Genomic DNA, 64,465 nt, shown 5'->3' with positions numbered 1-64,465 from the left:
CCCCATTTCCTCCTACCTAGAAGCAACCACCTTCAAATCTTGTACCTGCTATTTTATTAATTATCTCTTATCATGTCTCTATATAACATATAGTGACTACTTGATTTTTTACTTAATAGTATTATGCACTGATTTCTAAAATGGAAGATAAAGACTCAGCTGTTTCAATCCTCCTCCTCCCTCCCCCATTTTCCCCGTATAATTATGTAACAATTTTGGTTAAAGGACTATTCATAATTTACATTATTTTGAATATGCAAATGATATTCATAGATGAGTCAATATGATACTTTCTCTTCCTTGAAATGCTTTTTGTTCTCTAGCTATTACTAATTGACCCCAAACTCTTCTCCAACTGCCTAGATCTCCTCTGAAAGCATCAGTCAATCTTACTTTCTCCTGTGATCCCCCTTCACTCTCATCCTGGGGATTCTTTGCTGGAGCCTCTCTGGCCTCTTTGCCCTTTCCCCTGTGACCTCGCCTGTGATCTCGTGCTGGGGATTCTCCTGGCTTCTTCTCTGTGTTGCATCCTATTTCCCATATTCCACTGGACTTCCTTCTTGGTTTACTCTTGCTTTGGTGGACCAAAGCCTCCAGTTTTCTTTGAGAGAGTTGTTCTAGCCCAACCAGCTAACGGCCAGGATGGGCTTATTGGCCTGTGGCAGTGAGCGAGATCACAGACCGAGCGAAATATGAGATCTAATGAAACAGTGGAAAAGATATGTGTGCTGCAGGATTGGGGGCAAGGGTGAAGCTTAGGTGAAATTTAAATGAAGCAGAGTTCTTAGAGGTTCAAAGTAAATAGGGATCTGTGTAAAGAGGTTAATATCAGCTCTGGACTATGAAGTAAACATTGATGTAGAATACTGTGTCCAGAAATCCCTTGTTTAAAGCTCTGCACCTGGGCTGTAAATCAAGGCTGCTTCTCTGTCTCAATGTGACTTGGATCCTTCAGGCAAAAGAAGAATGATTCATTCTTACTGATATCCTTTCAAAGAGCAATGTTTCTTATAGTTTATGATTTTAGAGAACAATTTTTTCAGTGAGTAAGAAAGCAGTAGTCACAGAAAGGGGTCGTTATGAATTTTACTGCTACATAGCTTGGGAAAAATAGTGTTTCTTGTTAACGTTACTGGCTTTCTGCGTCTATTATCCCAGCTCGATGAGTGGCAGGCCAGAATTGCACTGTCTCAGTCACAGGTACGTTTTACTTTCTCAGGGTGTGTGGGAGACAATATTTTTGAGCCTTTTTGGGGAGCTGTTAGCTGTAAGGTTCTCTGTAGGATGACCTGGCCAGGTCTTTTCCTGGGGAAACCCCCAGTGTAAGTATCATTAGATCAGATTCTCCAAAGCAAACCTATTCCAGTCTCCTACTTGGAGACTATAGTTCTGATTGCTAGTGTTCTGGGTACTGAGCTGGGGGAAAGGGCTGGGGTTCTCAGAATATAGGAGGTAAATGTTCTTTCAGTCCTCCTGTTTTTAGAATAATATTCCTGCCCTCTCTGGAGCATAAACTTCCAGGTTTCTGCTGTGGTGGAGAAGGAGCAGTCAAATTGCTGTGTGGACCAGGGATACACCCTTCCTTAAACAGATTTTCAAATAATTCTCCTGTTTTTTTTGTTTTTTTGCGGTACGCGGGCCTCTCACTGTTGTGGCCTCTCCCGTTGCGGAGCACAGGCTCCGGACGCGCAGGCTCAGCGGCCATGGCTCGCGGGCCCAGCCGCTCCGCGGCATGTGGGATCTTCCCGGACCGGGCACGAACCCGTGTCCCCTGCATCGGCAGGCGGACTCTCAACCACTGCGCCACCAGGGAAACCCTACTCCATTCTTTTGAACCCACTACAGGCAAGTTTTTGTTGCCCTCAATCCACCTAATCTGTTCTTATCATGATCACCCATGACCTCCATTTGGCTTAATTCATTGGTCAGTTCTCAGGCTTCACCTTATTTGATCTTCTAGTGGCATCTGACAGGTCATTATTCTTTCCTCCTCCTTGAAACATTCTTTATTTGACTTCAAGGACACAATCCTCTCCTGGTTCCCTCCTTCCTCTTTGATCTTTCTCAGTCTCCTTTACTGATTCTGTTCACCTCCCTGACCTTTAAACTTTAGAGTTCCCCATGGCTCAGTCCTTGGACTTTTTCTCTACATTCCCTTGGTAATCTCATCCACTCTGACCCAAATTTTATTTTATTTTTTTATTAAAGTATGGTTGATTTACAATGTTATGTTAGTTTCTGGTGTACAGCAAAGTGCTTCAGTTATATATATATATATATATATATATATATATATATATATATATATATATATACACACACTATATATATAGTATTTATATTATATATATACTATATATGTAGTATTTATATTATATATATATTCTTTGTCATATTCTTTTCCATTATGGTTTACTACAGGATACTGAATATGGTTCCTTGTGCTATACAGTAAATTCTTGTTGTTTATCTACTTTGTATATAATAGTTTGTATCTTCTAATCCCAAACTTCAGATTTATCCCTCCCCCACTCCCTTTCCCCTTTGGTAACCATAACTTTGTTTTCTATGCCTGTGAGTCTGTTTCTGTTTTGTAAATAAGTTCATTTCTATCATATTTTAGATTCCACATATAAGTGATATCATATGGTATTTGTCTTTCTCTTTTTGGCACTTCACTTAGTATGATAATCTCTAGGTCCATCCGGGTTGCTGCAAATGGCATTATTTCATTTTATATATATATATATATATATATATATATATATATATATATATACACACACACATACATATATATATATATATATACCACATCTTCGTTTTTTTAATATCACATCTTCTCTATCCATTTATCTCTCGATGGACATTTAGGTTACTTCCATATCTTGACTATTTTAAATAGTGCTGCTATGAACCCTGGAGTGCATGTATCTTTTCAAATTATAGTTTTGTCTGGATATATGTCTGGAAGTGAGATTGCTGGATCATATGGCAACTCTATTTTTAGATTTTTGAGGAACCTCCGTACTGTTTTCCATAGTGGCTGCACCAGTTTACATTCCGACCAACAGTGTAGGAGGGTTCCCTTTTTTTTGCACCCTCTCCATTTGTTATTTGTAAACATTAAAAAAAAATTTATTTATTTATTTATTTTGGTTGTGCCAGGTCTTAGTCATGAATCGCCGGCTCCTTAGTTGCAGCACATGGGCTCCTTCGTTGTGGCATGCGAATTCTTAGTTGCGACATGCATGTGGGATCTAGTTCCCTGACCAGGGATCGAACCCAGGCCCCCTGCATTGGGAGCGTGGAATCTTATCCACTGTGCCACCAGGGAAGTCCCTGTAGACTTTTTAGTGACAGCTATTCTGACCAGTGTGAGGTGGTACCTCATTATAGCTTTGATTTGCATTTCTGTAATTAGCAATGTTGAGCATCTTTTCAAGTGCCTGTTGGCCATCTGTATGTTTTCTTCGGAGAAATGTCTATTTAGGTCTTCTGTCCATTTTTTGGATTGGGTTGTTTGTTTTTTTGTTATTGAGTTGTATGAGCTATTTGTATATTTTGGAAATTAAACCCTTGTCAGTTGCATCATTTGCGAATATTTTCTCCCAGTCTGTAGGTTGTCTTTTCATTTTGTTTATGGTTTCCTTTGCTGTGCAAAAGCTTATACGTTTGATTAGGTCCCATTTGTTTATTTTTGCTTTTATTTCTATTGCCTTAGGAGACTGACCTAAGAAAACACTGGTAAGATTTATGACAGAGAATGTTTTGCCTCTGTTCTCTTCTAGGATTTTTATGGTGTCATGTGTTATATTTAAGTCTTTAAGCCATTTTGAGTTTATTTTTGTGTATGGTGTGAGGGTGTGTTCTAACTTCACTGATACACATGCAGCTGTCCAGCTTTCCCAACACCACTTGCTGAAGAGAAGGTGGTGTTGCATATTGTATACTCTTGCCTCCTTTGTGGAAGATTAATTGACCGTAGGTATGTGGGTTTATTGCTGGGCTCTCTATTCTGTTCCTTTGATATATATGTCTGTTTTTGTGCCAATACCATGCTGTTTTGATTACTGTAATTTTGTAGTATTGTCTGAAATCCAGGAGGGTTATGCCTCCAGCTCTTTTTTTTTTCCTCAGGATTGCTTTGGCAATTCTGGATCTTTTATGGTTCCATATACATTTTAGGATTGTTTGTTCTAGTTCTGTGAAAAATGTCATGCTTAATTTGATAGGGATTGCATTAAGTCTGTAGATTGCTTTGGGTAGTATGGCCATTTTAACAATATTAATTATTCCAATCAAGAGCATGGGATATCTTTCCATTTCTCTGAATCATCTTCAGTTTCCTTTATTAATGTTTTATGGTTCTCAGCATATAAGTCTTTCACCTCCTTGGTCACGTTTATTCTTAAGTATTTTATTTTTATTTTTATTTTTTTTTGCGGTACGCAGCCTTTCACTGTTGTGGCCTCTCCCGTTGCGGAGCACAGGCTCCGGATGCGCAGGCTTAGCGGCCATGGCTCACAGGCCCAGCCGCTCCACGGCATGTGGGATCCTCCCGGACCGGGGCACGAACCCGTGTCCCCTGCATCAGCAGGCGGACTCTCAACCACTTGCCACCAGGGAAGCCCTATTTTTTTTGATGTGATTTTAAAAGGGATTTTTTTTTTTACTTTCCCTTTCTGATATTTCATTGTTAGTGTAAAGACCCAGATTTTAAATACTTTCTAAAACTGATGACACTCAAATTTATATCTCTCAAGTATATATATATATATATATATATATATATGAATATATATATGTTGAGCTGTTGAACTTACCCCAGAACCTGCTTCTCCTGCAGTCTTCCCAGCTGAGGAAATGGTAACATCATTCTTCTACTTCCTCAGGCCCCAAATTTTTGAGTTTCTTTTTCTTGTACCCCACATCCTACCCTTTTAAAAGGTAAGTGAGGAGACTTCCCTGGTGGCGCAGTGGTTAAGAATCCGCCTGCCAATGCAGGGGACACAACATGGGTTCCATCCGTGGTCCAGGAAGATCCCACATGCCACGGAGCAACTAAGCCCTTGTGACACAACTACTGAGCCTGCGCTCTGGAGCCCGCGAGCTGCAACTACTGAGCCTGTGTGACACAACTGCTGAGCCCACATCCCTAGAGCCCGTGCTCTGCAACAGGAGAGGCCACTGCAATGAGAAGCCCACGCACTGCACCGCAATGAAGAGTAGCCCCCACTCGCCACAACTAGAGAGAGCCCATGCAAAGCAACGAAGACCCAACACAGCCAAAAATAAATAAATAAATTTATTTATTTATTTATTTATTTTTTTAAAAAAAGGGTAAGTCAGCCCACCATGTTATTTGTCACCTTCCCGTCTTACTTTGAGAGAAAGCCAAAGTCCTTCCATTAACCCCCAAAGCATCCCATGATCTGATCCACTCCTCCCACCCCCTTACCTCTTTGGAAAACGCTCCCACCTCAAAACCTTGTAGTTGTTCCCTCTTCCTGGTATGTTCTTGTTCCAGATACCTGCATGGCTCATTCACAACTTTTCAGCCTTTACTTAAATGCCACCTTCTCAGAAAGGCCTTCACTGTCTACCCTATCTAAAATTGCATCCCTCCTCACATGTCTTGCCGCCTTCCCTTAAATGCCACCTTCTCAGAAAGGCCTTCACTGTCTACCCTATCTAAAATTGCATCCCTCCTCACATGTCTTGTCCGCCTTCCCTGCTTTGCTTTTTCACATTTAAAAAAAATTAATAGGCTTTATTTCTTAGAGCAGTTTTAGGTTATAGAAAAGTTGAGCAGAAATTACAGAGAGTTTCCATATGCTTCCTTTCCCCTAGTTTCTCCTGTTATTAACATCTTGTATTAGTGGTACTTTTGTTACAATTAATGAATCAATATTGGTATATTATTAACTAAAGTCCATATCTTACGTTAGGGCTTTTGACAAATGTATAATGTCATGTAACAACTATTACAGTGTCATAAAGAATAGTTTTTTTTTTAAATTAATTTATTTTTGGCTGCCTTGGGTTTTTGCTGCTGCACGCTTTTTCTAGTTATGAGCGGGGGCTACTCTTCATTGCGGTGCGCGGGCTTCTCACTGCAGTGGTTACTCTTGTTGTGGACCACGGGCTCTAGGTGCGCGGGCCCAGTAGTTGTGGCACGTGGGCTTAGTTGCTCCGTGGCATGTGGTATTTTCCTGGACCAGGGATGGAACCCGTGTACCCTGCATTGGCAGGTGGATTCTTAACCACTGCACCACCAGGGAAGTCCCAAGAATAGTTTTACTACACTAAAAATCCCCTATACTCCACCCATTCATCCCTCGCTCCACCCAAAACCTTAGCAACTACTGGTCTTTTTATTGTTTCCATAGTTTTGCCTTTTCCGGATGTCACATAGTTGGAATCATACAGTATGTAGCCCTTTCAGGTTAGCTTCTTTCACTTAGCAATGTGCATTTAAAGTTCTTCCATGTCTTTTCATGGCTTGATAGCCCTGCTTTATTTTTCTCCTGGGCAATTTCTTACATGGTTCTGTATATTTTTCACTTATCATATTTATGGTCTTGTCCACAGGAATGTATGTATCATAAGGACAGGGATTCTTGTCTGTTCTGTTCACTGCTGTATCCCCAGTGCCCACAACAGTGTCTTATAGACGGTGCTCAAGAAGTATTAGTTGAACTAAAATATTTCTTAAATACAATTAGTGTATCTAATTGAAGAACAAACCTATCCAGAACCCTCCTGGCAAGGGAATATGTGAAAAAGTGTTTAGCTGTCTGCACTCTTAAGAATTTCAACTTCACTGCCTTCGACCTTGGGCAAGTGACCTAACCGAACCTGTCTGTGCCAGTTTCCTGCTCAGTAAAATGGAGTTAATAATAGCACTTCCCTCACAGGGTTTTGGTAACGATTAAATGAGTTACTATACATAAATTCTCATAATAGGTCCCACACATAGTGCGTGTATATGAGTAGTAATTATGGCTCCATACAGGAAGACTCAGAGAAGGAGATGAGAATGGAATGCCGGTTGGCTACATCCAGTATGCGATTCTAGTTAGTTGTTTAGAGGTGGACGAGGCGCCCTGAGCTGGAGCAATTGCAGGCAACCTTGAGAAAGACGGCGCCGGAAAGGGGGGCACTAATCCCATTTGCCCATCGCTTTACAAAGCACTTTTACATTCTAAACGCTTGAAATCCTCACAATCATGTCTGGTGGGCATTATGATCCCAATTGTATCCATGAAAAAACTGGTTCGGGGAGGTTGAACGACTTGCCCGATGGAACCATGTGGTAAGTGGTGGCCCCAACATTCCCATCCAGAGGTTCTGATTCACACCTCAATACAGTCGCTATTACCCACGTAAACTCTCAGGGCGCGCCAGAGTGTCCGGGGTCCAGGGTCCTGGACAGGGTAACAGATCCACCTTAATAACAACATCCAGGTTGTCACCGGCTGTGTGCAAGGCAGGATGTGCAGGCTCGCCGGCCGGCTAGGGTGTGCGAGAGCTGGCACGATGGATTTGCAGACGAACTCTGCAAGCGCTTGCGCATTAGAGTATCAAGGTAACTCAATTTCCTAGCATCCCCTCCCCTTCCCCCGCCTCCAGGGGGCGGGGCAACAAAGCGCGGGAAAACCGGCCTCGACTCCACCCCCTACCCCCGTGCTGGGGGCGGGGAAAGGAGAACTCTTAAATGGGTAATGGACACGGGGCGGGTTCCCCCTCCCCCATCCCCGTGCTTAGGAAGCGTTCCACAATGCCGCTTTAAGATCCCTTTGGAAATAGCCCAGGCCACGCCAGCACGCTAACGTCACCTCTCCCCTACTTCCGGTCTGCAAGCCCGTCCCAGGCTTCAGGTGCCGGTGCCTTCCACACTCCAGATCCCGCCCCCGCTACAAGCCCTCCTGCAGAGGGAGGAGCAGTGGGTGACGCCATCGCCCAGGAGCTAACCCGTGCGAGGACCCCATCCATTCAGATTATATGACGATTTAGACAGTGGGAAAACCACGAGGAAATGGTCAACCAGATGACGTGGTGCTTTCGGTGACGTCCCATTCTGTGACTGCTGCACGGCATGACTGACATTAGGGTTTAGCTTGAGAAAACACCGCAAACGGATCAACACATCCGGGCTCCACTCGGGGCCAACGCGGTTCTCCTCAACCTGCCCAACAAATAGAAGCAGAGAGTTCTCTAAATTTGCATAAGTGAACTGCAGGCTTCAGGGATCGCGGCCAATAGGGAGTGAGGGGGCGGAGACACACCTGGGATAGTCACATCCTCCTGTAGGAAAACAGGGAATCAGACTGGCTTCTTTTTAAACGACAGTGGCGGAGGCCAATCATTTTTGAGATGCACAGATGGGGCAGTGGGCCCCGGCGCAACCAATGGGAAGAAGCTTCTCCAGAAGGACTAGGCTTCTTGCCCAATGAGGCTGGGAAGCCTGTGCCTAGCTGTTTCCGAGCGGCAGTACTTAAGGCCAACCCAGTACGGAGCTGGGCGGGGCGCAGTACTGAACGACGGGGGTATTGGCCAATGGCGAGTGCGAAAGCGGGCAGCCCAGACCTGGAACGCGAAGGGAGCTGAGGGAGGGGGAGGCTGAACGGGAGAGAAGCAGGAAGTAGCGGCGGTCGTGGGGAGGGCGGCGGCGGCGGCGGCGGCGGCGGCGGCGGCGGCAGCGACTGGAGCAGGGAAGAGACCGCCGGGTCTCGGCCCGCACTGGGAGCGGAACAAGTAAGCGTGCCTGGGGTAAATACCCGCCTTTGGCCCCGCCCCCTGGGGGGGCGGGTAAATACCCCCACCCCTCCCCCACTTGGTCAACTACCCCCTCTCCGCGCCGCCCCCCGGGATGGCTTCTACCGGGGCCCCGACGTCGCCCCCATTCCTTGGGGCACGTGGGCGAAACTCCTAGCCTGTTGAAAGCACAGTCCCTAGCAGGGTAAACGTGGAGGGGCGTCGGGGTCCCCAACTCCTGGCGCCCCCAGCCCGAGAGGCGTCCGAAGCGCGGCCCGGGGACTGGAAGCTGCGGGATGTCGCGACCTAAAATGGTGTCCGGGGGTGGGGGCGGGGGAACTGGGCCAGGCCGGAGCGGAGCCTGCACCCCGACTGGGCACGGGTCAGCGTCCGGGCCCGGACGGGACCCAGGCTCGTGCCCCAGGCCGCGGCGTGCCTTCCGATTCCTCCCCAGTCTCGAGAGAGCCTCGGGAGCCCTCGGGGGGAGGAGGCTGCGCAGGGAGGGAGGGGAGGAGGTCGGAGTTGGGACGGACCCCGGCTGGAGAGCTGCGAGTCTGGCAAAAACTGTCCCCTCCCCACTACTCTCTTTCCACACCTTCCCTGCTCCGGTGTAGTCTTGGGCCAGGAGGTGCTGCGCGGCAGCTCCCCGAGGGCCTGGCCTGGCCAAGGCCCGTCCTTCCCTTAGCACGCTGGTGAGAGCTAGAAAAGCGCGGCGCGCCTCAGTTTCCCCTCTGGCTTCTCCCATGTACACCCCGCCCCCTTTCCGCAACCCTGGACATGCTCCCCGCGCCGGTCCTCGGCAGATGGCAGGGGCTTAATTCCGGCCGCTGCCCAGCTTGGCGGCAGCCTAATCGCCCCCGGCCGCCGGCCCCTCGCCCTCCTGTGCGCAGCAGGCCCCGGGCCAGGGAAAGGGACGCGGAGCCCCCACCCGACCCAGGCCAGTTCACCCTCTTCCTGTTCAGCCCCTTCCTTTGGCTTTTGGGGAAGAACAGAGGGAAGGAGGGGGGCTGGAGCCCAAGAGACAGGGCGCAGCAGCCGCAGAAAGGCCTGAGCCGTGGGGCGGGGAAGCCTCTTCGGCCTTGAGCTGCGCTTCTTGATCTACTGTCTGCTCCTGGCTCTCCGATGACCTCTAAGTCACTTGGACGCCAAAGGGGGAGTTGCTTGGGGGAGGCAAGTTTGCAGATGTTTTCTCATAGTCCCCACTGATCTGTGCTCCACCAGCCCACTTTTCTGAGGGCCTGAGCGGAGGGTAGCTCTGGTCTCTCGCGGTCGGGAGGGAGCCGGCCAGGGGAGGGCCGTAGCGATCCAGCTGGGCAGAGGCAAGGGGTGGAGGGCTTTGTTTAAACCCAGATCCTGTAAATTAAGTAGAGGGGGATGAGAGGAGCACTCCCCTTTCGTTCTTCCTCTAGTTGGTACCCTCTCCCTCCACCCCCATCTTGGTCCCAGCAATGCCAGCTGCCACCTGCTGGGACTATCTCCAGTTACAGTCTAAAGGCTGGAAAGAGGTGAGAGTATTGGCCCTGGGAAATGGCTTGCCTTGAGGGCAAGGAATGTGGAGGGAAAGAGACTTTTTCAGTTGCTTCTTCCTAGGTATAGAAACACTTGTGGGGAGAAATGGGTAAGGAACACACCTGGGTCCCCCACAAGCTCTAGGCTGGCCTTCTTGTTGGTTTAGTGCCACATAAGTCTTGTGGGACCTTTTTTTTTTTTTTGTACTGGGACAAATGGGGGTTGGGTGAGACTTCCTGGGCCACTGTTGCCAAGGGAAAATGAAAAGGGTGAGGAGTGTGAGTTGGGGATAAACTGGGGTGAGGAGCTCAGAGCAGAAATGACAGGGGTGAGGGGCCTGGCTTTTCCCGGTTGAGGCAGCTGTGCTGGATAAGCGCATGCCCTGGAGTTTCAGCCCTGAGAGAGCAAGATGGGGAAGGAGGGAGGGAGGGAAGGAGGAGGGGTTGGCTAGGAGGGGGCCAGGCACTCTTGGGAAGGTAGGTGAGCGAGCAGCAGGTGTTTGTGACAGGAGAGGCCTAGGCTGGGGCCCTTGTGACCAGACTGCTGTTATGGTTTTCCCGTTTCTTCTCTTTGTCTCTTTCTGTTCCTGTGTCTTATTCTTTCCATCTTGGTCTCTTGGGTAACTTCCCTGAGCCCACTTCGCCCTGTTAACCAAGCTAGATCTCCAGGTGCCAGTAATGACCCCAAGTGGCCCAGACTTGAGCTTACATGACCCCTGACTCTTGTCTCTGACCCCAGCCCTAGATTTCCAGTGCTTATTCCCTCCCAGCTTCTCTTCGGCCTGGCATATCCTTGTTGTCCTAGCTGTAATAATAAATCGTACTCTGGGTTCTGGCTCTCATGTTTGTGATTCATGTCATGCTCAGAACAACCCTATGATATATAGATTACTTGTCCGCTCTTTCAGACAGCAAAAGTAAGGCGGTAGAGTAACTTGCTTGTACAGCAGGCCATTGATAAGGCTGGAACTAGAATCAGTTCTTACATCTTGTCTTAAGTCACATGCCCCTTTGTACACATGGCCTTTCAGATCTCTGTGGACCCCCAGAAGATCCATGAAGAATATGAATGGATCCCATGCTGCCATGAATGAGCCCTTAAACTTAGAGCATCACGTACATCCTCCTCCTTAATAGTAGTATTGACTAATTGATCCTGTGCTGGGCACAGGAGGGGTTGAAGTGGTTTCAACTAAGATGCTCACTGAACTCCCTCAGTCTCTACTCCCTTGTCTCTTATCTGTATTTTTTTTTAAGATTTATTTATTTTATTTATTTTTGGCTGCGTCAGGTCTTAGTTGCGGCATGTGGGATCTTCGTTGAGGCATGTATCTTTTGTTGCAGTGTGTGGGCTTCTCTCTAGTTGTGGCACGCAGGCTCCAGGGTGCGTGGGCTCTGTAGTTGTGGTGCGCGGGTTCCAGAAAACGTGGGCTCTGCAGTTTGCGGCCTGCAGGCTCTCTAGTTGAGGCGTACAAGCTCAGTATTTGTGGCGTGCGGGCTTAGTTGCCCCCACGGCATGTGGGATCTTAGTTCCCTGACCAGGGATCAAACCCGCGTCCCCTGCGTTGGAAGGTGGATTCTTTACCACTGGACCACCAGGGAAGTCCCTTTTGTCTGTATTTCTGAGAAGTCTCTTTTCCTTTGCTTTCTCTGGATTTTGGTGTCCTCCCTGGAAAGTGCATACTACATTCCTTTCAATTTTAGGGTTTGGTAAAACAGGTGCCTCCACCAGCTCTCTAGGATTTGCACTATGGTGGAGGTGTACCCAAGTCAGAGTGTGTGTGGGTTCTGAGAGCGGATGAATTTGGAGGTCTTGAGGGAGGAGGTCCAGCGTTCCTGCTTCCAGAGGTCTCAGTTTGTCTCTCTTTTTCCTGTTTTCCTCAGGTCTGGGACCTGTTGCCATGGGGGACATGAAGACCCCTGATTTTGATGACCTCCTTGCTGCCTTTGACATCCCCGACATTGATGCAAATGAAGCCATACACTCTGGGCCAGAAGAAAATGAGGGGCCAGGAGGCCCAGGGAAGCCAGAACCCATTATAGGAGGTGAATCTGGAGAAGCAACAGCAGCAGCTGCCGGGGATGGCCCTGGCTTGCCCGCCCAGGCCTCTGACCATGGCATGCCACCGCCAGACGTCTCAGCAGTCAGCGTCATTGTCAAGAACACTGTGTGTCCTGAGCAGTCGGAGTCCCTGGCTGGGAGTTCAGGAGGGGAAGGGGCCCGGGCTGGGGGAGTGGCTAAGGAGGGGTCTGTGGGACCTCGTCTGATGCAAAATGGTTTTGGGGGCCCTGAGCCATCCCTTCCAGGAACCCCACACTCTCCAGCTCCTCCCAGTGGGGGTACCTGGAAAGAAAAATCCATGGAAGGCAAAGCTCCCCTGGACCTCTTTGCTCATTTTGGGCCTGAGCCAGGGGAGCACCCTGATCCCCTTCCTCCCTCTGCACCCTCCCCACCTCGGGAAGGGGCCATGACCCCACCTCCTTTCTCCTCTCCCTTTGAGCTGGCCCGGGAGAATGGCCCAGCCCTGCTGCCCCCTGGTTCTCCCCCACTGCTGGGGGCCTTGAAGCAGGAAAGCTGCAGCCCTCTTCATCCCCAGAGCCTCCCAGGCTCAGGCTCTAGCCCTGAGGCCACAGTCGTCCCTGCCAGTGTCTCCCCTTCCGGGGTTGCAGGGGTGTCCTTCTTCAAGAAGTCTCCAGGGCACCAGAGCCCTCTTGCCTCCCCTAAAGTGCCCAGCTCTCAGCCCCTAAAGGAAGAAGAGGATGAGGGACCAGTGGACAAGTCTCCCCCGGGAAGTCCCCAGAGTCCCTCTAGTGGAGCCGAGGCTGCAGATGAGGACAGCAATGACTCCCCTGCCTCCTCCAGCTCCTCTAGGCCCCTCAAGGTACGGATTAAGACCATTAAAACATCCTGCGGGAATATCACAAGGACTGTAACCCGGGTCCCCTCAGACCCTGATCCCCCTGCCCCCTTGCCTGAAGGGGGCTTCCTGGCAGAGGCTAGCCTCCTCAAGCTGTCCCCCGCAACCCCGACCCCTGAGGGTCCAAAGGTGGTGAGTGTCCAGCTGGGTGATGGCACAAGGCTAAAGGGCACCGTGCTGCCCGTGGCCACCATCCAGAACGCAAGCACTGCCATGCTGATGGCAGCCAGTGTGGCCCGCAAAGCCGTGGTTCTGCCTGGAGGCACTGCCCCCAGCCCTAAGACGATGGCTAAGAATGTGCTGGGTCTGGTGCCCCAAGCGTTGCCCAAGGCTGAGGGGAGGGCAGGGCTGGGGGCCGGGGGGCAGAAGGTGAACGGTGCCTCGGTGGTGATGGTGCAGCCCTCTAAGCCGGCCACCGGGCCGGGGGCAGGGGGTGGCACGGTGATCTCACGGACCCAGTCCAGCCTGGTGGAGGCCTTCAACAAGATCCTCAACAGCAAGAACCTGCTGCCTGCCTACCGGCCAAACCTGAGTCCACCGGCTGAGGCCGGGCTGGCCCTGCCGCCCACGGGCTACCGCTGCCTCGAGTGTGGGGACGCCTTCTCGTTGGAGAAGAGCCTGGCGCGACACTATGACCGCCGGAGCATGCGCATCGAGGTCACCTGCAACCACTGTGCCCGCCGCCTAGTCTTCTTCAACAAGTGCAGCCTGCTGCTGCATGCCCGTGAGCACAAGGACAAGGGGCTCGTCATGCAGTGCTCACACCTGGTCATGAGGCCGGTGGCCCTGGACCAGATGGTGGGGCAGCCGGACATCACGCCCCTGCTTGCTGTCCCACCTGCCCTCGGACCTCCAGCCTTGCCTGCCTTGGGCAAGGGTGACGGGGCCGTCACCTCCTCCGCCGTAACTGCAGTTGCCGCTGAGGCCCCTGTGCTGCCACTCTCAGCCGAGCCACCTGCCGCCCCTGCCACCTCTGCTTACACCTGCTTCCGCTGCCTGGAGTGCAAGGAGCAGTGCCGGGACAAGGCCGGCATGGCTGCCCACTTCCAGCAGCTCGGGCCACCCGCCCCTGGCGCCACCAGCAACGTGAGTTACTTTTCCCAGCCCCTCCCTGGGACGGGGACAGCCAGATGCCATGGGGACAGGATCTAGGAAGGTGTGGGGGCTTGGTTAGCAGAAGGAATGGGGGACAGGCCACTCCTCACAGACTCACCTGGTTTCAACTCCCTCGACAGGTGTGCCCAACTTGCCCCATGATGCTCCCCAATCGCTGCAGCTTCAGCGCCCACCAGCGCATGCATAAGAACCGACCTCCCCACGTCTGCCCTGAGTGTGGAGGCAACTTTCTCCAAGCCAATTTTCAGACCCACCTCCGGGAGGCCTGTCTGCATTTCTCTCGCCGCGTAGGATACAGGTGCCTCCCATCTCTCCTCCCCATAGTCCCTCAACACTTTTCCTCCTGTACTTGGTGGTCTCGTGGCTCCTGGGACCAGCCTTTCAGATGGCCTCACAGAGGTGAGCCCCATCTCTCCTGTTGAATCACTCAGCCCCAGTGTGTTAGCAAACGCAGCCAGGGCGCTCTCTGCCTTCCCTTCGTTCCCCACGGAGAGGGAGCAGGCGGGGCCCCCTCCAGAGCATCAGCTCTGCCTCTCTGCCCCGCAGGCCTCCCTTGGGGAACTGGGTGCTGCAGCTCCCTCTGTCCTCCAGTTGCCTGGGTTCCACCGCTGATTAACTCCTTAGAGTCCACCCAGCCCCTGTGAATGAGTGTGGGGTTGGAGGTGGCCGTGGAGATGCCCGCAGCTCACCACGGTGCCTCCTACTTACTCCCCAAGGTGCCCCAGCTGTGCAGTGGTGTTTGGGGGTGTGAACTCCATCAAGTCCCACATCCAGACGTCACACTGCGAGGTTTTCCACAAGTGCCCCATCTGCCCCATGGCCTTCAAGTCTGCACCCAGCGCCCACGCCCACCTCTACACCCAGCATCCTAGCTTCCACACGCAGCAGGCCAAGTGAGACCTGGGGAGGGAGCGTGAGGAGGGGCGGGTGGAGGGGGTTGGGCCTCGATGGGGCAGGACGTCTGCACTGTCTTCTTCACCCGCCCAGGATGATCTACAAGTGCGCCATGTGTGACACAGTCTTCACTCACAAACCCCTCCTCTCCTCGCACTTCGACCAGCACTTGCTGCCCCAGCGTGTCAGCGTCTTTAAGTGCCCATCTTGTCCTCTGCTTTTTGCCCAAAAAAGGACCATGCTGGAACATCTCAAGGTACAGGGGTCGAGGGAGGGAGGTGGGGTTGCCCAGCTGTGTTGACCGGGGACCCCTCCGGAAGTGGGAGCAGGGGAGGAGCCAGGACTCTGGCAAAGCCAGGTCCTCCCCAACACCAGCCATCCCCCCTTGTCTCCTCCTCACAGAACACACATCAGTCTGGGCGCTCGGGGGAGGAGACTCCTGGGAAAGGGGCCGGGGGTGCCCTTCTGACCCCCAAGACTGAGCCTGAGGAGCTGGCTGTGTCTCGGGGAGGAGCAGCTGCCCCTACTGAGGAGTCTTCTTCATCCTCAGAAGAGGAAGAACTGCCCAGCTCCCCTGAGCCTCCTCGCCCAACCAAACGGCCCCGGCGAGAACTGGGGAGCAAAGGCGTCAAGGGCGGGGGTGGGGGCCCTGGAGGCTGGACCTGTGGCCTTTGTCACTCCTGGTTCCCTGAGCGTGACGAGTATGTGGGTCACATGAAGAAGGAGCATGGCAAGGTGAGTGGGGTGCCCCTGGGGAGCAAGATGGGCTGGAGGGGCAGCATTGGGATTGACCTGTGTGGCAGTGGAGATCGGGTGCTGCATGGAGCCTGGCTGAGACCCCCAACCCCTGCTCTCCTAGTCAGTGAAGAAGTTTCCCTGCCGCCTGTGTGAGCGCTCCTTCTGCTCCGCCCCCAGCCTGAGGCGCCACGTCAGGGTCAATCACGAGGGTATCAAGCGAGTTTACCCATGCAGGTAACCCTTACCCCCTGGCCCCCTTCCTCTTTTCTGTCCGGCAGGGTGCCCCCAACCCTGGTTCCCCAAAGTACCTTCCCACCTGCCTCTTAGGTCTGAGTGGACTGACGGTTGAGGCCTCCCTCTGCTCAAGCCACGAGCCTTGGTCTTTGGGCTGTGGCGCTGGAGCCCACCCCACCCGCTCTCCCCTTTAGGTATTGCACAGAGGGAAAACGCACCTTCAGCAGCCGCCTGATCCTGGAGAAACACGTCCAGGTCCGGCACGGCTTGCCGCTCGGGGCCCAGTCCCCTGGCCGGGGGAACGCCCTGGCTCGGGGCCCTGGTGCCAGAGCCCAGGTAGGCAGAGGCCCACCCTGCTGCATGAGGGCTGTGGGAGCAGGAGCCTGCGCGGTTATAGCCGAGGCCTCAGGAAGCTGGGCAGGGGTGCCAGGGACGGTGGGGGGTGACGGGAGGCCCGGTTTCTTCACTCTCTTCTCCAGGGGCCGGGACGGAAACGCCGCCAGTCCTCTGACTCTTGCAGTGAGGAGCCTGACAGCACGACACCTCCAGCCAAGTCCCCCAGGGGCGGCCCCGGGGCGGGAGGCCACGGCCCCCTGCGCTACCGGAGCAGCAGCTCAGCGGAGCAGAGCCTCATGGCGGGGTTGAGGGTGGATGGCGGTGCCCAGCAGTGCCTCGACTGCGGCTTGTGTTTCGCCTCCCCTGGCTCCCTGAGCCGGCACCGTTTCATCAGCCACAAGAAGAAACGGGGTGTGGGGAGTGCCAGTGCCCTGGGCCTGGGGGATGGGGAGGAAGAAACTGCCCCTCCTTCCAGGTCTGACCCAGAGGGGGGAGATTCACCCTTGCCAGCTTCTGGAGGCCCACTGACATGTAAGGTCTGTGGCAAGAGCTGCGACAGCCCTCTCAACCTCAAGACCCATTTCCGCACACACGGCATGGCGTTCATCAGGGCTCGGCAAGGGGGCAGTGGGGACAACTAGGGCCCAGGCCTGGACTCACTAGCCCCTCCCTCTTCCTTGGGAGCCTGGGTCACTGCTGCTGCCTGGTCCCTGGGCTGGGGAGTTCCATTAGAATTCATGTTTTGTTCAACTCCTGTCCCGCTAACCCCCAAGGACAAGCTTTTGAGAATGGTAGTTGAGGTTCCTGCCTTGGGTTTGGCCCTTGGGTCCTAGTAGAGTGGGTCCTCCATTCCTTCTTTCTGAGCCCAACACTAATTATTTTCTTGCTGCAGCCCCCCCCCCCATGTGGGACGGGGGGGTGGGAGGACGGGAAGGCCCAATGCTGGGGTGGTCAGGGGCACTCTCCTCAACCCCTGTGGGCACAGATGGCAGCCCTGGCCTTGCCCTAGTGCCCCCCCTGAGACTCCCTGGCACTCAAGCCCTCCACCCCTGCAGTGCCTTTCACTTATCTTTTTTTTTTTTTCCCCAGAAATCCGGGGCGGGGTGGGGGGAGGTTGGTGGAGACGAGTCCTGTCTGGGGGGGGGGTCCCAGGGAGAGGAGGGGACAGGCTCTCAGGAATCCTTTATTCTTGTAGTAATAATAATACTAACAGTGGGGGAAAGGGGAAGGAGAAAACCAGACCATTAAAACTGCTCGTGGTTTAATCCCCATTCAAGCTCCTCTTTTTATGTGACTTACTTAGACAATGTGGACGTGTCTGGGAGGGGGTGAGTGACAAAGCTGGGAAGGCCCTTCTTCAGGGAAGTGGTGGTATTGACTGAGACAGGCAGGGAAAAAGCAATCTTCCTCCACTTCGTTCTGTGTGGTGCCTTTTGTATCCTGGACAGAGGCATCTGTTCACTCCCTACCCCTGAAAAAAAATACAACTCAGAAATGACACAGATGGCTAACTAAGGACTTTATTTCAAACAAAAATTAAAAATAAAAAATTGAGAGCTATTTCCCTGGGTGTGGGGAAAGGATAAGGGCAAGGAATTCCCCACAGCTAGGCCAATACCCTCAGACTGGAGGGGCTGTGATTCTTCCCTTCCTCACTCCTGAGATGGGGAACCTCAGCAAGTGCAGGACCCTATGCCAAAGCCCACCTACCAAGGGGAACTCGGGCTAGGGGTCAGTCCCTGGGAGGTGACAGAGTTGGGCAGCAGCATGGCCAAAGGCCAACCACAGGATCAAGTCCTTAGTACCAAGAACCTACTCTTTTCTCCTTCCTGGGACCCAGGACACATTAAGAGGATGGCCTGCGGAAAGAACCTCTCGAACCCTAGTGAGGAGAAGAAAGGCCCCAGTGTCCCTCACATTTATCACTTCTGTTCTCTGGAGAGCAGTGAGCCCTGGAGTCTGTCAGGTGGTAATACTGACACAGCTGGTGGGGGGTGGCAGGGAAGCCCCAGCAAGTCTGGACCCCACGGCTGGTTCTCCCAACCCCCCGGCAAGCTCTACAGTTACCACATGATCCTCTGTATTTCTTGCCTTCCATTTCCCTTGGTGGATGGCTGGGTGGGTGGGGCTTCCTGGTTTAGGGTTTCTCTGACAAGGGCCTTCCCAGGGAGGGTCCCCTGAATCCCCCACTGCTCCGGGGCCTGAGGAGGAGGATGTCACATGATGCCGTTGGTGAGGTACTGGAAGCCATCGTAGAGTTTGGTGGTGATAGACCGCATGCTGCCGTCCACCATCTGCTCCACCAGCAGCTGGAGCTGCTCCTCAGTCATGCTCATGTGGAACCTCTCCTTGAGGTTGCGGATGGTACTGGAGCCATGGAAGCAAGGAAGCTGAGAACCTGGGGGCAGCAGCAAGGGAAGAGGGTCACAGATGGAAACGAGGGAGCGGCAGTGCTAACAGCCGCCACAGCCAGTGCAGAGCCGGGCTATCTAAGGTGCCCCTTCCCTCCCACCTCAGAGAGATCCCTGACAGTGTGGATGCAGTTCTGCTTGGGCAGAGAAGGGAGAATTGGCAGGAGGCCCTTCTTTATCCCACAATCCTAAGCCCCTCTAGGTGAGGGCACGAGGGTAGAGGGTCAACACATCTCCCCCAGTAAGGGCGGAGGGAGCAGACTTAGGACCCAGAGGGAAGGCTGGGAAGCGTCTAGGGAATGGGCCCTGAACTGGGCACTTATCTGCTTGCAGGCCTCTGCCTATGCTACGTCTGACACTCACAGATGACCTGGGCCACCGTCATCACGGGGCCAGACGGGGATGCTCCTGAGCAACAGCGACAGCCTGTGGGGTGGGGGCAGGGATGGGGAGGAGGATACTGGCAGCTCAGACCGGGTGGACACCACAGCCTTGAGGGAATGGGGACGAGGGCCCAGGGATCCTGGACAAAAGACTAGATGGCAAGGCCGTGAGGAAACAGCAGTGAAAGTAGATAAAGATGAGAGAGGAACCCGTCTCGGCTCAGAGCAGAAGGGCTGAGTGTCGGGACAGGGAAGAGGTCTGAGGAGAGGGCAATCAGAGGTCAAAGGCCAATGACTGCAAACACCTGAGTTGGTGAAGAGCCGAGTGATGAAAGTTAAGCAAGGGGTGGGGAGATGAGAAGGGACCAGGAGGCTGGAGATGGGACTGTTCTTTCCCTGAATGCACCTAGGAGGTAGTTTCTGCTGCCTCGCCCTCCCACCCCCAGGACTAGGTCTGTCAGGAATCAGGAGGAATGTGCCGAAGGTGAAACAGGGCACCGGATCAGAGCCGGAAACGCTCTGGGAGGCCCCGCCCCCAGTCTTGAGGTGTAATCAACTTTCTGGAGGTTCCATGCCCCAGGGCCCCAACGTAAGTGGGACTCGCAGGGCACTATGGGTACCGCCCTATCGCCAAACGCCTGGCTTCTCCCTAGCCCCACCTTGCTGCATGATCTCCACGATCTGCACCACCTTATCCATGTGTTTCCGAGCAGCAATCAGCCCCTGCAGCATCAGCATCTTGTAGTAGTTGAACATGTCGCCATCCAGGCCGCCCATCACCTGGGAGGAGAGGAGAGAGCTGTGTGCGCAAAGGGGCTCAGTGTCAGAACTTCCTCCCTTGGGCAAACGTGCCAAACTCCGTTACTTCCCCAACTCTTATCAAGCAGGAAGCCTCCCAGGACATCCAACCTCACCCTGACTTATTGCCATTTCTGTTCTGTTTGTCCCCATTTGTGGGGAGCCCATCAGCTCCCCATCCCACGACAGAAAGAACACAGTGAGACACCTCTCCTTCCTGACTCACGTCTACAAACTCTGTGGTCAGCTTAAAGGCTGATGTCTCAAAGCCCAGGTTTCGGGGTGAGCTGGACAGGATGAAGCCAAAGTCGATGTGGATGATGTGGCCTTCTGCGTCCAACAGGATATTCCCATTGTGTCTGAGGAGGGGGCAGAGGAGAGGAAGAGGCAGTAGTAAGTCCCACTGAGGTGGGAGCTTCAAGCTGCAACACACTGGCCACATGACACCAGGCAAGGGCCCTGCCATGTTTCCTGCTGCCTATAACTCTGGGTCCAACCCTCTAGAAGCCAAAGCTAGCAGTGAGAAGAAAGGAAATCAGAAAAGTAAACTGCTAACAAAGGCTGTGGGGTCTCATTCGCTATCATTAACAGCTTAATCAAATAGGTTAAGATTATCCAAATTTCCCAGTAATTGTGATTCTAAGCACCCAAGCCAATCCCAATCTAGCAGAGAACTGGGAAGCTAGGAAAGAAGGCCTGTGCCCTCCAACCAGCCTTTACAGAGGCCAAGCACTTGGCTTAGGGGGAGGCCTCCAGTCACAACCTAGTTACCTGTGTTCTGTTTGTAATTCCTATCGGCCCATTGCAGATCAGAAGCCCCACCCCACCGGAAGGGAGCAGAGATCCCAGGCTGAGTGAAGTTTAAATGTGAAATAGTCTGGGGCTTCAGTTTTAACTATCTGGTAAAACCACTTATGTAAAAAAATTCTCAGGAGGCAATTCCTACAGGCTAGCTGCTGGAAGAACAGTTAAAGGCAGATAAATCCTAGGTCTCTGTGATTCCCACATGAATGGCCAGTCGAAAGAGGAACAATTAACATGCAAAGCATGTGAGGCCTGGCCCATAACGGACCTCCTCAGTGTCAACAGAGGCTTTGTTAGGCTAAGAGCTCACGGTCTGAAGCCACCTTCTCTGGGGTTGGTCTGACTGGCCAAAAGACGGGACAGAGGGAGAACCCAGTCCCACCTGAGTCCTTCCCCCTCTGGGAAAGCATGACAAATTTAGCAACACACACAATCTTGAAAGCCAGAAAGTTCTAGATGTCCTAGTCCAGATTCTTATTTTACAGGTGAGAAGTGAGAAAACAGAGGCCCTGAGAGGAAAACTGACTTACTTGTCCAAGGTCCCAGGCCAGTGAGAGGCAGTTTCTCTCTCTCCTTAAGTGGAGTTAGCTCCAGCCGCAAAGCTACGGGGTACTCATTCTGAAGCAGTTAAGGAGACCTGCAACTGCTTCCAGCTTGGGGCCCCCTTCACTGCTGCCACTTCTCTCCAGTGGATGAGTCCATTCATTACTTGACTACATCTACTCTTTTTTGAGTTATGAAAGGTTTACCAGCTGCCTGTCCCCCTCTCCCCCTTTTAAAGGGGACTCCCATCTTCCAAATATATTAGTCTCCTAAGGAAAAGCCCAGAGGCCTGACTAGCACCTGCTTCTCTGCCTCCACTTACTCAACCCAAGGGTTCAGGCTCCAGGCTTTCTGGGCCCTGGGTTCCAAATGCTGACTCTTTAGGGACAGTCTAAAGCTTGCAACCAGATTCCTTATAAATAATGACGTTTCCCTCAGTCCTCAAATGCAAAGCCTCTGCTGGCTTTATCTGTAAGGCTGGCAGGGTGGAAGGAGCACAGGTTCTGAAAGTTCCCTGACCCTTATTTCCCCCCTGAGGAAACACCTGTCTGACAGCATTTTCATCTGGTTTCAACATAAGAATGTCAGGCCAAACAGGCCTGTGAAAAGATGCTCAACACTGCTAATTATTAGAGAAATGCAAATCAAAACCAAAATGAGGTAACACCTCATACCAGTCAGAATGGCCATCATCAAAAAGTCTACAAATAATAAATGCTGGAGAGGGTGTGGAGAAAAGGGAATGTAAACTGGTGGAGCCACTATGGAAAACAGTATGGAGGCTCCTTAAAAAACTAAAATTAGGACTTCCCTGGTGGCACAGTGGTTAAGAATCTGCCTGCCAAAGCAGGGGACACGGGTTCAATCCCTGGTCCAGGAAGATCCCACAGGCCGCAGAGCAACTAAGCCTGTGCGCCACAACTACTGACCCTGCACGCCACAACTACTGAGCCTGTGTGCCACAACTACTGAAGTCCGCACACCCTAGAGGCCGTGTTCCACAACAAAGAGAAGCCACCACAATGAGAAGCACGTGCACCGCAGCGAAGAGCAGCCCCCACTCACCACAACTAGAGAAAGCCCGTGTGCAGCAAAGAAGACCCAACACAGCCAAAAATAAGTAAATAATAAAATAAAATAAAACTATAAAAAAAAAAACCCCTAAAATTAGAGTTATCATATGATCCAGCAATCCCCCTCCTGGGCTGTATCTGGAAAAGACAAAAACTCTAATTAGAAAAGATACATGCACTGGACTTCCCTGGTTGTGCAGTGGTTAAGAATCTGGCTGCCAATGAACGGGACACGGGTTCAAGCCCTAGTCCGGGAAGATCCCACATGCCGCGGAGCAACTAAGCCCGTGCGCCACAACTACTGAGCCTGAGCTCTAGAGGTGGTGAGCCACAACTACTTAAACTCACATGCCTAGACCCCATGCTCCACAACAAGAGAAGCCACCGCAGTGAGAAGCCCATGCACTGCAACGAAGAGTAGCCCTCGCTTGCAGCAACTAGAGAAAGCCCATGCTCAGCAACGAAGGCCCAACGCAGCCAAAAATAAATAAATAAATAAATAAATAAAAAGAAAAGATACATGCACCTCAATGTTCACTGCAGCATTATTTACGATGTGGTGTGTATGTGTACACACACACACACACACACACACACACACACACACACTGGAATATTACTCAGCCACAAAAAAGAATGAAATAATGCCATCTGCCGCAACAGGGATGGACCTAGAGATCATCATACTAAATGAAGTCAGTCAGAAAGACAACTATTATGTGGTATCACTTCTATGTGGAATCTAAAAAACTAATACAAATGAACTTATTCACAAAACAGAAACAGACTCACAGACACAGAAAACAAATTTATGATTACCAAAGGGGAAGGGGGCAATAAATTAGAGGTATGGGATTAACAGATACACACTACCATACATAAAATAAACAGGGGCTTCCCTGGTGGTGCAGTGGTTAAGAATCCGCCTGCCGGGCTTCCTGGTGGTGCAGTGGTTGAGAGTCCGCCTGCCGATGCAGGGGACACAGGTTCGTGCCCTGGTCCGGGAAGATCCCACATGCCGTGGAGCGGCTGGGCCCGTGAGCCATGGCCACTGAGCCTGCGCGTCCGGAGCCTGTGCTCCGCAACGGGACAGGCCACAACAGTGAGAGGCCCACGTACCGCAAAAAAAAAAAAAAAAAAATCCACCTGCCAATGCAGGGGATACGTGTTCGAGCCCTGGTCCGGGAAGATCCCACATGCCGCGGAAGCAACTAAGCCCGTGCGCCACAACTACTGAGCCTGTGCTCTAGAGCCTGCCTGCCACAACTACTGAGCCCCCGTGCCACAACTACTGAAGCCCACGCACCTAGAGCCCATGCTCTGCAACAAGAGAAGCCACTGCATTGAGAAGCCCACACACTGCAGTGAAGAGTAGCCCCTGCTCGCTGCAACTAAAAGAAAGCCCGCACGCAGCAATGAGGACCCAATGCAGCTAAATAATAAAATAAATTAATTAAAAAAAAATAATAATAAAATAAACAACAAGGATTTACTGTATAGCACAGGGAAGTGTAGTCAATATCTTGTATAAACCTATAATGGAAAAGAATCTGAAAAAGAATATGTGTGTGTGTGTGTGTGTGTGTGTGTGTGTGTGTGTGTGTGTATACCTGAATCACTTTGCTATACACCTGAAACTAACATAATATTGCAAATCAACTATACTTCAATTAAAAAAAAAAAGAATGTTAGGCCATCACAGGCACTTAATAGATGCTAGATTTCTGATAAGCGTTTCTGTTTAGCTGATCTTAAGGTGCTGCCGTGTCACTGGAAGCACAGGCCACTGAATTAGTGCTTTCCCAGGACAGCTGCCCTATGCCCTCGGAGAGGCACAACTCACAGGAGCATTCTAGGTATTGACCCTGAGTCACTGTCTGGAGACTGTCTTAAAAGGCAGAGCCTCAAGGGTGTAATTATCTTTATACGGTACGTTGTTCATCTACATGCGAAGTTGAGCTTCATAAAGGTCACATGATATCGAGAGAAACGACAGCTCTGGGCAAAACAACAGATATGTAAGAGTTTTGGAAATCATATGTTGGAACAAGGAGGAGCATTTAGGGCTGGGAGTTTCAACTCTGTGTCCACCATGTGTCTCACATCCATCTGCTCCTTTCTGCCATCAGTCACCACCACTGCCCTCAGGCCAGGCCTCACTACCTCTAGCTTCACTGCAAAGGCCCACTTACATCCAACCTCATCCACAGTGCCAAAGGGCACATTCACTCAACACAGACTGGATCATGGCATTCCCTCTGCCTGCAGAATAAAACTCCTCAGCCTCATAATGAAGGCCCCACTAATCTGGCCTCAACTTATCTGACATCACTGCTACTACTGTGCCATGCAGTGTGGCCCAAGCTTTAATCACCTCGAGCGGTCTCCTCTGCCTGGGACATCCTTCCCCCACAGCTTTCTCTGTCCTCATTCTCATTCGTCCTTCAAAACCCTGCTTGCTCAAACCCTTGCTCCTCCCATAAATCCTTCACTTCTTTGGCCCTTACCCTGGTACTTGTCAGTCTGCCTCCTAGCCTTAATGGCATATGAACGTGTCTGTCTCTGCTTAAAATATGTTGTTTGTTTCATCTTTACATTTTGGCAATGGAAGGTCATGACGAATAAATGAAGGGACAGAGGGAACCCTGAAGAAAAGGTTAGGACAAGGGACAGGAATTCACCTACCTGTCCTTGACTTGCAGCAGGTAGCAGACCAAGCAGTAGCCAGCACAACTCTGCACAAAATTGCGCTGGGCACTGAGGAATGCCTCAGTAGTGTAACTGCCATGCTCCTGCAGGAAGTAATCGAGCAAGGAGAGCTGTGACTGTTTCTTCACCTGGTGGATAGACACAGCATTGACCACTGGTTCAATCATGCCACTGTCGGCCGAAATCACAAGAATCTTGTATGGCTTGATCCACAGGGGGACTCGCTCCTGTTCCCAAATGGACTGTGAGGAAACACAGAGGCATTGTGACTCTCTCTAAATGGGGGTAGGAGGCTAAAATCCCCTCTGTCCCCAACCTTGGACAGTTCCCATCTTTAGTGGCCTTGAATTCTAGGCCAGCAAGTGAGTAAAACCCCCTGATCCCACTGAGAACCAGGAAGTTTTTTTTTTTGTGTGTGTGTGTTACGCGGGCCTCTCACTGTTGTGGCCTCTCCCGTTGTGGAGCACAGGCTCCGGACGCGCAGGCTCAGCGGCCATGGCTCATGGGCCCAGCCGCTCCACGGCATGTGGGATCTTCTCAGACCGGGGCATGAACCCGTGTCCCCTGCATCGGCAGGCGGACTCTCAACCACTGCGCCACCAGGGAAGCCCAGAACCAGGAAGTTTTGAAAGGAAGTCCAGGGTGTGACAAGACACAGGGTGGCATGTAGGAAAAGGTATCTCACAGAGAGATATCCAAAAAAGGGAGGGAGAATAGGAAACCTCGCTGTCACCTCCCAAGCTGGGTGAGTGGGATCTATTAACCCAAGTTGAAAGAACAGGGATAAAGACCAAAAAGGATTTAGGGTCAGAGAAAGTTTCTCCAGAAAATGAAAATATTTATATAAAGAACTGATTAAACAGGTGAAGTTGCTTGTAGGCAACTAACCTGGGGGTCAGGGATTGACATCTCAGCCCACTGCAACCCACTTGCTGCAAATCAGTTGGGAGTTCCCATCAGTGATTAGAACAGGTGCCAGTCACAAAAGGGCCACAAGAGGTCGCTGTGGAGCTGCTCCCGGGGCTGTACTTCCTGGTAGGAGCACCAGCTTAGTTTAACGTAAATCTAACTCAGACCTGGGCAGGAAGATGGTCTCCAGTGGAGCTCCCTGCAGAAGGACCTGCGTGATCACCTCAGGTGGGCTGCACGTGGGCTGAGTTTCCCTTCTTTCTCCCTCCCTTCTCTTACCTGCAGTTGCTTCAACACCTGGAAGGCCAGCAGCTCCTGCCGAAGGTCATCCCCACACTTGACAATGACTGACAGGAGCCGCCAATTGGGGAGATGGCCATAGGGGGAGCCTTCTCTAATGCGCCTGTGAAGAAAAGCAAAAAGGTGTCAAAGGGTGATGCCAGGTTGAGGACAGAGACACGGCTTCTATCAAAAATCCAAATCAGGGCTTCCCTGGTGGCGCAGTGGTTGAGAGTCCGCCTGCCGATGCAGGGCACATGGGTTTGTGCCCCGGCCTGGGAAGATCCCACATGCCGTGGAGCCGCTGGCTCCGTGAGCCATGGCCGCTGGGCCTGCACGTCCGGAGCCTGTGCTCCGCAACGGGAGAGGCCACAGCAGTGAGAGGCCCGCATATCGCAAAAAAAAAAAAAAAAAAAAAAAATCCAAATCAAACTCCTCACAAGGTAAGGACTCAGACTGCCGCCTGGGGGCCTGATGGATTTTGCCACCGGGTGTTGGGCTGAGAGACAGTATGGATGGTGGACCCCACCCAACTCACCGCACTTTCTCCTGCCAGGGCTCTTTGAGAGCAACTGCAGAAGGGTCTTCTGGGTCTCGTTTGAAGGCTGTGGGGGTGTGAGCCAGCTGCTCCGAAAGGCGCCGTCTAACAGGAAGAAACTATATCATTTGCTTGGAGGAGATACCCCAGATCCTCATGTCCCTGTCTATGCCAGCATTTCCTGCACTGTTTCCTTGATTCTGGGCACACAGAGATAGAAACCTGGGCTGAGAGAGACTCATGGAAGGAAACACACCACTGATATCTTTTTGCTAACCTGGTGGTTTGTAATCATGTTCAATGCAGATTACCAGGCCCTGCCCATTCTCCTACCAACATTCTGCATTCAGAACAGGTGTGGCTCCCGCATCTGCATTTCCAACAAGATCTCCTCCCTCTCCCTGGATTCTGACACGTGTGTCCTCAGACCCACTCTGGGAAACGCTGTTGTAATTCCTTCCTCTGGTGCTTTCATTCCTTTGGAGTCCTTTTAAAATGTAACTTCTTTCTGTAGTAGCTCAGTAATTTCTCAACCCACACCTTCAATGCCTCAAGTTTGGTGGTCTCAGGACATGGACAGAGTAAGGAGAGAGAAGAGGGAAAGATACAGGCTGACAGAGAGGAAGGGGACAAAGAGGAAGGCAGTGCCTAAGAGAGGGATGAAAAACGACGGGCAACATGGTCTGGCCATACCGGATGTCGCCTGCTGCAATGAACACAGGCTCCTTGCTCTCCTGGCTGGTGATGCTGTCCACGGAGAACTGGGAGATGTTGTCACAGCTGTTGGTGTGCACTTCAGGGAGCTGGGGAGAGCAGGGGACTGCAGGTCAGAAGCGCTGAGCACAGGGGTTGCCTCTTTCACCTCCTCCTCAGATCACCCTGCGTGCTGCCATCTCCAAGACACGATCAGCCCTCCCTTCCAAACCCTGCTCCAAAAAGCCTCCCCTGGTTATGCACCATCCTGACCACTTGGACCCCAAACTGCCTAGGCCCCCCCCACACACAGATCCTCTAGCAGTGTTTTTCAATGTGTCAACTACCTCCATCAGAATTACCTGGAATGCTGCTAAAACGTAGATTCCCAAATCCCACCATCAATCTGAATTAGAATTACTGGGAATGGGATCTGGAAGTCTGAATTTCTAACAAGTTCTCCGGAAGACTTCTAACGCACTCAAGTTTGCAAACCACTGCCATGACCATCACAGAAAGCTGAACTTTCAGCCTTATATTGAGAGCTCCCCAAGGCCAGGGATGCATTCTCCCTTAGGGTCCAGAAAAGACCCTCTCCACGCTAGGTTCCTTTGAGCAATTTCTTCAACCTAAGTCATTCAGTCTTATCTCCCCATCTCTCTCTAACTATAAAATATTCTACCAGACCCCAAGGTCCATATCAAGTCCCTTCTTTACTCTTTCCTTTGTACAAGTGCATTTCTCCTTAACCCCATTGATCACTTACTGCACACTGCCTTGTTGTGTATCTTATACATAGATTTTTTTCTTAAATGTCTGCATCCAGTCTCCCCATTTGGACTGTAAGCTCAAGTGGAGAGTCTGCCTTTCCACAAAGTGAAATCCGGCTGTGCTACAGCTCTAATAAAATCCTGCTCTGGATCCCTACAACCCCAGAACAAAATCCAAGTTTCTTTCCACAGCTTACAGGATCCTTCTTACAATCTGGCCCATGACGGCCTCTCCAGTCTCATTCTTCACCACCTCCTCATCTCATGACCACACATCACAGCCACACAAAATTTCTTTCTATTCTTAAAATGGGCCAAGCTCTCTCATGTCTTCCAGTCTTTGCACTTGCTGTCTCCTCTGCCTGGAATACTCTGTACAACTAATTCCTACCTACCTTCAGGCCTCAGCTGAGATATTATTTCCTCCAAGAAATCTTTCGGGGCGTGTCCAATCCCAAGTCTGGAATAAGTGCTACCTCCACTCTCAGGTGCTCCCATGATACCCCATCCTCTCCAGCACAACCTGGATCACACCACACTACATCTACCTGCTGACTGGCCTTGTTCTCTCTCCTGTTAGGTCATAAGCCCCTTGCAGGCAGGGGCCAAGCCTTGTTTACTAGCACACAGCACTCAGGGCCGGCACAAAGGCCCTCCATAAACATTTCTTGAATGAATGAATGTATGAATGATTCTTCTCTGCGTTCCTAAGACAACTTTATATCGCAGGTGTTCAATGTATATTTTGATTAAAATTTTCACACTCCCCTGGGCTTAGAAGTTCCTTCTTACAGTAAGCCTAAATTCTTCTTGCAGGAAAATGAGCTCCACCTGAATCTGTTCCAGACCAGAGCTGTTCAGAGCTGTCCCCTCTCACACCTGTCACTACCTATGGCACTCATTTGGGTACTTGCTTCAGCCTGCCTCAGGGTGTGTTGTGTTGTCTCAAATACATTGAAAGTTCCAGAATAGGTGCTGTGCCCTTGGAGCTCCCTCACCTCCACCTGCAGCTCGCCTATGTCATCCACCGACCAGGCCTCATCATCGTTGTCATAGTTGGGCACAGTGCTGAAGCTGCCTGCCCGCTGCTCGTGGGTGATGCCGCATTCGGGCAGGTTCTCTACAGACCGGGTGCTACGAATTCGGTTCTCCGGGATCCGGGCAGGGACGTTGGTGGTGTCGAAGTTTTCACATTCGAGGACTTCCACATAGATCAGGTAGGGAGCCTGCGGGTAAGTGAGAACAGTATTTGCAGCTTACCTCCACCACTGTTCCCCCCAAACCTCAACTCTGCTAACACGGTTCTTCCTGCTGCCCACTACTGCTCCAACCTGAGTCCATCAGTCCCCTGACACCAGGAATGCCATATTTAGGGCAGGAACTTATCCTATGGGTGCTGCTACTTTGTGAGCTCCAATTCTTAGCGTCTTTCAGTTCTCTCCTTAATTAAAAACATACCTGAGGTGTTTCCCTCTTCAGCCATGGCTGAACTACTGTAAAATACTAGTTTTTTCCCCTGAAGTGCTTCTTAAATGTTGGTTTGCATGAGAACCACCTGGGGTGCATGTTGAAAACTGACTTACTTGGGGCCCAACCCAAATCTAGTAACTCAGTCTGGGGCTGGAGCCCAGGAATCTGCATTTTTAAAAAGGCATCCACCTTCCCCAGGTGGTTCTACTACAAGAGGTGTCCTCCAAACTGATCAGGACACAGTCTCGTAAAGCAGTGGTCCACACACTATTCTGCTTATGTACTTCCTAAAAGTATTTTGAAAAATCATGTATCCCCTCAGTTTTAAGTTGACAGCTAAAGTTTTTCATGGGAAGTTAGTTGCCAAAGTATATACTTTCTAGTGTCATGCAAATATTGATACTTTAAAATAAAACTGTTAACATCACTGTCTTAAAAAAAAAAAGAATTTGGCTGAGAGAGTACACAGGTCTTTAAAATGTTTCAGCTGAGCTTCAAAATGTATAGATGAAGCACCCTGGCAAAACCATTCCAAACCATCAATTACCACCCATTCAGAGAGGCCTGAATGCCTCTGTGGGCTTGTCCTAAAAACAGACAAAAAGACTGGGAAAAAGTTGGGCACCATTCCAAGCAGGATTCTAATCTTCAATACGTCTTCTGGGAAAAAAATCTGAACCATTAGTGCTCATTTCAACCAGCAGACTAATTTAGCTAATTCTCTCCTTCTCCCTGCCCACTGTGATCAGAAAAGGTCTTAGAAACAAAGATTTCTCTACTCTCATTGTTGCTGTACCTGGAAAGCCTAAGAGTTATAGAAGGGCTGGAGAAAAGCTACCAAAAGGACTGTGAGGAGGGGAGGAGAGCAGCTCTCTCCTGAGACATGGCAAGAGGCAAGCTGAAAAGATCAGGCCTCTTTGATCCAGAAAAACAAAGCCCAAGAAGGGGGACAGGAGGGCCCTCGGAATCACAACAGTACTCAGGTGAAGTCAAGGCTGACACGTGCACGTGGGCTACGGAGGGAGTCTAGGATGCTGGTGGGGCACCCCTGGGCACATACACACACCCTGGACAACGACAGGAGTAGAGTCAGATGAGGGGTATGGTTTGGGCCAGAGCCCACCTACCTTGTCCTTAGAGTTGAGGACAACAGCCTGGGTGTGGGGCACGCGGACCACGTGGTGGTCAAAGGCAGCAGTGGGCAGCCAGACTCGGGCAGGGAGCTTATGGTTGAGCAGGGAGAGCTCTGAGATCAGCCGCTGTGTTTTCTGTTCCTTGGTGGGGAGCGTGGCCAGCCGCTTGCCAATCGCCATCAGGGACTTGATGAATTCTCGCTCGGGAGCCAGTCTGACGGGCTACAGGGGGTTGGGGTGAAGTAAAAGATGGTGAAGAAACCATAGAAAAAAGTGGCCCAGTCACTCCTGGCCATGCAGGGCAGGAGTCTCAGTGTCTCTAGAACTCCAGGGAAGGAGCTACCTTTAGGCCCTTGTAGGAGATCCCACCCACCCCTGTCAACTTGAATTGGGAACAGGTGGAAAAGCCAGCACAGTCCTTCTCCACAGGCTAGTTCTTGAGGGTAAGGGGGTGATGTGTGAATCCAGGTCACCAGGTGCACCCCTCTTCTCTTGGACTTGAGTTTCTGAGCAACTGTCCCAAGGCTTCAAGATGGGTGGGGGGATGACATCCAGAGAGGTTAGCCAGGGACCCAGAGAGAAATGCTGCTTACACCTGAAGTGCTTCACCCATCTCAAGAATGAGGCAGTCCCTCTCCCCACCTGGATGCTTGGGCTGGGTCTCCGCCAGGGCCCACAAGGCTAAGGAGGGGAACAGCGAGTCAGTATTTCCCCTTTCAAAGGAGGACTCAATCCATAAGTGACTTTTGATACTTTCAACGGCATCCCCCTGTCCACTCCACAATCTCTCACAAAGGGTCAATGCACATGCAGGGGATGAGGGAAGGATGAGCTGACTTTGCACTAATGAGGGAATGATCAATGGGGAAAGGAAAAGCAGATGGAGGGAGGTACGGGTGGGCAGGTGGGTGGAGAAAACAATAGCTCCTTTCAGCCCCTGATGATGGCCCTGAAGACCTGTCTTTTTCAGTGAATCCTCCTTGGATCCTCTTCCCCTACCTCTCAGGGACTAGGCTCCCCATATTAGCTCCCTCCTGTGAAACTGGCTGCTCACGTTGGACACTTCATTCTCAGAAAGGGCAAAGTCAGTCTGGGGAGTAAGGTGGGGATGGGGAAAAAGATGGACTCAGCTAGACGGGAAGAAGGGCTCTTTTCCCACCCTAAGTCCTTCTACCGTACGGGCATTTTATCAGGATAGCCACCCCGTTCCATCTCTCCTCACCTAGATAAGAACAGTTATCTCATCCACTTATAGAAACAGTAGTATTTCACTCACCAGGCTTCTCTCCCTCTCTGTCTTGCTTAGTTTCCTGAGTGAGAATTTCTACCCTCACTCCCTCACACTGCAAAAAAAGAACTTCTTTTGAAAGCTGGGCAGTACCATGCCCACCTCTGCATGTGCACAGAGCCAGGGTTCAAAGGGACAGCTCATCTCTCAGCCTCTACCCCACAGGGGGCTGGCTCAGGTCCCCATACAATAATGAAAAACAGGGTGTCTGAATCAGTCAGGAATGCTTTGGGAGGCAGGGTTGAACAGAGATAAAGACAGGAAGACAATAGAACTAGACCTCTGTGGTCCCTGGAAATATCCCAGGGGCTTAATAGAGAAAGAGAAAGAAAGGAAAAGGAAATTTGGAGACTCACTCCTTTGTTCATCCTTATCTCCTAATCCATCCACTCAGGTGGCAAATGGTCATGGTCCCAAGGACCCTCCACCCCAAACAATTCATAGTTATCTCAGATTAGAAACAACAGAATTCCTTCCCATCCTCAATTCAGCATTTGGGTCAGGGGCCCCTAAGTCACATCAGCATGTTGGAAATATGACCCCAGGCCTTGAGAGAGAGGCACTGCCACAATCATGACTGAAAGGGGATCAGCACAGAACAAACTGATTGGGTAGACAAATCAAAAATAAAGTGTAAAAAAATCATCCAAACTCCCAGAGGGTCCAGCATTTCCTCTCACGTCTCTGCCCAGCAACAAGGTCCGAGACCCTGTGGGACCAGAGGGTCAGGGGTTAGTTCAGAGGGAACAAGAAAGGAGAATGAGAATTAAGGAACATCATGGGCAGTGAGCTGGGAAAGGGAAGAACTCAGACCTGGAAGAAATGTGGTTGAAGTTGAAAAGAAAACTGGCTGTGGGGAGGCAAAACTTTCCTTCAGGCCAAATCCTGTTTGCTTTTCGGGTCAGCTCACCCAGCACAGGGCCTAGCATTTGGAAGACACTGAATAAGTATTTGATGGTCTGATGGCACAAGCCATGGGGAAAGGGTTCTGGGTGGGAGAAACAGGATCCTCAGGGTTTCCTGCCAAGCAGTTTTTGGCTCCAATCCAGGGATAAATTCTACCTCTCTCCCAGCTGTTTGCTCTAGAGACCCAGGAGCTGGGGGCTGAGTTGCACTGCATCCCAGCTGTCTCTGGGAGAAGGATCAGCTGAGCCCCACTCAGCCTGGGCTCAGAGCACTGGCAATAAACAGCAGGGGGCTCCTCCAGGTCTGGGAGGGAGGAGCTGATGTCCCAGGAAGAAAAGGCACCTTTTAACTCCAGCCTTGGCCTGGGGACTCAGAAGACCTGGGGACGGAGAGGAAATGCGGCCATGGGGGGAGCCTGCCACCCAGTCCCAGCCTGGCCCCACTTACGGAACTGAATGAAATATCAATACTCTCGGTGCTGGAGGAGAGCTCCTGGGAAAGGGCCGGAGGGCAAGGGGAGAAGGAGGGGGCGGGGAGGGAAGGGAGAGAGACAAAGGCAAAGAATTTAGCTCCAACTTGGATCATAACTGCTTCTCTTGTGTAGCTCTCTACCTTTCCGCTTTAATGAAAGAAAGTCAACCCACAAATGCCACTTGCCCAGAATCTTGACACTTGTGGAAGATGCTGGAAAGCTAGTGCAAACCTTGAGGTCAGGAGGGGTGAAGAGACACCGTCCTCTGCTTTTCACTTTCTTCCCTTCTATTCTTGCCTGCACAAGTCTTCCTTCTGGGACAAATCCTAAAGCTGGATCCCTCAGGGAGGTAACCGCACTGCCAAGCTTCCCTGCTTTCTCTTCATCCACTCACATGCTCTCAACCAACCCCTTCTCCATGGAGACCACCATCGAGAGACTGAATTTAACAAGCTTCATGGCCCCCACGCTGGAAATCCCATGTTCCTCCAGCTTCTTGGAAACGTCAAGGAGGAAGCAGAAGAGCTAAACTTTCAGTGCCAGGTACATCTCCTCTCTAATCAGCCTCATCATCACCCTGGGAAACCTAATCCCAACCTTCAATCATGTGACAAGGGATACCATGGACCCATGAGCATGAAACTTCTGGGCTAGATGCTGCTGGGAGTTAAGGATGAATAACTTTCTTACCTACCAAACTTCTGTAGGCTTCCTATCAGGGTATTTCACATGATACTCAATAAATTACAATTTTTTTGACATAAGTTGGGGAGCCAGGTACCAGCTGAATCCATCTGAGAAAGCTGAGTAGCTGAGCAGCAGCAGCTGTCCTAGTCCCAGCCCAGGGGATTTAGCTAAAACCTCACCCCATTCCTATGTCTTACTGGTGTCTCTAAGCAAAACAGGGGAAAGGGCTGGTACTGAAGCTCATTCAGCGGCTCTGCTGCAGCTCGTGCACAGGCCCATCCTGCGTTGTCCACGAAGGTCTCCCAGAGCAGGAAGAAGGGGCAATACGTGTACACAAATGTGCAGCAAGGGGCAATACATGTACACAAATGTGCAGCCTGGACTTGAGAGACAAAGTCCAAGGAACTCCCAGGGCAGGAGGGCAGTGGTCACTGAGCTACTCTGCAATCCGCGTTTCAAGCAACTACTTAATTCAATTCCACGGTTTAAGTTCTATTCTAGCTGGAGGTCCTCTAGTCAGGTCTTTCTTTGAAGAACCTAGGGAGAGGGGCACTTTGAGGCAGAAGCCAAGCTGAACACTCTCCCAAGGCAACAACTGCTTTGGGCAGGGGTGGGAGGGAGAATTGAGGCGAGGATGCTAGAGGCTATGGTGACTTACTGGTTCAACTTTTACTCATGAGCTGGGTGGGGAAGGAACAGCAGGCAGGATATTCGTTCCATGAGCCACGCTCCAGCTGACTCTCCTACAGACAGGACGGTCCTGACTCATTAACAGCCTTGGGGGAAGGGAGTTATATCATGACCTGCTCCTCTCTCCTACTCTGTAGGCTTGAGTCACTCAAACTGAGTCAGCTCCAAGGAGAAAAGCTTGAGGCCAAGAAGCTGACATCACACTCTATTAGGCTGAAAGGCCTGCTGGGGCTTACAGTGTGATACGCAGCATATTTCTCTGTACAAAGGTTATAGCCCTGAGAAGACAAAGCTGATCTACAAGTGTCATTATGTGGGGTGCGGGGCTAGCAGCTAAATTACTGCCCCCTGCACCCCCAACCCTATGCCAGAATATTTACCATTTGGTTACAACTGCAAAACTGCCTGAACAGAGTTCCCTGACTAGGCTGATAGAAACTGCTTTGAAGGAGTGGGCTTGGAAGGGTGGAGAATGGTGGGGGATGGAAGGAATCAGTGCTAGAGCCCTCTGAATGCAGGGGAGAGTGTAAAGGATCCCTCATTAAAAGAAAACAACCTTCTGTGAGATCTGGGCAGAGAAGAACTCTGTAGGGATACCCCAGGCAGGAAGAGACTTGTATGAGCACCTGGGCCTTTGCTTTGAGGCCTCTCTTCACCCTCCTGAGCTTCCCTACGGGTGGCAGGAAAGTAGGATTAAACTCTGAACCCACAGGAAAGCAAGAGATGGGGAGCGGTGTGTCTCTCCTTCTGGAGTCTCTGCTCAGACCTGAGATAATTATGTTTTGTTTTAGGAAGCTGTATACTTCCTCCTCATATGCAGGAATCAACATTTCAAGAGAGTCACAAGCTCCACCAAGAAACTGTTAGAACTAATAAATTCAGTGAAGTTTCAGGATACAAAATCAAGAGCCACAAAGTAAACAATTTCCTAGTTAATGCGATCTCCATACTCCCTTGTAAGTTCCTGGAGTGAAAGACAGCATTTCATCCTACATCCTCCACTGCCTCTAGTGCAGGGCTCCACACAGTATACAAGCTCAAGAGCTGTATGTTGAGTGAATAAATGTTGCATGATGGGGAGAAGGAGTATTAGAAAGAAAGAAAAACAATTCCCTTGGTATTTGGGAGACAAAGGCCTTGAAAGATGTATCCTCAAAATGCCAAAGGGGTTTGGAGAGACCTCTGTGCTGAAGACTCCAATGCTTAGACTCCTGGTGACTCTCACTCTCACATTTCCTGAGGAGACACAGTGGATTCAGATGTCTCTTTCTGCCAGCATCAGATAACATGGGAGTGCCTGGGGACGTGGTATCTCCTTCCTTTCCTGGATCTACTGACCCAAGATAAAGGAGCCAGGTTGGGAAGAATGGCAGCTGGAGAAGCCAACCTAGAGGATTTAAGCACTCACAGAATAACTGTGTCTCAGCATCACCCCAAATCCCATCCTAGGCAGGAGTTAGATGCAAGGAAGAGGGACTGAGGACCAACACAGAGTAAGAAAAGCCAGAGGCCTCAGTTTTTCTGGTCCTAAGATGAGAATTACAAAATGCCTGCAGAGAAAAGCCAAGAGGCACCAAGGGATTCACTTGCAGCTGCTCCCACTCATACTGATACAGGCTCCCTCTGATGCCCCAAGAGGAGGAGCTCCCAAACACTTCACGACCTTAGTCCCACCGGCTCTGGATGATTCTTCTTGCTGTGCAACAGCCTCCCTTCATGACCCTGGGCTGCCCTGCCAAGCTCAACCAGAAATGAAAATGGTCTCTTCTGGTTCTGAGAACACTTGGGCTCTGCCTGTGCATGGATGTGGAAACCTTCATGGCTAAGGCCTAGGCTGTTCTTCCCCATATGGACTCTGACAGCTGAGGCCTGGTCTGATATGCACTGGTTGAGAGACCTGGGGCAAATCATCTAACCGCTCTAAGCTGTTTCCTCAATAGTAAAATAATACCTGTCTCTTAGGGTTGTTGTGAGGATTAAGTGTAAAGTATTTGACATGATGCTTGGCGCGTAGTAAGTGCTCAATAAATGTTAGTTCCTTTAGCTTCACTATTATTCTCATAATAAAATACCGAATTTCCAGAGAGACCAGGCTCTGTAGTCTCCCCTGCTCTTGTCTTTTCCCTTCCCTAGTCACTCTGACCTCTCTCTAGTTGAAAGAAGTCCCATTGTATCAAAAACGTGGGTGGGTTATGTGCCCCACAGAGGCAGATGCCAGCACAACTATATGCATTTTCCAACAACGCAAATTCCTCGTTCTTTTCTCCCTTCTTTTCTAGGCTAGGCTGGCAGCCAGGATGGGAGCGTGGCTGGTGGTGAGTCGGGGGTGGGGACTGGGGCACCATTGTCTGGCTGGGACATCAGGTCACTGATACTACTGGTTGTCCACTGGGCAACTTCCCCTGCTATCTGTCCAGATATGGAATGAAAGGTGGGTATAACCTACTCATGTGCTTATCTCATCCCTGCTCTATATCCTAAATGGGATACCCTGACTGCTGCTTTCTCTTCTTTAGGTTTCAGGTCCTTGACTAGACACTGGGTATGCCCAAGATTTACTCTATTACCAGGACTGCTTCCCTCTTCCTTTTGTGCTTCTCCCAAATGATATGGGAAAAAGACAAGACATCTTTTCCCCCAAGGAAAGGCAGGTGGGAGGGCATTCTGCAGATGCCTCAATGATAGGGAATGAACCTCACCCTTCTGTCAACAAACAGCAGGATCTTCAGGGAGTGGGGGAGAGGGATTATGAGGAGGAGTGGCTAGGAGAATGAAGCTGAGGTTCTACTTAACATCTCCCCTCCCGCAGCACACACAAAATTCACACACAGGGTCCCTTCTCCTCCCCCATGGTTGCTGCTCTAAGAGGTCCTGGTAGATATCCCAGGTTTCAAGTCAGGCTGGGGAGGGTCTCTGCCACAGTTCTCAGTAAGAGAATGGAAGTGCAGTTCAGTAAAAACACATTGGACAGAGTCAGGAGTGTCAGCCTTGCTGTTAGCTATATGACCTGAGGAAAGTCACTTTATCTCTCTGGGTCTCCAAGTTCTTCCTTTGTAAAATGAGGCAGTTGGAATACATGAATTCTAAGGTCTTTTTCCATTCTAACATTCCATGCTTTTATCAGTGAAATGAAACAGAGGGACGGAGAGAAAAGGACAGAGGAACCCTATGTCAGACATCCTGGCTCCATGCCACCTTGCTTACCCCTGTCCCTCCCGGGAATTTTACCTCATCCTCATTCTCCACTTTAGGATTGCTGGCTGTTCGTTTCAGGTTGCTGCTGAGACTTATGCTGGCGGTGGCATCTGACTTAGAGCGCTGGTGAGTCCTTTTAGAGGGAGACAGCCCTGTGTCAGGCGCTGGGCTCAAGGAGGGCAGCTCCCTCTTTCGGTGAGCTGGCTTCAGCTCATCTGAGAGGATTAGCTTCCGGAGCTTGGTCCCGCGGGAGTGTCGTTGAGTGGAAATGTGCATGTCTGAAGAGTAGGCCCCCAGCAACAGGGCACACTGGAGAGAAAAGTTAATGCTCTGGCGGCAACGGTGGACGATGTAGGGCTTGATGGCATCACCCACGTCCTCATCCATGTGAATGTACATGTTAAGCAACTGGGGCAAATAGAAGTCCACGTCCTCATTACGAAAGCAGAAGAGCCGGTTGCCGATGTACGCTTGCACTCCAGGCTCCTTGGAGTTATACAGGTATGAAATGGCCATGGAGATGTCAAATAGTTTCGACTCAAACAGCCTCAGCAGCCAAGACTGTTTAGCTGAGTTGTTCTGCCGCCGCCTTTTTGCTCCCTTGGCTGTGCCCGAGGCCACTGTGGCCCCCATCTCATCTTCCTCCTCCCTTATCTGAGAGGGTGGATCGTCCAGGCAACGGATCTCACTGTCCACACCATCCCCATTGACCAACTCCAGTGGGGTGCCTCTGCTAGAGATGGCCACGCCTCCATGCAAAAGCTTGACTTTCTCCAGCACCTCCTGGCAGGCCTTCTGGGCCACCTCAGGGTCAATCACTGATAGTTCCCCGACCCCCTCCGTGATGACACTTAGCAAGGAGCCCCCATTGTTCCCTGATGGGCCAGGAGTGGGCTCAGAAGTTGGCTTCAGCGGGGCAGGCTCCACTACCGTGTCCCCCATGGCCACAGCCAGACTTCGAGCTTCCAGGCTACGGAAGGAAGGAGGGAGGGAGAAAGGAACAGAAAGGGAGACACGTACACACACTGGTTAGTGGTGCCATCCTCAGGTCTTCCCTTCGCCATGAAACCTTCCCTGGCACCTCCTCTCTTTATGTCTTCCTGGACTCATTCAAAATCAGATGAAAAGTCCTCTCTTCCCAGGAAGCTTTCCCTGACTACCTCCCTCCACTTCTGATTGCTACATTACTCTTCATTCCTTCTGCACTTAGTTACTCAGCTTAGCCTTTATTCTTAACTTGTATTTGCAGAATGCTGCTTTATATGTGTTTTGTTCATATAGGTTTACAAATTCTTCAGGTAGACTGGGAAGCAATTCTGGTTTTAATTCCCTTGTCCCCAACTCTTCAAATGCTTTTCTATCTCCATATCTCCCTTTAAATGCCTGCCAATAACCTTTTCCTTTTCCTCTTTGAACTGTATTTTCTTACTCATATAACACTGCATACACTGGTTCTGAACATCTCACCTTTATTTAGTGTTAAAATCTTCATGTATTTTTCTAGTTACAGATAATTTCTTACCTTCCCTTTTAGACTCAAAGTTCCCAAGAAATACCATACCAGGCTTCACTGAGAAGAAAAAGCTCTAAAACCACCATCATCCCTGCTGAACTGTGCCGTTTCTCTGTTCGTCTGACTTCATGACATCATTCTCCCTTTCTCAAGTGCAGTGGCAGCTGAAGGAGAGTGGAAAAACTCCTGAACTTGGAGTCAAATAGGCTGAGGCTCTAAATCCTGGCTCTGCCATTATGAGATGTGTAAACTTATACAAACCACATTATCTTCTAAGTTTCAGTTTCCTCAATTGCAAAATGGGAAAAACATACCTACTTCTTATTGTTGCTGTGTAGAATAAATAACTTTATGTGTGTAAAGGGATCTAACAGAGTCCCTGGTGCACAGCAGTACTTAACAAATGCTAGTTGAATCCTAATCACCTAAAAGGTTAGTAAACAATGCGTGTGCACACACACATGTTGTTTATAAGGGAAGTGAATTGCAGTTAATACTCGTTACTTGAGACTCTTCCAAAACAATTATCCCAACACTACTTTCCCCATTCTCATACATACACCCCAAGAACTGAAGGGGCTGTGAGAAGGCAAAAAGATATCAGGCTGGGACTCATGTGTCTAGAAAGTCCAAAGAACAGGGAGGGGCAGGAATCACATAACCAAGAATCCCTCTCTGGAGGGACTCTCAGAAGGAAAGTCAGCGAGAGAACACTGTTGATAAAAGCCATTGCTGTTCTAGAATGATTCTTCAGAGCCTCACCAAATCCAAATCAGGAGAATCAGTGCAGAAGAGGAGGAAACTTCAAAGCAAGGACTGGGAGAGGCACACTGTTAATGTCAGATCAACCCAGCTCCGGAGTCTGGCTGTAGTCAGCAATGGACTCAGAGGCCTTTTCACAAAAATACAAATAGAGGGAATCTAAGACACACTCAAGAGCATGAGCAAGAGAAAGGCAGAAGCAACTGTGGAGCTGGAATGCAGGTAATTTCCAACTGATAGTGACATCAGCTTTGACACTAGTGAACCTGGTTGCATATACTTTGGGTAAGTGGAAGAAGGCTCAAGATACAGATTCTCTAGTCACTCTGCAAAGCCCATGTTTCCACTGCCACTCTTCCAGTGCCTCTTCTTGCACCTCTGAAATGTTAAGACTCAAGGTTACCTTCATTTGCCCAACATTATATAGTACAGCTCCCTGACTCCCAGCAGTCAACCACTAAAGTTTTGCAGGAAGACAGATGGGGAACTCAAGTTCTCAGAAAGCATCAAAAATGGCTACTTTGGTTTATCTTTCTCCTAACTCTGTCAAGCAAGAAGTTCATCCCCAAATGTAATTTCTCTGATGCAGTTTTGAGCTTGGGATCAGCAAAAAGGTGGCAACTCTTTCACTATGCTCTCTCCCAAATTAGGCAGTGCCCTCTGAGCAGTAGAACCAGCATGGCTGCCTGTGCGGATCTGTCTCTACTCGCAACTATGGGTTGCACAGGAATAATAAGAAGGAAGCTTTAGTCATTCCCTGCCGCACCTTTGTAGGACACTCTGCACCAGAGGGTCACTCAAATTCAACTGGGACCACTACCTTTTAGGTCTGCTTAGAAACTCACACAACAGCCTCAATCACTTTATACAACCAACTCTTTTTTCTCAATCTCTCTATGCTTGGCACATTTTTCTCTTTTCCTCTACTCCAGAGACTTCCAAGTCACCAAAAGCTCCTAAAAATCCACTTTTCAAAAGTTGCAAGGGAAATGAAGTTCAGACATCCTCCACAAACAGCATCTCAGACTTCACTAGGAAACACAAAAGATTTGGAAATGGTCACAATTGGGATTATTACTGGCACCAGGAAGGAAGGAAAGGAGACCATCATTTCTTTTATTCCAGGGCTCAGTTAGAAATCCCACATCACAGTATTCAGGGGACTTCCCGCTGAATAGAACAGGTCCCCAATTTGGCAGCCTCTACTATCCAGGGAACAGACAATGTCAAGAGAAGGAGGAAAACCAAACTCCTCTCGGGTATAGGCAGCTCTGCCACTAGAAACTACCAAACTGGAGCTAGGCCTCCCTCCTGGCCTTTCTGAGCCTCAGGAACTGCCTGCATCTGAAGCAAGTCATGGGGAAAAGGAGGAGTTGAAGGAAATTTAGCAATTTAGGCAATAAGAAATAAGAAATGGATTCTCCCAAACCTAAATCCAGAGATGGTCCTCAACATCAATTCATTCATTTTCAAATGCAAAGAAAATATAGCTTTGATAAGTAACTATTCTAAAGAGAGTGAAAGGACTAGAAAGTGAAAAAGGAAGAAACAGTTTCTGTATTCACCACCTTTCCCCTTATAAGTCAGAGAACAAGAAAAACACAAGAGAAGGAAATCCAGACCTCTAGGATCAAATGACTCCTACGGCTCTCAAGGACATTCAGACAACTGAGGCTCCACATTTCACACTGGGAGCCTAAACTGGCCTTCCAGGGAGACTGGAAGGGAACTGAAGAGGCCAACCCGCCCCAGACTAGCAGCTGGCTTCTAGGAAAGGGGTGTGTGTTGGGGGGTGTGGGGGGCATGTTGAAAACCGACTGGCTCCACACGTTATGTCTGGGCAATGCAGGGAATCTTCAGCTGAGCATCAGAGGGTTGTTCAGGGCAAAGCAGAGAACAGCAGCAGTGAAACAGGATAGAGAGGGTACATATGCATGTGTTCTGTGACTGAGCATTTAAGTAAATGTCTGCAGAAGACTCCGGGGGGAGGGAATGCTATCACTTAACATGGCTTCCTGCCTCTCATCACCTCAAAAGATTCTAGGCAAACAACCCTCCATGGCCTCCGTTAAAGGACTTGGTGGATTGTTCTCTGGTAGCACAGGATATAAGGAGCCCCAAATCAATTTCCTCACTCAGTTAATCACCACTCCCTTCTTAAAATCTTTTTCCATGAACTAGATAAATACAATTGCTTCAGATCAATCCTCACATTTTTTTTTTTTTTTTTTTTTTTTTGTGGTACGCGGGCCTCTCGCTGTTGTGGCCTCTCCCGTTGCGGAGCACAGGCTCCGGACGCGCAGGCTCAGCGGCCATGGCTCACGGGCCCAGCCGCTCCGCGGCATGTGGGATCCTCCTGGACCGGGGCTCGAACCCATGTCCCCTGCATCCGCAGGCGGACTCTCAACCACTGCGCCACCAGGGAAGCCCCAATCCTCACATTTTTATATGTTTCTGTATTTTCATAGAATGACCCTTAAGAGATCATCTAATTTAGTACTCTGCCTCCAAGCGGATAGGTGAGCTCAATTTTCCACTTCCTTTTAAAAGATCCCTTTGGAAAAAAAAAAAAAAAAGACCCCTTTGAGATGGATCATGTGAATTGGAAAAAAGAGTAGTGGAGCCAATATCTTCATCCTACAAGGTAGAGTTAAGAGAGGTTACTAAAAGTTAATGGAAAGAACAGAAGATTCAAATATGTTATTTAAAGTTACACAGGGGACTTCCCCGGTGGTGCAGTGGTTAAGAATCCGCCTGCCAATGCAGGGGCACTGGTTCGAGCCCTGGTCCGGGAAGATCCCACATGCCGCGGAGCAACTATGCCTGTGCGCCACAACTACTGAGCCTGCACTCTAGAGCCCATGAACCACAACTACTTACTGAGCCTAAGTGCCACAACTACTGAAGCCCGCACGCCTAGAGCCCGTGCTCTGCAACAAGAGAAGCCACCGTGATGAGAAGCCTGCGCACCGCAAGAGTAGCCCCCACTCACTGCAACTAGAGAAAGCCTGAGCGCAGCAACAAAGACCCAACGCAGCCAAAAAAAAAAAAAAGTTACACAGGCTTCCGGTAGACATAAAAATGACAATATATAAGCAAGAGGTGTGAATCTTCTAAAGTGCAATCTTCTTTTGTAACAATTAATAAACTAAGAAACAAAGGCACAAGCATTTTATCTAAGGCTATGGCAATAACTGTCAGAGAGAAACACTGAAATAATTAAGACATTAACTCTAGGAGTAGGGATGAAGGGAAAGGGAGTATTGATTTTCATTATAAACTCTTTAAGTACAATTGGATTTGTTCAAATGCATGTATGCCTTTAGTAGTAATTTTTTTTTTTTTTTTTTTTGCGGTCTGCGGGCCTCTCACTGTTGTGGCCTCTCCCGTTGCGGATCACAGGCTCCGGATGCGCAGGCCCAGCGACCATGGCTCACGGGCCCAGCCGCTCTGGGGCATGTGGGATCCTCCCAGACCGGGGCATGAACCCGCGTCCCCTGCATCGGCAGGCGGACTCTCAACCATTGCCGCCACCAGGGAAGCCCTTCAGTAGTAATTTTTAAAAGAAGTTGCTCTTCTAAAGAGACTCCTAATCATCCTAAGCTGCCTGTTCTGTGGTTGAGAATTTCCTCTTCACGTCTCAAGGTTTAACTCAAACCTTTCTTTAAGGAGGTCTGAGCTCATCTTTCCCCCTTAACCTTAACGGTAAACACGGAGATTGAGTACAACCTTCTCCCTGTAGAAACAAAGAGCCGAGCAGTCAAACAGGCTCAAGCCCTACCAGGAACCAGGTAAACACTTACCCAAGGCCCCAAGGCAGGGTGGCATCAGGGGAGAGGGCATTCTCAAGCTACCAACAGGAGGGTAGGGAGAGCAGTGGTCTCTGGGTAGTTAAGTCAATATTGAATCAGGCTGAGAATTCTGTTCAGGACTATAGAGCTGGTATAAGCAGATTCCAGCCAGACAGCCCAAGCCAGCTCTGGGAGCCCCTGCTGTAACAGACAGATGGCAAAGAAAGCAACCTGTACACTCACCTCTCTCTGAATTGTTCCTTCCTGCTGCAAGCTCCAAATGCACTTGAACTAGGCCCTCTCTTGTCTCATGCCAGTTACTGAGAGGTCCCACTCAAACTTCTTCCCCAAATCAAAGAATCTCAATTTGCTGCTTTAGATGGCATTCAACAAACATGTTCTTGTGCAGTGTGGACCCAGCGCTGAGAAGGAAGCAGGGAAACTAGGGGAAATATGACTTCTCTTTGGGGGTGCTTCCAAGGAGTGAAGCTGCTCCTAAAAAGGCGAATTATGAGATTGGACACCGGCTAACGAGGAGGGAGACAAAGGGAGAAGTGGGATGAGGCAGCATGATGACTTTCAAACAGGCGTAGAGTAGGAAGATGAATGGAACTTCATATGCTCTCTTCGCTATCGCAGGCCAAGAGACATGGCATACAAGGAAGCAACTAGTTTCCTAAGGCCTAACTCACTCCAAGTTTTCTTTTCCAGCCAGTTTCTTCAAAGGACTTTCCCACAAACATACTTTCCATCTACAGAATCTGGAGTTATGGCTCAAGTACAAGAGGAACAGCAAAGGTGGTCAGCAACTTACAGCAGTGGGGGAGAAAAGCAAGGCAGATGAAAGAAGCTGGCCTGGAGCTTGTCTTTCAAACTGATTTACTCCCATGGTTGTAAGACTAGAAAGGCCCAACAGAGAGACCAGAATGAAAGGAAATTCTCAGAACAACTAAATCACTACTCATAAATACCTTGTGTCTGAGGAACCCAGAATGTTTTGTAAACAAATAAGTCTAATTTTTTCCCCCAACCCACATCCTATTACTGCACTGATGCCTATACAGTGGACCATTTTCCCAAAAAAAGTCATTCTAAAGGTCAAGTGAAGAAGTCACATGCTGAACTCAGGAGTCCTGATTCTGAATATACAAGCTCTTTCCATTGTCTCATGTTCCTTTTCCCAGTTACCCCCTGACCAACCCCACTCCAGGCCTAAACTCTTAAGGAATCAACCAAAACCATTCTAGCGAAGCCACAGACAGTAAACTGATTCCTCTTAGGAGGGGAGGAGACTCAATTTGTGATCCCTTTAAGACAAGCCTAAAATTAAATAATCCAAAACAAAATTTCTCACAACCTCATTCAGTTTCCATGCAGGACTGTTCGTTCCTCCAACGAAGTGTAATCTGATAGGAACTTCTTTTAAACTTGCTCCATCCTTCAGAAACACCCTACTGTCCAGAGAAAAGCCTGAGACAGCTGAGGCTCCCCTTCCTCCCAACACATTTTCTTCTTAGCTCAAGGTTTAGCTGATCCAGAAATAAGTGGTATGTAAAGGTAAAGAGTATGACAGAGAACACGTAAAGACCATAGGGAAAACAGAACCAAGTGTCACAAGGATCAGCAAAACCCTTGAAACTCGAGGGAGGTGTTGAAGTTGGAAATCCTGAATGGGAAGGGGCACTGTCAGATCTCTCCTCTACAGAAACAAACCTCCAGAGGTTGGGGGAATTGAGGAAGGGTAGAGGGAAGTTAAAGAAAGTTACAGGAATCATAAAGCACTCCAGAGAAGAAGGGTAAGGCTTAAGGTCAAAGGAGAATGTAAGTAGTACTTTGGGAATGATGGGGAGAGCCTAGATCCCTTCAGGAGAAGGGAACAGACAATTCTTGGAAGCCAGGAGCTGGGTGGGTGGGTGGCAGTGGGGTAACGGAATTAGAAGCAGCAGAGGAAGAGAGGGCCACAATCTTTAGATCAGGGAAAAGGGAACCCAGTGCTGGGGTGGCATAGAGACATCGGAGGAAAGGGACAAAATAGGAGAAGGGGTAAAGGCAGAGGCCATGGAAAGATTCGGGGCTGGAGCACAGACAACGAGGAAAGACAGCATGGATGGACATTATAAAAGGCGTCGTGATGTGGAAAGGGTTGACGACTTAAAATAATTCGGGACGGCGGCAACAGGGATAAGAGTGAGGGAGGGGGGAATCCCCGGGCAGAGGGAGGAGCTAAACAGAAGAGGAAGCCAAAAAGCAGAGGAGGACCCCAGGCTTGGGAAGAAAGGGTGGAGAAGGAACCCAGGGTGCAGCTGCCACCGGGAGGGCAGTTTTGTAGTCAAACCCAGGTGTGGGGGCGGGGGACGCTGTGCGGGACAGGGTGGGAGAGGGACCCCTTCACACACAGGGCAGGGGGCACTCACGGGGTAGGAGGAGCTCACCTCCGGGGGACCCCGGCGGAGGGGGTGCGGGCGGTCGGGGTCGGGCTGCCGACACCGCCGCCTCAGCAGCAGCGGCGGCTCCCGGGTTCCATTGGCCGCCTGCGCTTCCCTGACAGCGGCCGCGGCGGCTGCACCAGGCCCCGGCTGCCGGGGCTGCCCTCGGCGCCGCCTGAGGGGGCCTTCGCGCTGCCTCACTTTCGACCGGGCCTCACAACTTTTTCTTCCTCCCTCGCACAACCAAGACCAAAAAAAAAAAGAAAAATCCCCAGCAGATCTCGATTTTCTTCTGAGTTCAGGCCCTTCCTCGTGGACTATGCTTTCTTGCTTCTTCGACGCTCAGGACCCTACTGATCCCATAGTAATGTAGGGAGTCGGGTGAGCTGCCTGGAACATGCCTGTTCAGAAATAGAGAAGGGGGCGGGGAAGAGATATTTGGCAGCTGGGGAGGGAGGAGAAGACGGAGAGAGGAGCTTACGGGTGGGAGGAGGGGCCAACCTTTGGGAGGCGGACTTAAGAGGAGGTGTTCGCGAGGCTAAGGAAGCCGAAAGGGAAGTAAAATTTGCTGGATAAGGGGAAGGGGCTCCCGGGCTAGAGCAGAGAGCGGCAGTGTGGCAGGCGGGCGTGGGTGCCCTGTTAGAGGAGTGCAGACTTATCGCGTACTTCAGAAAGCACAGGAACATGCAAATTATATGTAAATGAGCCCGTTCGGCTTAGCAACCGAGTTACCGTAATTGCAATCAATGGCTTTCCCCCTCCGTTATTCCACACGACTTCCTTAAGTAAATCAGGTCAGGGGATGGACGCTGGGGATCCAGCTGGACAGCAGAAAGACAAAGGGCAGGCGGGGAAAATAGTCACCTTCACTATCCTTTTCCTACTCATCTTTAAGGACGATGGCAAGATTACGCCCCTTATCGCTTGGGGGGAATGGCGCGGTCCAAAAGCGTCAGTCTTTCGCCGTTAGCGGCGCGACTCGAGGTGGCGGTTCTGCCTCCGAGGTCACCACCTGCCTGGGCAGCCTTCGGCCTCCAGCCTCCGGACCTCGATCCAGCCAGGGAGGGGCTGGACAGGGCCAGGTCGGGAGAGGTGAGTGAAATGAAAAAAGCTTGGAGGGCATAATCACTCCTTCCAAACGAAACAAAACCATATAAAACTAAACAAATAAAAAATACGCCCCGCAAATGGACTTCTGGTGTTGCTTTTGTGTATTTATCAGATAGCTTTATTGACTAGGAACCCTTTACGTCAGAACCTCTGTCCCAACCCTCACAGGGCCTTACTTAATATTCTACATTGGGGCTAGTTGTTTGAGCCCAGATCCTGGATGCCACCTTCCCTGCCACTTAAAGGCTGTTTGATTTGGAATGACTGATTTAACCTCTGTGAACCTCCGTTTCTGTGTCTGCAAAGTGGATCCGAGAATATTAACACTTTACAGGATTTTGTGAGGATTAAAAGAGAGTACAGGTTACTACTATACATAGTACTATATTACTATTATTGGGACAATAATATAGGATACATGACAAAAGGAAAGAGGATCACTGCTTCAGTGTTCGGGAGGCAGAATAAAGATTAATAGCTTGAAAATACCTGTGTAAAACGTGCAGTATGTACAAAAGTAGAACAAATGGGGTACCTGATTGCTGAAGGAACATATTGTTAATTAATACAGAAGGCCACTCTGCATATGATGAATGAATGAATGAGTGAAAGGTTTCTCAGAAATACTGTGAGCCAGCTCAAAGAAGAGTTGCTAGAAATGATCCAGCCAAAGAAAAAAGAGGAGAGAGCATCCTGAAGGGAATTTGCTCATATCATGGGAGGGCAAGTTGATAAGCTAGGTTAAATCAGGAGTACAGTAAGGAAAGATGAGCAGAGAAAGAGGCCAAGAGTGCCAAAGATAGTTTAAATTTGTCACCGCTCGTCTGGCGTGGGGAATCACCAGTCCATCTGTCAGGCCAAGCAGCTCTTGGCCAGCTCCCAGTCGGCTGTCTGGCAAGTATGGAGAGGTGATGACCCTGGTTTACCCTAGAGTTTAAAATGTCACACATCCATCCCCTCAAGGGATAGGGATCCCAAAGGCTGTAAGACGGCTTTTTGAAACACTGTAAAAAGAGATGTGACAAGCTTACTTTTTATAGTAGGAAGTTTTTTATTTTCCAGTAACATCTCTGTTCAAACTAAGTAGGAACTTTTTGTAGCTACAGCAGTTATAAGTCCTTTATTAACTGAGACCCACCCCCACCCCATATACACACACTCACACAGTATTATTAGGTAGAAGATTTTGTTTCAAGTTTTCTGTGTTCATAGCTCTAAGGGCTCTTATGTGTAAATTTCTGTGCATCTCTTTATGACTTTGTCTTTCTGCCTTCTTTTGGAATTTTCTTTGTTTCCCTCTATTTCTGGGTCTCCAACCTCCTCTAGTCTGAGCTCCTCAAGGCAGGAGAGGATTTATCTTTGTATCCTAGCTGTATCCTTAGTCTCTACCACAGGAAAAAATGTTTATGTTTGTTGATACAGCAACAGATTGAATGCAGAAGCAGATACGAGAATCCAGTCAAGCATTAAATTTCCAAAAATGCAGAACAGGGCCAATTGTCTGATTGTTTGTTGTCGTAGTTGTTCTGGGAAAATAGTATCTTTCTTAAATGAATTAATAAAATATTTACAAACAAATGTTTTGACTAAATTATTCCCTTCCCTTCCTGTTTGCTTTTCTTTTCTCCTGTCTCCTTGTCAGATTATAAAACTGAATGCTATTCTGTTTCCCATATTTAATTTAAAAGCATAACATTTATAATATTCTCACCACACTGAAACTATTTTTTAGATTCTCTTTCGATAGAAAAAACACCACTTACCTCTATCTTAGGTCCCAGGGAGCTGCTACAGGTATAGATGGTTGTACATGGATGACCCATGTACATGGCGACTCTATAGGAACCCCATACTGTCCTGTATGCACGTGAAGCCTCTTACTTTGGTGCGAAAGCATGTACGCATGTGGCACCTTGGGGTGTGAGAGCAGGAAAGTACCAACAGCGTCAAGTAATGTTATTTATTTATTTAAATGTCATCAAACTGGGGAAAGAAGTTGGCTTCTTCATCAAAAGTTGGTAAAACTAGAGGACCCAGGTCATAATACAGCTCCAGTTATATTTTAAACACCCCTATGGTTAAAGAAATTATAAAGAGTAATTTTTCTCCCGAACCATAGATATTATGGGCTTTTTTTCAGAGAAAAGAAAAAGAAGCTACTAGCAGTTATTGCTTGTAGGCTCCTACTGTGTATGAATACAAACGTTACCTCATTTATTCCTTACAACCCTGTGAAAGAGATTTTATTTTATGGAGACTGAGCTTCAGAATGGTTAAGTCATTGTTTTTTGAAACTGTTTTACTTCAACCCACAGTAAGAAATAGATTTTATAATCAGGACCACTGAAGAGCACATACACATGTCTTCACTGAAATAAAGGTTTCATGAAACAATACTTACCCTTACTATAGTCAATGCATGTTGATATTTTCTATTCTATTTTATTTCACTTTTTAAAAACACTGTTTTGCACCCTGCTAAATCAGTTTCACAACCCACTAATGAGTTGCGATCTATTTTTGATTCCTGTTTGAAAAAACTGGACTAAGTGTTCAAAATCATATGGAAACTGGTAAAGCTTTGAACTGAATTCATGCTCTTTCCAGTAAGCAAATGCTTCTTCATGAATATTTCTTAAGAAATACTGCAGGGTGGGAAGGAGGGAGACGCAAGAGGGAAGAGATATGGGAACATGTGTATATGTATAGCTGATTCACTTTGTTATAAAGCGGAAGCTAGCACACCATTGTAAAGCAATTATACCCCAATAAAAATGTTAAAAAAATACTGCATTTTATATATATATATATATATATATATATATATATATATATATATATGTTCAGATTAGCTTTACCTCATAGGGTGCAGCCAGCCAGGATGATCCTAGACAAAGGACTTAGGCCTACTGATGAACCACAACATGAGACAAAATACTTAGACAAATATATAATGACATTAATTCCTCCATTTAGCATGTGGTATTTGCTTTGATTTTATTAAGAAAATTGATTGTTACCCACAAAAATAAACAATAAATTCATTTATTTGAGGCCATAGACTAAACATATTGAGTTTGACTTGGTTTAATAGCAAAAGATTATTTCAAATTTCAGTAAACTATAAATTACCTCTAACAATTTACGATACGGCTAAAATGAAAAAAGACAACAATGGGAGTGGGGAACAGGGTATTGGGGAGAGAATAGGGAATGGTAGGGAGGAAGCAGTAGGCAGTCCCCCAAACCTTAGTTTAACACTTCATCTAATAAACTGAAGATTGCTTGAACTACAGATTAACTTGTTTCATGTTAGATTTTTAAAATAGGGTAAAGATTTAAAATAGGCTACTTAAAAGTCCCCTAAAATTCATATAATCTCAAAATCACCCAGTGGTCTTGACTCCCAAAGTGAATGGATGCATCCCCAAACCCAGTCATGGTGAGGGCAATATTTCCTTGGATGCTTCTATCTATTCTAGCACCAGTGGTTTATTTTTCGATATGCCTATGATCTCTAACATGTCAGCAGCCTGGTCCAGTCCCTCATCTCCACCCACGTGGATAATGGCAACAGCTGCCTGGCTGGTTCTATTTGACTTCAGTTCCTCCATCCTCTAATGCAAACTTCATACCTTTCATTCATTCATTCATTCAATCAATGGGTAACTTTCAACCATTCATTCAATGGTTGTGTGTTCTTCTTCCAGTTTCTCACTCTTGTTCACACACATCCCTTCTGCCAGGTGTCTTTACTGGGTTGTACTGCCATGTCTTTGCTCACGTCCCTTATCCCCAAACCCGTGCTTTTCCTGGAATGCCCTCCTCTTTTTTATCTATTTAAGCTCTACTTACCTTAAAGGCTTAACTCAAGCCTACCTTTTCCATGAAGGCTTCCCAAATTACTCAATCTCTTTGAATTTACACCTCTTATGCAGCAGAATGAGGATCATGATTTAGTTCTTTTTACCATGTCTTCTGTTGTTCTGTCCTTGCTTTATGAATTAGACTTGTCCTACCCACCTCTACTAGGAAGTCATTTCTGATCTATATGCTATTCCTCTGGGCTCTCATAGCTCTCTGTGCTTACTGCTAACATAACTCACACTGTGCTATGATCACTATTGACTTGAAGACAGTGCCTAAGTCAACTAGCTTCCAACAAGTGCCTAGGTCTTAAAAAACAAGAAGGGAAATGTCAAAACCACAGTAATGGACTCCTACTTCTGGCAGCACGGAGAAGAAAAAGGGCTCTCCCATTAGAATACAACTGGATCCTGGATAAATTCCAGCAAACATAATGTTTAGCACATCGCTGTCCTCATCAGAAAGTAGAAGAGATCACTAGAGGAAGGAAAAATAACATTGAGCTGAAACCTTATGAAGGATGAGTAACGTGCAGTAGGAGAAGCTGGCTTGCCCTGGGGACAAATGCCAGTATCATTATTGTGAACAGAGGCTAAGCCCTGGACCTGGCCAAAGCAGGGGAGAAAACCTGGGACTCCTGAATTAAATGGGGACCCTTTTTTCTTTTTTAAAGATAGATTTTATTTTATTTTATTTTATTTTTGGCTGCGTTGGGTCTCCGTTGCTGCGTGTGGGCTTTCTGTAGTTGCGGCAAGTAGGGGCTACTCTTCGTTGTGGTGTGCAAGCTTCTTATAGCTTCTCTTGTTGTGGAGCTCGGGCTCTAGGCGCGCGGGCTTCAGTAGCTGTGGCATGCAGGCTCAGTAGTTGTGGCTTGCGGGCTTAGTTGTTCCGCAGCATGTGGGATCTTCCCGGACCAGGGCTCGAACCCGTGTCCCCTGCATTGGCAGGCAAATTCTTAACCACTGCACCACCAGGGAAGCCCAAATTGGGACTCTTGAAGGGGCTAACACAGTCTCAGGTAAGGAGTACCCTTTGTCTCCTGGCAGAAACAAATGCATATCCTCTCTGGAGGAAAGTACACCCAATTTAGGCCTACTGGATTCCCTTAGATTAAGGAATCTTAATCTAAGATTAAGAGCTCAAAATAGGACCTCAAAATACTAAAATACAAAATATACAAGGAAATAAACTGCCATGGGCAGGAGTCAGCAGAAAACAAAACAACAGATTTAGACATCCAAGATAAGTTACAGAATATAAAATAACACTCCCAACAAACGTCAAAGAATTGGTATCATAGAGACCACATTTTCTAAGCACAAGTGATTAAACTGAAAATCAGTATCAAAAAGATAAAATTTTAAATATCCAGATTTTGGAAATTTATAAAACTTTTCTAAATCATGAATCAAAAAAGTCATAAAGGTAATTTAAATATTCTTAGAACTAAGTAATAATTTAAATACTTTAAACAGAAAAATTTGGAGAATATAGGGAAGTGGGTCTTTCAAAGTTTATAATAGAAAAAAGACAGCTTGAAAATTAATTAGATAAAAATTAAGATTAAAAGTAAGATGTTGTAAAAGAACCTAACATTAAATCTAAAGAAAGCAGAAGGAAATACTATAGATAAGATTCATAATTAATGAAGTGGAAAACAAATATATAAGGCAGAGGATCAACAAAGCCCAAAGTGGCAGCTAAAATCAGACAAGTAAAATAAATGTCTGGTGTAGTTGGCCAAGGGGGGAAAAAAGAAGATGCAAGTAAACAGAAGAAATGAAAAGGAGGACACAACTACCCAGGGAGCAGAGGCAAAAAGGAACATGGAATAAATTTCATTAAAAAAAAATGACATAAAACGCTCAAAATTCTAGAAAAACATTTTACCTAAATTGACTCAAGAAGAAATAGAAAGCCCAAATAGCCTACAATTATTAAAGAAATTAAATCAATAGTTAAAATATTTCCCACAAAGAAATGCCAGGTTCAGAGGGCTTACCAAGTAAGTTTTATCAAAATTTCAAGGGACAGTTCATTTCAATCTGATGTAAACCCTTCTAGAGAATGAGACAAGAGGGAACAGTCTCCAACTCAGAGGGTGTACAGACCAAAGGAACCATCTTAGAAATCTTACTAAAAACAAAGGCACTGGGACTTCCCTGGTGGCACAGTGGTTAAGAATCTGCCTGCCAATGCAGGGGACACAGGTTTGACCCCTGGTCCAGGAAGATCCCACTTGCCACGGAGCAACTAAGCCCGTGCGCCACAACTACTGAGACTGTGCTCTAGAGCCCGTGAGCCACAACTACTGAGGCCGTGTGCCACAACTACTGAAGCCCGCGTGCCTAGAGCCCATGCTCCTCAACGCCACCGCAATGAGAAGCCTGTGCACTGCAACGAAGAGTAGCCCCTGCTCACCACAACTAGAGGAAGCCTGCACGCAGCAATGAAGACCCAACATGGCCAAAAAATAAATAAATAAATAAAAATAAAGACAAAGGCACTAACCTGTACAAGAATGTTAGTAGCAGCATCATTTGTAACAGCAAAAAACTGGGAACAACCCAAATGTCCACTGATAGGTGGATGGGTAAATTGTGGTTTATGCACTTGAAATATTACATGGATAAAAATGAACAAATAATAGCTATCTACAACAACATGGATGAATCTTAGAAATAATGTTAAGTGAAATAAACAAGCAAACCACAGGGGAGTATTAGGGAATAAAATTTTGTAAAGCTAAAAAGCAAAACTGAACAATACATTTTTAAAGAATATATACATATATGGAAAGATAGATATATATATATATATATATGGCAGGTAATTAATAAACATGAAATTAAGGATAGTGGTTACCTCTAGGGAGAAGCAGAAGGATAGGACAGGGTAAGAACACAAGAAATTCAATGGTATTTCTAATGTTTTAATGTACAAATTGGGTGATGGGTCATTTAATTATTATGCTTCATAATTTATCCATTTTAAATATATTCTTTATAGATATCAAACATTACATATTATAATTTTTAAAAATCTGCAACTGTGGAAATAAATGAACAAATGAATGAAGGCTCCCTGAAAGAAAACTGAGAATCCCTGACAGAAGCTACCCTATGCAGAAGACACAGTAGGTCCTCAAGTAATTTCAGCTGGTTTACTGCTTTTTCCAAATACATACCTGGATTCCCTTCCTACTGGTGCTCCCTGATATGTGCAGCTACCCCCTTCCATACACATAGCCTAAGCCCCACAATCCTGGCTAAGTCCTGACACGTACATGACAAGAGACTGACACCTGGTGGATACAGAATGAATTTAATAAAACGACTAGGGAGTAAATCTTTCACTCTACATGGTGAAAGAGGCAGTAGGGTGGGGGACAGGGAAGCAGGAATGAGAAGAAACCTAAAATTTGGAAACAGGAAAAGGAAGGATATCCATCTCTGAGATGTAAAGAAAGGGGACTGTCATCTAAACGAGACTAAAGAGATAGTCCCTAAAGAAGAATGATTTCCCTCTCATTCCTTCTGAGACTGGAACAAGAGGAAAGAGATTATAGCTGCAGTAAGGAAAATGCAAGACTATTTGGAAAAGAGGAAGCAGGTATAGCTGGTCTCAGCCTAGCAAGCTAAAACCACAGGTACTTCATAGCAGTGGCTAGGTGTCAGCTGTCTCCCCAGGAACTCCCCACTCCCAGTTTCCATTTAGGGATCTATGTGATTCTAAGGAGGCTGATCCTGCCCATTTTTCAAAAGGTACAGTCCATGATGTAGAATAAATAAGCAAACTAGCATTTACCAAACTCCTGGCCACAGTGATTGGTTAGGGGCAGGCATGTGACCCAGGCTGGCCTAACCAGAGTGAATCTTAGGGCTTTTGCTACAATTCCTGGCACAAAGATGCCCTCTCTTTCTGGCTGGACATAAATGAGGAAAACGTGTAATCCTAGGAGTGCTGGCAGCCATGAGGTGGACCAGGCTTGATCCTACAGAAGGTAGAACAGTAGGGGAAGAAAATCAATCACGTATTTAGAGACATACTGAGCCACTGGATCAGCTTTACCTGGAGCCAGCACTACCCCTGGACTTTCCAGTCACATGAGCCAATACATTTTTATTTTTAAGCCAGTTTGAGTTAGGTTTTCTATGATTTAAAATGGAAAGATGCCTAACCTATACATTCATCATACTCCATCCCTATATTTCCACAGGATAGCACAGGGATCCAGGTAAGATGGTCAGTACAGATTTATTAGTGACTCTAAAGCCAAGGGTATTGAGCTGGAAAGGTAAGAGGCAAGAACCAGGCACTATGCAAGACAGGGTGCCTCAGCTGTCTATACAGAAGAGAATGAAGAGCCAAGTGAGAAGCAAGTGCAAAGAAGGGCCTCTACTAGGCAGACAGGTAGAGTTAACGTAGCACTCTTCCCCACATACCTATCATGGGGGTGTTGCTTTGGGGTCTTTTCACTCATGGGGTAAGGAGCTTTGAAGCACATGCCCCTTTAAGTCTTTATTACCCTGTGCTGCAGTGTCTACCTCTCCCTTGACCAAATGAAGAGCCTCCTTTTGGCTTCTACTGCCCTTGATGACACTCACTTTCGGGGTGACAGGAGGAATTTTATCTTCTGCTTCTTTGGCATGCCGGGAACTGGGGCCCCTTCCTCCTCTGGAAACAGCACCATCCGCCTGACCTTGGGCAAGCATCTCCTTCTCAGCCTCTCCCATTGGCCCTGGCCTCTCTGACCCTCCAGCTGAGTTGCCTTGCCCTCCAGAGGCCCACGTCTCCAGTGGTAACCTTGAGGACTGGGCAGAGTCCACAGCAGCTGCTGACTTGTCAGGGGTAGAATTCCTTTCCCTACTTCCACCTGATTTTTTTCGAGGGCGCCCCCGTTTTCTTTTGGCATCACTTCCTGTATCCTCTATATCCTGCTTCGTTGCTTTAGCTGGTGGGTCCTGCCCACTGGCCTCACTCACAGGTACTTCAGCTGTCCTCTTCACACCCTTGTCATGGGGTCCCGGGTCACCACCTATGCCCACTTCCCTGTTCTCTGTGCCCCTCGGCTGAGTGAGCCCCCCAGGTGGAGCTTGCCCAGGCCCAGGCCCAGGTCCAGGTCCAGGCAAAGCAGGAACAGTTGGTAAGATCATGTTAATGATGGGCACAGCTGCTTGGGGTCCCCCAGCTCTAGGGGGCAGAGGCAGTGTAGCCATTTTCAGAGTGCTTGAAGAAAGCTTGGGGGCCAGGACGGGTGGAGAGACTCGGATTGGTGGAATAAGCGAGCGAGGGGCCCGAGGGAGAAGCAGAGGCAGCCGGGCCACTAGGGCATTAACCTGTGGGTTATTGGCTGCTGGCGCTGGGCTCTCCACTACATTCTTCTTTCGCTCTCCGCGTGCTGGGAGGCCAGCCCCAGCCCGGGGGTCCAGCTCCTTAGGAGGCTAAAAAGTAAAGAGAAGAACACAAAAAGTGGGAAGACTGGACAGCGGAGGAAGTACAGACACAGGAGGTGAGAAAGTACTGGACCCACTGGGTGAAGGATATACTAAACCCCCAACCCAGGGGAGCCAGGTCAAGGGCATCAACTTCCTCACCTGGGCCTGTCTCTCTGGTCTCTTATGGGCTCCGCCCTCCAGATTCTCTACACCATTCTTGGATTTAGATGACCGTTCCCGAGGGGCATGTTCATCCTCTTCTGCAGAGGTGCCAGAAAAGGTAACAAGGTGAGGAGGAAACAGAATGGAGGAGGGAGGCGATTCTGATTGACTGACTGGTAGAGGCAGGGGAAAGAAGGTGGTCTAAGGTATGTCCTAGAAGGCTCTCTAGGAATAGAAGGCAAATCCAAGGTGTCTCTATCCTAGGATGTGGGAGGGCCTTTGAGGTTGAAAGTGGCTGAGGGTTTCTCAGAACATAAGAGGGGGTCCACTCACCAGCAAGCCCCATAGCCTTGAGCACATTGGCATGTGCAGATCGGGCAGAGATGAGATGCTGCTGTAGCAGGAAGCGGGCGACCTCAACGATGGAACTGAAGGACCGTTTCAGGATTCGCTCTGCCCAGTCACAGGTCAAGGCACAGGCTGCTTCAACCAGTTCATCTCGAGGTGCTGGGGTTACTTCTGGGCCCATTTCTGGCTGCAGTGGGGAAGGACACGCCCAATCACACTCTGAACAAAGGACCCTCCACCCCTCTCAGACACAGTGTTGACCATAAGTAAGACCAGACTAGGGATGGGAGTAGCCTCTATCAACCCATCCCAGAAACCCACAAATTCTCTCCCTCCTCTGCCTCAGCTGTAGGGTAGGCAGAAGGGCATGTCCTATATACCCAGAAACTGTGTGCAGAATGACCTAGGCTGTGTCAGGCCTCAAAACATCTCCCAAAGTCCTCTGACTTCTACCTTGGAGAGAAGAGTGCAGTTGGAGGGTTGTTACTTACACTCTCAGAGCCCTTTAGGTCAAGTCCGGGCAAGGGCGGCATAGACACCAAGGTCTTCCTTCGTATGCCACTGTAACAATATCTGACGTTTAAGTTAAGGGGCAACCAACACATGGGGGTCTCCAAGCCCCTTAGAAAGGTTGGGCTGTTTCCAGTCCTGTCCCTTCACATACTAAGTTTTCCTCCCCAGGTCCTCTAGCACAACCTCTCCAGTCAAGGATACTTGGACTGGCCCCGGCCACCAAGCCTTCGGGCTTTGATGTCAGGGAAGATCTCTCTGATGATTTTGCCAAAGTTGGCTGTGCTGAGTGGGCGGCAACAGGCGAGACTCTCACAGTACTTCCTGAGTGCGTGGGGGACAGAGTGGGAAGATACTCAGAGAAGGAGGTTTGGGAGTGGGTTCAGAGGGTCCCTGGGGATGAAGGTTGGGAAACCCTTTAAGAAGTCAGGCTCTATCAAGGCAGGGAGCTCTTCAGGGATGAGGGGGTAGTCCTGTGCCCACCATCCCACCCACCCCCCATCCCACCCACCCCCCATCCACCCACCGATAGGCATCATAAACACTTTGTTTTGGCAGGCAGGTGTCAGTATGCTCTTCTAGGTGGTTGCGGATCCACCTATAAGCATACATGTACTCCTCATTGCTGAGTGTACTTGGCTCTGAGCTGCAAGAGAAGTAAAAGAGACAAGTATTACTAACATCCCAACAGTTGCCCTGGTTCTATCCAGATTATCACCTCAGTAGTGCTGGACTGAATCAGTTCATCCAGAATCCACCTTTCCCTGGTAAACCAAGGCAGGTGAGGGACTTTTCTTCCCCACTAAGGATACTGTTATGAGGATTCCTATTCACCCTGCCCCTTTTTAGGGAGCCTTTCTTTAAGAATCAGAACCTCTGGGCTTCCCTGGTGGCGCAGTGGTTGAGAGTCCGCCTGCAGATGCAGGGGACACGGGTTCGTGCCCCGGTCTGGGAAGATCCCACATGCCGCGGAGCGGCTGGGCCCGTGAGCCATGGCCGCTGAGCCTGCGCGTCCGGAGCCTGTGCTCCGCAACGGGAGAGGCCGCAACAGTGAGAGGCTCGCGTACCGCAAAAAAAAAAAAAAAAAGAATCAGAACCTCTGATATCTAAAATTCTAGCACCAAACCTACCTTTTGTCTCCAGTACTGGGCCCTGAGGGGAGCTGAAGGTAGAGATACAGCTTGTCGTTGTCTGAGAATTTCTGTACATCTTGCTGAGGTAGGGAGGAACAGAGGCAGGAGAAATAATAAGGCCAAGAAGGACCCAAGGTAGGACCCTCTGATCCTCACTAAAAAGTTCAGCTGACGTAGTGACTGGCAGGCTGACAAAGGACCTTAGAAATGATTTGAGGCTGTGCGTTCACTCTGCCCTGAGGAGCCCTTAGGGGCTACCAAGGTGAGAAGGGGAGCGGAGGGGACCACCTCTGATTTTATTTCTATTGGGCTTCTACACAAGAGGTCACAGAGATGAAGTGAGATGCTCCAGGTCAAAGTGCTAGGAAGTTGCAAGGCCAATTATCTTCTGACAGGGTAGACAACACTGACTTGCATAAACCTTTCTTACCCATATCCTCACCATCCTCATCTCCCACCAATTCTGTCTCCCTGTTGCCCTCTTCCCCAGAATACTCACCAGGATTCCCTCTACTTTGTTCTGCACGGCCTTGCTGTGGAGAAGAGGAGAAAGCTGGAGGTCATACACAAGATTTTTCCCCATCCCTATGTCTGACTGCCAGGGAGAGGACGAGGTCTGAAAAGCCTAGCAGGTGCTCAAGTACTGCTACCATGATGAAGAATCTCCCCTGGTCAGATGCACTTGCTTGGGAGGGGGAGATCATCTACAGAGGAAGTGAAGTGCTACAGGGATCTATCCCCAGGTCCGGAACGAGGTTTAGAGGTGGTGATGAGTACTTACGAAATGGTACCTCGGAGCCTCTGAAGGAGGGTGGTGGGTTCCCCTGCCTCAGCACTACCTGAGGGGGCCCTTCCCCCAGTCTTTGGGCTCTTAGCATCAGGTTCATCTTCTGCCATCCCGGCATGAGGGCTGGAGTTGGGAGAAGACAGGACAAGAAGATTTAACTCCCCCCCACCCCGCCCCAAGGCCCCAGGGCACTCCTCATCTCTCTACCCAGGAAGATAGAAAAACAGAAAGAAAGCCTCCAAATTTCCCCAGTGGTCTTTTTCTAAAACTCGCCTTCTCCAAAAATTAGAAATTATTCCATTACTTCTCCAGGGCCATATATACCCAGAGATCTTTGCCATCTCCATTCTATCTGCCCCACCTTTCTGCAGTCTCCTAAATGTGGAAAACTGTAAAGGAAGAGATAGGGGCGATTGGGAATCCACGTTAGAAAGAAAATTTCATTTCTGCCTCTGACCCCATACTGCCCTCCTTCCCCTCAAAAACAACAATAACAACCACAAGACAAAGTTGTTTAATTCTCTAATATGCTCCTCACCACTGAATTTGCCTGGGAGGTCAGAAAGGATACGAACATTTTCTGCCCTTCCAGGCTTGGAAAAAACTGGGCCCAAGTTCTCATTACTTAATCTCGCCACGGCTTCCCCCGCAGCTCCCCCTCCCCACGTCGCCGGCCCCTACGTCATCTCCCTCAACATCCCATCCTGATGCGCGCCCCCACCTCCCTCCCTTCCCCCTCCATTCAATCCCGCGTTGCTGCAAAGTGAGGGGTTCAGGGTAGCGGAACTCCTGGGCTGGGCGTAGGAAACCCGGTTGGGGGAATGGGGTCCCAGATTCGGGGCACGTGCACATGGGTGAAGAAGCAGTTGAAAATACAGCCAAAATCTTTTTCTGCTCTCCTCCCAACTCATATTGCGCCCTCCCTACCTTTGAATAGTCGCCTTCCAACACAAGCAACAATAAAGGTAAGGGAGAAAGAGAAACTACCTCGCAGCCACCTTCACTCCAGCCCAGCCCCACGGTCCTGGCCCAGCGGGCTCGTGCGTTGCTTTATTTTCTTTTTTCTGAATGGCTGGAACAGCCCCGATCTGCCTAGATACTCGGACGGCCTGTTCTACCATTGGTTGTTGCTGCCACCCGGAGACAGAAGGCGCCGGGCTCGCACCGGCGGCAGCTAAAGTCTGCCTGGTAACAGAATCTGATTGGTCAATAGGGGAGGGAAAATCCAAAGTTGGTCTTATTTGAGTCAAGAGGGGGAAGTCCGGGTTAGGTTTCGGTTAAAACTGGGGTCGGTTGGGACTGCCGGTCCCAAGAGGTTCTTCTCTTAAAGGGACCGCAGGACGAAAGACCGGGTGCTCGCCTCCTTCTGGAGCTTTCTTTGCTTTTGCTTTCTCCTTCCGTGTTTCAGTTTTGCCTTCGGTCGTCAGAGCTACAGGAAGAAAAGATTCAATGGATGATAAAATAACTAGAAAATTATAGGTAGTAGTGATGGAAGTTCGCTGTAAGCTCACATTATCCCCTTTTGATGAAAAGCAAGTTGAACCATTCCCCCCAGCCCTCACCAGCCAACACGCATGAAGACACTCACAAGAAACCTGCAAACACAGGCTCACATTCCTCATTGATGGAGGCCGCCAAACCTCAGTAGCTGTACCACGTTAAGCTAAAGTGCCCGTAGTGTTCCTAGGTTTCCCGAGTGTACTTTATCTCCTTCCAAAGAGTTGCTAATGCCTTTGCATCCCCAAAGTTCTGCAGTCAGTGAACACTGGAATTCTGACTAACTTCCCCAGGGGGGTGCTGGATGCCCACATGAATTTTTTCTCCTCAGAGAACATTGTACTGAAAGGTCAAGGGTTCTTCACTCTCTTAGTTAAGGCTTTTTAAGGTCATGAATCAGATGAAAGCAATGAACCCTCTGCCATGAAAAATGCAGGAACAGACCACGCGGTGCATCTAATTTCAGAGGTCACAGACTCAAGGGTAACCACCCTTTGAATGGAGTACAGTATTTTGTTTTGCACAGCAGATATGTTACACCCAAAACTATCAGTATATTTATAGTCCTGACTTATAGTTCTCCAGTCTCATCGTCATTGTGCTTTTGTAAAGAGGACAGCAGTGTTGCCTGATTTCATGACCATCGCCCTTTGCAGCTTCCATTTCCCTACTACCAGCTTCTGTGGGTAGCGGGGGAACCCAGAGGATCGCAGAGTTGGGGAAATAAGGATATACTGGCAGGAAGGTTTTCTAATAACAGCTAAAATTTATTTGTTAACTGTGTGCCAGATACCAGACCAAATGCTAAACACCTCGGTTTGAAGTAGGAACTATTATTGCCTCCATTTTATAGACAAGGAAACAGATTTGGAGAGGTGAAGGGACTTGTCCACAGTTACACTGTTAATTAGTGCTGGAATGAGGATCCAAAGTCAGACAGTCTGCCTTCGGAGCCCATTCTCTCTCTCTGTTTTTAAAATAAATTTATTTACTTTATTTATTTATTTTTGGCTGCGTTGGGTCTTCTTTGCTGCGAGCTGCTGTGCGCGGGCTTTCTCTAGTTGCGTTGAGCGGGGGCTACTCTTTGTTGTGGTGCGCAGGCTTCTTATTGTGGTGGCTTCTCTTGTTGCAGAGCACGGGCTTTAGGGGCACGGGCTTCAGTAATTGCAGCACGTGGGCTCAGTAGTTGTGGCTCGTGGGCTCTAGAGCGCAGGCTCAGTAGTTGTGGCACACGGGCTTAGTTGTTCCGTGGGATGTGGGATCTTCCCGGACCAGGGCTTGAACCCGTGTCCCCTGCATTGGCAGGTGGATTCTTAACAGCTGCACCACGAGGGAAGTCCCAGAGCCCATTCTCTTGAACACTGCTCTAGACTGCATAGATTTGCAGGTGCTCAGATACAAATATGGGTATAGACTGATGGAAAGATACCCCAAACACCACTGTTTGGTATGAAGGGGAATATAGAGCACTTTAACTGGAAAAAGAATTTGGGGTAAATTATGCTGGCTTAGGAATTTGCAGGTGGCAGAGAATAAGTGGAAGCTTTAGCAAAGGGAGAAAAAGTATCATAGCTATGTAAGGGAGATTATTTTGACAGCACTGTAGAAAGGTGAGGTTGAGTGGGGAGGCTGGGGAGGTTAGAGATGGGAAAAACAGGCAACTGACTATTCATTTACACCAGGTGTTATGCTAAGAGCTGGGGATACAAAGCTGAATAACGTACAATGGTCCTTGCCCTGAGAAGTAACAATAAAAATTGCCTGATAAGCATCATCATAACAGCAAATATTTATATAGAGCTTAACATGTGCTGAGGATTGTTCTAAGGGCCTCGCATATGTTACATTTTTATCTTGTAGCAACTCTATCAGATAGGATAATCATCTGATAGATTATCCCCATTTTACAGATAAGGAGACTGAGGCATTGAGAGATTAATAATTTGCCCAAGTTTACACAGTTAGTGATGGAGTTAGGATCTGAACTGGGCTGCCTGGATTCAGAATTTGTTCTTAGGTGCTATTATACATTGCCTACTAATACATATTTTTAAAATTTATTTATTTATTTGTTTTTGACTGCATTGGGTCTTTGTTACTGTGCATGGGCTTTCTCTAGTTGCGATGAGTGGGGGCTACTCTTCTGTCGATATGTTCAAATCAGTATCAGCAAGGTCCACACATTGCATTGCATTTGGTTTTGGTTGATGTTTCTTAAATCTTTCTAATCTATATGCTCTCTCTCTCTCTCTCAATTTATTTGTTGAGGAAACCGGTCATTTGCTCTATAGAATTTCCCACATTCTGCATTTTTATGATTTCACCTTTATAGTGTTTTTAGGATTTTAAAACTTGTTCTTCTGTCTCCTGTATTTCCTGTAAACTGATTGTGAGCTCTGCAGGCTTCATCAGATTAATTTTGGCTTTTTGGCAAGACTACTTCATAGGTGGTGCTGTGTACTTCCTATTGCGTCACAGGAGGAACTCTTTTCGTGACGTAAAGATTGAATAGTGTATTCAGGTTTGGTCGCCTGATCTATCCATTATGAAGCACCATTTCAGTCTTTCATTGAATGGTTTTAGCAGCCACTGATGATCATTGCCTGGATCCAATTGTCATTAGAGGTTACAAATTGGTACTATCCAAATTCTGTCACTCCTTCTGAATTTACTAGCTGAAATTCTTTGTTGTTTGGTTGGTTGGTTGTTTTTTTCGTTTTGTGTTTGCGTCAGGTTGGGGGGGCTTTGGGGTTGTGGGCATCGATTTAGGGGCAGTGGTTGATGTCCCGGGGAATGACAGAACATGGAATCCAGCTCCCACAGGCTCTCACACATTGGGGGAGCTAATGCCTACCCCTCCACACAG

The 64,465-nt window shown here is 48.9% G+C and overlaps 3 protein-coding genes across 20 annotated transcripts; 1 reads left to right on the top strand and 2 right to left on the bottom strand.

The window, feature by feature from the left end:
• Positions 1-8,608: 8,608 nt before the first annotated feature.
• Positions 8,609-17,775, top strand: ZNF687 (zinc finger protein 687). 2 transcript variants are annotated; one of them, XM_012538854.3, is made up of 9 exons: positions 8,609-8,760; positions 12,153-14,272; positions 14,422-14,600; positions 15,019-15,195; positions 15,290-15,452; positions 15,599-15,931; positions 16,056-16,168; positions 16,363-16,504; positions 16,648-17,775. In XM_012538854.3, the coding sequence occupies exons 2-9, from the start codon at positions 12,170-12,172 to the stop codon at positions 17,143-17,145; spliced, it is 3,708 nt and encodes a 1,235-aa protein (XP_012394308.1). In that variant the 5' UTR covers positions 8,609-8,760; positions 12,153-12,169; the 3' UTR covers positions 17,146-17,775. The 2 variants fall into 2 exon arrangements, with proteins under 2 accessions (XP_012394308.1, XP_033271427.1); XM_033415536.2 differs by having other exon boundaries at positions 8,656-8,775.
• Positions 17,776-18,006: 231 nt separating this feature from the next.
• On the bottom strand, positions 18,007-47,172 carry PI4KB (phosphatidylinositol 4-kinase beta). 13 transcript variants are annotated; one of them, XM_033415548.2, is made up of 14 exons: positions 46,754-47,169; positions 44,565-44,816; positions 39,817-39,932; positions 38,289-39,225; positions 33,659-33,703; positions 31,012-31,239; positions 29,413-29,640; positions 27,645-27,754; positions 26,952-27,056; positions 26,414-26,537; positions 25,202-25,353; positions 20,323-20,455; positions 19,958-20,078; positions 18,007-18,902 (listed from the first exon to the last, which is right to left on the bottom strand). In XM_033415548.2, the coding sequence occupies exons 3-14, from the start codon at positions 39,855-39,857 to the stop codon at positions 18,721-18,723; spliced, it is 2,406 nt and encodes an 801-aa protein (XP_033271439.1). In that variant the 5' UTR covers positions 39,858-39,932; positions 44,565-44,816; positions 46,754-47,169; the 3' UTR covers positions 18,007-18,720. The 13 variants fall into 13 exon arrangements, with proteins under 13 accessions (XP_033271439.1, XP_033271429.1, XP_033271430.1 ...); XM_033415538.2 differs by having other exon boundaries at positions 25,202-25,467; positions 46,754-47,166; XM_033415539.2 differs by having other exon boundaries at positions 25,202-25,467; positions 44,565-44,743; positions 46,754-47,166.
• Positions 47,173-50,711: 3,539 nt separating this feature from the next.
• Positions 50,712-61,477, bottom strand: RFX5 (regulatory factor X5). Of its 5 annotated transcripts, none has more exons than XM_033415551.2 (11): positions 61,090-61,476; positions 60,097-60,225; positions 59,815-59,848; positions 59,313-59,395; positions 58,709-58,828; positions 58,387-58,506; positions 58,164-58,245; positions 57,658-57,859; positions 57,322-57,422; positions 57,064-57,168; positions 50,712-52,201 (listed from the first exon to the last, which is right to left on the bottom strand). In XM_033415551.2, the coding sequence occupies exons 1-11, from the start codon at positions 61,221-61,223 to the stop codon at positions 52,199-52,201; spliced, it is 1,113 nt and encodes a 370-aa protein (XP_033271442.1). In that variant the 5' UTR covers positions 61,224-61,476; the 3' UTR covers positions 50,712-52,198. The 5 variants fall into 5 exon arrangements, with proteins under 5 accessions (XP_033271442.1, XP_049557896.1, XP_012394295.2 ...); XM_049701939.1 differs by lacking the exon at positions 50,712-52,201 and adding an exon at positions 52,208-52,659 and having other exon boundaries at positions 61,090-61,477; XM_012538841.3 differs by lacking the exon at positions 50,712-52,201 and having other exon boundaries at positions 54,641-57,168; positions 61,090-61,474.
• Positions 61,478-64,465: the final 2,988 nt, after the last annotated feature.

Source organism: Orcinus orca, chromosome 1 (assembly GCF_937001465.1).
Source record: "Orcinus orca chromosome 1, mOrcOrc1.1, whole genome shotgun sequence".
Taxonomy (NCBI): domain Eukaryota; kingdom Metazoa; phylum Chordata; class Mammalia; order Artiodactyla; family Delphinidae; genus Orcinus; species Orcinus orca.
This window is presented reverse-complemented; position numbering and strand designations above follow the sequence as displayed.

Bases quoted from the DNA above. Each gene is read 5' to 3' on its own strand.
- RFX5 (XM_012538841.3), bottom strand. From the start codon at position 61,223: ATGGTAGAACAGGCCGTCCGAGTATCTAGGCAGATCGGGGCTGTTCCA. The intron at 57,860-58,163 runs GTAAGTAACAAC...TCCCCACTGCAG, and splicing joins ACCTAAAGGGCTCTGAGAGT to CCAGAAATGGGCCCAGAAGT. The intron at 57,423-57,657 runs GTGAGTGGACCC...GCACCTCTGCAG, and splicing joins CAAGGCTATGGGGCTTGCTG to AAGAGGATGAACATGCCCCT.
- PI4KB (XM_033415538.2), bottom strand. From the start codon at position 39,857: ATGATGGTGGTTTTAGAGCTTTTTCTTCTCAGTGAAGCCTG. The intron at 25,468-26,413 runs GTAAGAGAAGGG...GTTTCCTCACAG, and splicing joins AGGTGTTGAAGCAACTGCAG to TCCATTTGGGAACAGGAGCG. The intron at 20,456-25,201 runs GTAGGTGAATTC...CCCCCTCCTCAG, and splicing joins CTGCTGCAAGTCAAGGACAG to ACACAATGGGAATATCCTGT.
- ZNF687 (XM_012538854.3), top strand. From the start codon at position 12,170: ATGGGGGACATGAAGACCCCTGATTTTGATGACCTCCTTGCTGCCTTT. The intron at 15,196-15,289 runs GTGAGACCTGGG...TCACCCGCCCAG, and splicing joins TTCCACACGCAGCAGGCCAA to GATGATCTACAAGTGCGCCA. The intron at 15,453-15,598 runs GTACAGGGGTCG...TCCTCCTCACAG, and splicing joins CCATGCTGGAACATCTCAAG to AACACACATCAGTCTGGGCG.